The sequence below is a fragment of the Eucalyptus grandis genome, chromosome 7 (assembly GCF_016545825.1).
Source record: "Eucalyptus grandis isolate ANBG69807.140 chromosome 7, ASM1654582v1, whole genome shotgun sequence".
Lineage (NCBI taxonomy): Eukaryota > Viridiplantae > Streptophyta > Magnoliopsida > Myrtales > Myrtaceae > Eucalyptus > Eucalyptus grandis.
This window is the reverse complement of record NC_052618.1, coordinates 7,864,547-7,936,611: the sequence shown is the minus strand read 5'-3', so window position 1 is coordinate 7,936,611 and position 72,065 is coordinate 7,864,547. Positions and strand designations below refer to the sequence as shown.

Genomic DNA, 72,065 nt, shown 5'->3' with positions numbered 1-72,065 from the left:
CATCTACGGCCCTGTAATATTTTTCCCACAACGGGGTGAGACATTGTCTCAGCAAGTTCACCCCTCCTAAACCCCTATTAGAAAGAAAATACGCCCTAGAGTGGTCTAGCTAAGGGTGTGCAACCGGACCGGGTTCGGTTCCCGGTCCAGTCCACCCGGAAAATAGGGTCGGGAACCAGTTCCAGTTGAAACCGGTCCGGGAACCGGTTCCCAAAATTCAGACCCTGTTTGAACCGGTCCGGGAATCGGTTTCGAGGGATTACCCACCCGGGAACCGGTTCGACCAGACCGGTTTGGGAACCGGTTTGAGAACCGGTTTTTAAGGCAACCCCTAATCAAAAACCCTAACTCATTTCTATCTTCTTTACCTCTCACACTCACACGGTCACAACTCACACCCGCAGACTTGCTTTTCCTTCATCGCGCCCCATCGCCAGATCTGTCAGTGGGAGAACGCCACCGCTGGAGCCATCGCCGGGTTCACCACCGTCGCCGCCGCGCACCCCCTCGACGTCGTCCGCACCCGGTTCCAAGGTCTCTCTCTCTATATCGAGTTCTTCCGGCTTGTGTCAAGTTTTTGGAGTTTGCTGTGGGCTGATACGGATGATCCGTCAGTGGGAGAACGCCACCGCCAGAGCCGTCGCCGGGTTTGCCACCATCATCACCGTGCACCCCCTCGACGTCATCCGCAGACTCCGCACCCGGTTCCAAGGTCTCTCTCTCTCGAGTGCTTTCGGCTTGTGTCGAGTTTTTGGAGTTTGCTTTGGGCTTGTGTAGGAGTCTACTGTCCAGAACTAGGGCACGACAATGGCATCTTTCGTGAGCATTTTGGCAAGAACACGTTGATTCTTGTTATTGATGGTCGGCTTCTGCAGCTCGTTGATGCTGATATGTGCCGTGCATGACGTTGGAATTTAATTAACTGCTATGAGTCCTAGGACCATCTAAAAGCTGCTCTGGTGTCGGCTCATGGCCATGATTATTATTTTTTTTCAAATTATACAATCGGTGAATCCGATGTTTAGGTTTAAAGGTTCAGTTATGTGGAATTCCAGAAATTCAAAAATGATGCAGCACCACGGTGCTTCAGAATTGATATGATGTAGCTGCTGGTCAAGACTTTCAATTGTCAATTTTTTTTTGGCTGTTGGACTGGTTTATAATGTGAACAGGGTTGCCTCTGCATATAAAATCAACTTCAGGAATGAGTTGACAAAGTTGTGCGTTATATTCGCCTAATTTTGCTTCTAAACATCTCATAAAGATTAAGACTTATGCATTCTCTTGCATGACCTAAATGTTCAAAAGGTTTGTTTTCTCTTGTTATGTGTGTGCGCTCTGAGAGATATTGGTTTTCTGTTACTTTTTCGTGGAAGTGGATGGTATTTGATCATGGTGCTTCTGTTACTCTTTTGTGGAAGTGGATGGTATTTGATCATGGTGATGGGCACTTTGAATCGCTAGCGGAGAATATTTGTGGCCTGCGGAGCATGCAGATTGGCATCTCTGGTCAATTACAGATTACATATCTGGATTATCTGCTCTACTTCATAATAGCCAAGTTTGAGGGACTACTTGCTGGGTAAGGGACATGGCTACAACCTGCGAGTGTATGAAAACTACTTGCAGTGTCTTTTTTGTTTGCAGTGCAATGAATTTTCTGAAAAGCATCTGATATATGGGAGAACATCATATCAAATGGTAGGATGTTACAATTTGCATCTTGATTGCCGGTACCACATTTTGCTCAATTCATCAACTAGCTCTTATGAAGTTATCCAGAGCGACAAACAGAAGACCCTGATTGCTTGCAGCTACAGGTGAGCTTTCTTCCATGTGATGATCTAAGGTGTTAACATTATCGAAATACAAATTACTGTATGATTCTTCATATCAATTATTTAGAATCTGCTTGTAGGCAGAGGGGAAGGTCTCTTCTTGCAATTATTGACGTTCTTCAGAGCTCATTATCATTGCTTGACATTCCATTCACAGACATACAAGACACAGTATGTTCAATACCTTCTTTGTGACGAATTGCTATTACTAATTTTTTTAAGCTGATGGATTGGTATATTGTGCACATTCTTCTTTTGCAGACTTCAGGAAACAATTGCCTATATTTTGAGGGAGCATCAAGAGTACTTCCAATATCTGTGGCTAAGGTGCTTGCAATACTTTACCGTAGTAATCTCCTCATATTTAGTGAAGTGTGGACTGTGCTGCAGTAATTAGTGTTTCTCATTGTTGTTATAATTTCCTTTTGTTTATTGTCTGCAGGTGACTTTCAATGACGAAAAGTCAGAAGTCATTGATTTTCGGATTATATGGTCCTCTTCACCGGACAGTTTGAAGTACCAGTCTTATTTCAGCTTGCCAGAGCTGATTGAATTCCCAACTGAAGTTCCTAGTCAAAATGCTAATGCATACTTCTATCCTCCATCTAATAATGTTTATCAAGCTAGTCAGGAAGAAAAGCCTCCACTGTTGTTAAAAAGCCATGGTACTTCAATAATTGCAGCTCAGTTCCTGTCACATTTCAATTTTTATGCAAAACAGGTTCCAATATAAACAGGGTTAACCCTGTTCTTGGACCGGAAAAACAGGGTGGGTTGGGAACAGGGTCTAATGCAAACAGGGTCGGGTACAGGGTCCAGGTCTAGACCCTACCCACCCTGGACCCGATCCCCCTAGGTCTAGCCACACAACACAGAAGACTTACCTCGCCTTCTTGCCTTCCTGCAGATTAGTACAATTCATATCACTCAATCACAGGTAATAATAGGAACTTAAACCATCATAACACAATCAATTTCACTTAATTTCGCAATCACAGCAAGCGTTCCAAATTATTATTCACTGCCACATAAGGGCATAGCCTACTCGCAGTTCGGCTATCTACTGACATATAGCCAGGCATGCCTCCCCACCTTAGAGCGCGGCTTCGTCAGTACATCGACGGCGTTCCCGAATGAGCATGGGCCCAGAATCAACTGCGACCCGCATCCGTTGTATTGGGGCATCCCATACAGGGGCAACTCCAGCTCAATAGCTTAAGACAATTCCTCTTAATTATCATACAACAATCTCATAATCAACCCAAGACACTTTGCACATCACTCACATACTCCAATTACAATATTAATCTTTACAAATCCAATTTCGATGCCCAACCCGACATTTGGGATTTTCTAAATAAAATCCATATTTTCCACAATCAACACTCAATTTGCATTAACCAACCATTAATTTCAAATTCTAAGTATACACGATGATCGGCACGAAATTCTGAACAATTCGGATCAAAAATAATTTTCGAGTTTTTTTTTTTTAAATTTAATAATTTTCTTGAATATAATATATTATTAAATAATCCAATAATTTCGAAACATTTATTTAAATCAGAAACAAATCCCTTTAAGTCACATCAAGGCTTATATTAAAATAAACCTACTTAACCTTTAAACTAAACATATTTTACTTTAATTAATCACCTTAATCTAATCCACAACTAAATAAACTAATCTAACCACCTAATCTCAATCAACCTAAGCTAAACACACTTAAGGCATCATTAACCCGCTAATCAAGGTTTAGTGAGCTAAACTCACCGGAATCGCTTTTCGACGAGTCTCCGGCGAAGAGCACGACGATGCCGACGACAAATCTACACGGAGCAACACCAAAAGAGGTCGGGAAGAGCCCGGAAACGCTCCTTGAAGGTCTGGATCGTGTTGGCCAAGGTTGTTGCTCACGGTCTGAACGGAGGCGGTTCGGCGGCTGATCGGGCGGAGGAACGGTGGAGGAGGACCGGCGGTGACTTGCATGAGCTCCCGGCGAGCTAGGCGGTGGCTCAAGGCTGCAATGAGGACTCCGACGAAGACGAACAGCGGCTGGGACGGCTCGGCCTTGCGGGCGAAAGGGAGACGGCGAAGCGACGGGCTATCACGCAAGCGGCACGCGGACGAGCGATGATCGCGGCGGCGGCGACGGCGACGACTAATGGGCGGACGGCGAGCAAGCGACCGAGCGGGCGAAGCGGCGACGATGGGGGTCGGTTCCGCTGGTTTTCCTTTCAGCTTTTTTCTCCCTCTCTCTCTTCCCAAGCTTGAAGATGATGGAGACAATGGGGAAGTGACATCCCACCTTTTTGGGATTCAATCTCCACCCTCCAAGTATCACCACCCTAGCCAATCTTGCCCCACCCCATGACATCAATTGTGATGTCACAATTCACTAACTCTATCCTCCCACAACCTTAGTCCAATAGGTTCAATTTCATTTTCCACCAGGGCATAGAATCTTGTATGCTAATTTCTTCAATTCCATTCAATACTCTTCCGATTGAGTCCAATTAAAGTCTATAAATTAATCCAATGTTCCTAATAAGATTTATCACACACCATGACTCCCAATCTCAGAATTTGATCTCAATTTCATGGTTAATTTTACCTTGGCACGATACTAGCGCATCCTGATTTACCGGGTAGCTTTTAGAAATTTTATGCATTTAACCTGTGGTTGATCAATTCAAACCACAATGTACATCTTTGACACATTGGCGATTTTCGATTATCGGGGTACTTTCAAGGTTTCAAATACGGGTATAGGGTACCCAATCGACAGAAAAGTCGGTCCAGTGTCGATCAACAAGAATTGTGCGATTCGGTGGAATCACCCACACCTAATCACATGCCTCTGTTGAGCCGACCTATCTCCGATCTCTAATCAATTTTTTTTATTTGTGTCGTAATGACCCTTGTAGATTATCTTGGTCGAAAGGTTGCTTCATGATCAAATTCTCGAGTTTGATGCATTAGAATCTCTTAACGGCTTCACCTGATAGACTAGTTTTCACATGAGTGGCCGACTCAAGGAAAGGAACTATATGCGTGCCAACGAAATGCCCGTCTCAATTTATTGAAATTATAATCGGAAAATCGGGATATCACAACTCTTCCCCTCTTATAAAAATTTCGTCCTCGAAATTTAAATCATTACACAACTGAAGTAAAAAGGTGAGGGTACAATTCTCTCATCGAATCTTTGGTTTCCCAAGTTGCTCCTTCAGTGCCGTGATGTTGCCAGACCACTTTGACCAACGGGATGGTCTTGGTGCGCAAAACCTGCTTCTTGCGGTCTACGATCTAAACCGGGCTTTCAACATACGACACCCTGTCATCCACGTCTAATTCCTTAAAATTTAGAACGTGTGTCGGATCATGTTCATAATTCCTTAACATCGACACGTGAAAGACGTCATGCACCTGTGCCAACCTCGGCGGTAGTGCAAAACAATACGCCAGAGTCCCTATTCTTTCCAAAATCTCAAAGGGACCTACATACCTCGGACTCAGTTTCCCCTTTTTGCCAAAGCGGGAAGTACCCCTCATTGGTGACACCTTCAGAAAGACGTGCTCACCAACTTGGAACTCCAATGGCCATCGACGCTTATCGGCATAACTTTTCTGACGGCTCTGAGCGGGTTTTAATCTGTTTCTGATGACTGCAACTGCCTCCACTGACTGCTGAACCAACTCTGGACCGGTGATCTTTCTTTCCCCGACTTCATCCCAACACACTGGCGTTCTACATGCTCTACCATACAACGCTTCAAAAGGAGCCATCTGAATACTCTGCTGATAACTGTTGTTGTAAGCAAGCTCGACCAGATGAAGCTGTTCTTCCCAGCTCCCCTTGAAGTCCAAGACGCAAGCTCGCAACATGTCCTCAAGAGTCTGAATTGTCCTCTCGTTGGCCATCGATCTGTGGGTGATAGGCCGTACTGTACTGCAGCTTCGTTCCTAAAGCGGATTGCAAGCTCTTCCAAAAAGCGGCGGTGAACCTCGGGTCTCTATCTGAAGTAATTGTAACCGGCACTCAATGCATACGAACTATCTGACGTACATACAGATCTGCAAGTCTATCCAAACTCAAGTCCCTTCGAACCGCAATGAAGTGAGCTGACTTTGTCAGCCTGTCGACTACTACCCAAATCTAGTCATTTCCTCTCTGGCTCCTCGGTAGTCCCGTCACGAAGTCCATCGTAATATGCTCCCATTTCCATTCTGGGATCTCGAGGGGTTGTAGAAGTCCTCCCGGTTTGCAATGCTGAGCTTTCACTTGCTGACACGTCAAACACTTGGCGACATGCTTGGCGATGTCTGCCTTCATACCACGCCACCAGTAGTGTTGACGCAGATTCTGATACATCTTGGTACTACTAGGATGAATGCTGTAACTACTACGATGCGCTTCTGATAAAATCTCCTTTTTAAGCTCCATATCATCAGGTACAACCAATCGTCCTTGGAACCTCAACGTTCCATCTTCAGAAATCTAAAATTCAGCCTTCCTTTTCTCGGTATCCTCTTGCAGGATTTTCTGAACATCCGGATCCGTCTCGCGTTCGAAGCGTTCGATTCGACACACTTCCGGCTCAATTCTAAGGGTGGCCATAAGATTTGAAAGGTGGCCTACCTCGAATTTGAAATCTGAATCTTGTACTCTCTCAATTAGACCCCATTCCTTGAGTACCATCTGAGCAACTGAAGACTTCCTACTCAGTGCATCGGCGACCTTGTTCGCCTTTCTGGGATGATACAAAATCTCATAATCATAGTCCTTTAAGAGCTCCATCCATTGACGCTGTCTCATATTCAACTCCTTCTGAGAGAATAAGTACTTGAGACTCTGATGGTCAGTGAAGATCTGGAATCTTTCTCTGCACAGATAATGCCTCCAAATCTTCAGGATAAAGATGATTGCTGCAAGTTCTAAGTCATGCGTCGGATAATTCAACTCGTGAGGTCTCAACGACGGGATGCATATGCAACAACCCTACCATACTTTATCAATACGCAACCCAATCCCTTAAACGACGCATCACTGTAGATCTCAAACCCTCCCGGACCAGATGGAATAGTAAGCACATGTGCGGTAGTTAGCTTCTGCTTAAGCTCTTGGAAACTACTCTCGCACTTATCCGTCCACACAAATTTTTCTTCCTTCTTCAGCAGTCTCGTAATTGGTGATGCTAACCCTGAAAACCCTTTTACAAACCGTCTGTAATATCCTGCTAAACCCAGAAAACTTCTGATTTCTGTCACTGTCGTCGGTCTCGGCCAGTTGATCATTGCTTCAATCTTGGCTGGATCCACTGAGATTCTCTCTCCGAAGATGACATGACCAAGGAAAGCCACACGAGTTAGCCAAAACTCGCACTTACTAAACTTGGCGTACAGCTCGTGATCTCTCAAAGTCTGGAGCACTATCCTTAAGTGCCTTTCATGATCCTCAGTACTCCTTGAATACACTAGGATGTCGTCGATGAAAACAATTACAAACTGATCTAAGTACTCTCTGAACACTCGATTCATCAGATCCATGAAAGCAGCTAGGGCGTTTGTCACCTAAACGGCATCACAGTAAACTCATAATGGCCGTATCGGGTGCGAAACGCCGAATTTGGTATGTCTTCGTTCTTGATCCTTAACTAATGATACCCTATCCTCAAGTCGATCTTAGAAAATATCGACGCTCCCTAAAGTTGATCAAACAAGTCATCAATCCTCAGCAATGGATACTTGTTCTTAATCGTCACCTGATTGAGTTGACGATAGTCGATGCACAAGCGCAAGGAACCATCATTCTTCTTTACGAACAGAACTGGCGCTCCCCAAGGTGATGCACTAGGACGAATAAATCCTTTATCCAATAACTCTTGCATCTGCACCTTAAGTTCCTTAAGTTCTGATAAGGCCATCCGATAAGGAGCTTTAGAGATCGGCTCTATCCCGGGGGCTAATTCAATCACAAACTCTATATCTCTCTCTAGCGACAGACCCGGTAACTCTTTCGGGAACACGTCTAGGAACTCTTGTACCATTGCGATATCTTCAATCTTTGACTCCTCCACTGTCGTGTCTACGACAGTCGCTAGGTAACCTTGGCAACCCTTGCCTAGCAAGCGAGTTGCTTCGAGCGATGAGATTAAGGAGACCGAGGGTCCTCCTCGACTCCCAATAAATTCGAAACTCTCACCCCCTAACGGGTTAAACTGAATCACCTTGCGATAACAGTCCATTTTAGCTCGTTGCTTGGTGAGCTAGTCCATACCAATTATCACGTCAAAATCAAACACGGCTAGGACTATCAAGTCTATCCTCCCATCTCGCTCACCAATCACTAACTTGCAACCAAGACAACCCACCGTAGTTAACACCTTATCCTTCAACGGCGTAGATACACTAATCACAAACTCCAACAACTTAGGAATTAATTCTACCAACTTAACATATCTTTCAGCTATAAATGAATGAGAAGCTCCAGGATCAAATAAAGCATAAGCAAGTTGGTCGTTCAGTAAGACCATACCTGTGATCATGTTAGGTGCTTCCTCCGCTTGTCCTCTGGTGATCGCATAAGCCCTTCCTTGAGCTGGAGGTCGGTTCAATCCACCCTGCGGCATGATATGCGGCGCGATTCCTCTGTTCTGACCCAACGGTGGCTACGGTGGCAACTGACGCCGTCCCATCTAATTCTTGGGGCAATTCTTGGATATATGACCCTGCTGGCCACACTCATAACAGGCACCTGTCCTAGTGGGACACGGGGCTGAATCATGTCGTCTTCCACATGAACGACACACTCCATGATGGTTCGGTGATGGTTTCCCTATCCCACCCTTCCTGTTGAGTGGAACATGATATCTTCCTCCAGACATCGGCCTCTTCCCAAACCGATTACCTTCTTTGTTCGAATTAAACCGCGATCCAGATGCGACGGCTCTCTCATTCTGGTCTTTCTCAATCAGCTGGGCCTGCTTATAAAAGGTCATTGTACTCCTTCAGATCTAATGGTACCAAAAAGCTCCTCACCTCCGATCGGAGCCCATCTCTAAACCTTCAAGCTCGGTCTGACGGTCTCTGAACTAACTTAGGGGCATACTACGACAGCTCAGCGAACTTCGCTTCATACTGATCGACTGTCATCATACCTTGACGAAGGCACTGAAACTCCGCCATTTTCACCTCTCTAGCACAATAAGAAAGGTACTTCTCATTGAAGACCTCAAGAAAAGCATTCCACTCTGGAGCTACACCTTCAGGGAATACTATCCCTTTATTAGTCTTCCACCATGTAGCTGCGATCCCCCTCAACTAATAGGCTGCCAGAACGACCTTATCTGCTTCGGTGCACATCAGCAACTCAAAGGCATTCTCTAACTCCTGAACCCATAGTGCTGCGGCTTCGGGATCTCCCACTCCCGTGAACGTTGGCGGATTCAACCTCAGAAAATGTGTACCAACTTCTGCCTAGGCCTCCCAGCGGCCACATTCTCCAACGGAATTTCAACAGGATCCACTTCAGGTTTAACGACCAGTACGGCGGCAGCAGGTGCGACGGCAATTGCGGTAGCAGCAGCAGCATTGGTAGCATTAGCAGTATTAGTGGCAGCGGTGGTAGCGGTGGTAGCGGCGGCTGAAGCGGCGGCCCGCTGGTCTAGTCTGTCACCCATCAACTCAAGCATCTGCATGATTCCAACAAACCTCGGATCCTCAGGGGCTACTGCATCGTTTGGAGGCGATGCTGCACCACTCGCACTGGCCTCAACCTGCGCTCTCCCCAGGGCACCTTAGGCACCAACCCTTATTGGCGACCCACCCCGAAACACGGGGCCTACTGCTCTCTTCCTAGCAGCTCTCGGCACTCGATCACTCATGCTACAGGCTCAATATAGATGCCTATTTGCAAATTCCAATACCACATTAGAATTTGAGTGACCTCACAACAAGTTAACAAACAACTAACAATCACTTGCATTAGTATAATAAAAGCCTTTCCTACCAACTATCCCATGACTCCCATGCACCTTATCACTCCATACATGAACCATGCTCTGATACCACTTAAACGGGGTTGTCACGCCCCGAACCCCGAGACACGTGAACAACCCGCCATGGTCATGTATATGTGATATTCCCAGGTAGTGTCGCCGACCCCATTCATTTTATTATGCACATGCGGAACGTGCTAAAAACCCCTGACAAAACATATGGGATAGGACGGCAGGAAAATCAATTCAAAATCAAACAAACATACTTTCATACATCATCATTACAGGGTTTACATACACCAACAAGATCTAGAGACTATGCACAAAAAATGGGTCAGAGTTTATGTGCATCAAAAAGGGGTCAACCTACACAAACATGGATCGGTCCGCCAAAAAGAGGAACAGTCCTATGACTACTAGTCGGCCTCGTTCGTCAATCCCACATCTTCCACATCTGACTGCACTGGGTCCGGAGACGGTGGGTTGTCCACCCTACCATCAGGAAGGTCAGCTACACCCTCACCCAGAATAGCATCCATCACGGCCAGTGGAATATCAAAACTATCGAGTGAACCAATCCTAAAGCCATTGCCCCCAAAACGGAACCAAGCCCTAAACCTATGTGGTACCCTAACATCCTCGGTCTCCTGAATCCATACGGTGGTCCTGATCAGCTCGTAGACCCAATGGCTCTAAGGATCAGGGAAGTTGTGCACCTGCTCGATGATCTGCACTGGGATGCCATTCTTCTCCGGAGGTCCTGTCATCTACGGCCCTGTAATATGTTTCCCACAACGGGGTGAGACATTGTCTCAGCAAGTTCACCCCTCCTAAACCCCTATTAGAAAGAAAATACGCCTCAGAGTGGTCTAGCCACACAGCACAGAAGGCTTACCTCGCCTTCTTGCCTTCCTGCAGATTAGTACAATTCATATCACTCAATCACAAGTAATAATAGGAACTTAAACCATCGGAACACAATCAATTTCACTTAATTTCGCAATCACAGCAAGCGTTCCAAATTATTATTTACTGCCACACAAGGGCATAGCCTACTCGCAGTTCGGCTATCTACTGACATATAGCCAGGCATCGCCTCCCCACCTTGGAGCGCGGCTTCGTTAGTACATCGACGGCGTTCCCGAAGGAGCATGGGCCTAGAATCAACTACGACCCGCATCCGTTGTATTGGGGCATCCCATATAGGGGCAACTCCAGCTTAATAGCTCAAGACAATTCCTCTTAATTATCATACAACAATCTCATAATCAACTCAAGACACTTTGCACATCACTCACATACTCCAATTACAATATTAATCTTTAAAAATCTAATTTCGATGCCCAACCTGACATTTGGGATTTTCTAAATAAAACTCATATTTTCCACAATCAACACTCAATTTGCATTAACCAACCATTAATTTCAAATTCTAAGTATACAAAGAACGATCGATGAAATTTTGAGCAATTCGGATCAAAAATAATTTTTCGAAGTTTTTTTAAAATTTAATAATTTTCTTGAATATAATATATTATTAAATAATCCAATAATTTCGAAACATTTATTTAAATCAGAAAAAAATCCATTTAAGTCACATCAAGGCTTATATTAAAATAAACCTACTTAATCTTTAAACTAAACATACTTTACCTTAATTAATCACTTTAATCTAATCCACAACTAAATAAACTAATCTAATCACCTAATCTCAATCAACCTAAGCTAAACACACTTAAGGTATCATTAATCCGCTAATCAAGGTTTAGTGAGCTAAACTCACCGGAATCGCTTTCCGACGAGTCTCCGGCGAAGAGCACGACGATGCTGATGACAAATCTACACGGAGTAACACCAAAGGAGGTCGGGAAGAGCCCGGAAACGCTCCTCGAAGGTTTGGATCTTGCTGGCCGAAGGTTGCTGCTCATGGTCAGAACGGAGGTGGTTCGGCGGCTGATCGGGTAGAGGAATGGCGGAGGAGGACCGACGGTGACTTGCACGAACTCCCGGTGAGCTGGGCAATGGCTCACGGCTGCGATGAGGACTTCGACGAAGACGAACAGCAGCTGGGACGGCTCGGCCTTGCGGGCGAAGGGGAGATGGCGAAGTGACGGGCCGTCGTGCGGGCGACACACGGACGAGCGATGACCGCGACGGTGACGGCGATGACGGCGAATGGGCGGACGGCGAGCAAGCGACCGAGCGGGCGAAGGGCGGATGATGGGGGTCGGTTCCGCTGGTTTTCCTTTCAACTTTTTCCTCCTCTCTCTCTCTTCTCAAGCTTGAAGATGATGGAGACAATGGGGAAGTGACATCCCACCTTTTTGGGATTCAATCTCCACCCTCCAAGTGTCACCACCCTAACCAATCTTGCCCCACCCCATGACATCACTTGTGATGTCACAATCCACTAACTCTATCCTCCCATAACCTTAGTCCAATAGGTTCAATTTCATTTTCCGCCGGGGCATAGAATCCCGTGTGCTAATTTCTTCAATTCCATTCAATCCTCTTCCAATTGAGTCCAATTAAATTCCATAAATTAATCCAATGTTCCTAATAAGATTTGTGACACACCATGACTCCCAATCTCAGAATTCGATCTCAATTTCACGGTTAATTTCACCTTGGCACGATACTAGCGCATCTTGATCTACCGGGTAGCTTTTAGAAATTTTATGCGTTTGACATGTGGTTGATCAATTCAAGCCACAATGTACATCTTTGACACATTGGCGACTTTCGGTTGTCGGGGTAATCTTAAGGTTTCAAATACGGGCACGGGGTACCCAATCGATAAAAATTCGGTCAAGTGTCGATCAACAAGAATTGTGCGATCCGGTGGAATCACCCACACTCGATCACATGCCTCTGTCGAGCCGATCTATCTCCGATCTCTAATCGAATTTTTTATTTGTGCCGTAATGACCCTTGTAGATTATCTCGGTCGAAAGGTCGCTTCCTGATCAAATTCTCGAGTCTAATGCATTAGAATCTCTTAACGGCTTCACTCGATAGACTAGTTTTCACATGAGTGGCCGACTCAATGAAAGGAATTATATGCGCGCCAACGAAATGCCCATCTCAATTTATTGAAATGATAATTGGAAAATCGGGATGTCACACATCCTCTCGGTTCATCTTCTCCTTTTTTTCCAAGCATTGCCAGCATATTCAGCCATTCTTATTCAACCTCTAAAACTTAATCAAATCTTGATCAGCCTTGCTGTTTCATCTTCAGCCTCTTCGCCATTTTCTGCCTGCGGATTCAGCCATGCTTGATTTCTCCTTCACCTCTCAATTTAAGAGAAAACAAATTCCAAAAAAAAAAAAAATCTAATATTTTATCACAAGTGAGATATTACTTGATTCAGTATATATTTTATTATACATAAGTAATTTTTATAGTCCACGATCAATCGGATAAGAAATGAACTGTCAAAAGTGACGGCAAGACTTTGGGGTGCTCCAGGTCAAGATTCGAAGCTTTTGGTCTGTAAGCTTCCTAGATCGGAGCAGATCTGTGAGCTTGTTCTCTTCCTCGAGCGATCTCCCAGTTGTCCCCTGTCGGAAGAAAGACCTGGCCTTCGGCTTTTTCTTGAGCTTGTCGCTCATGGATTTCTGCACTAATCTCTCGTCGCTTCCATCTACTAGATGGCCCAACGTCAGCCGCTACGAAGTCTTTCTCAGTTTCAGAGGAGAAGATGTTCGGAGGAACTTCATTCAATGTCTCTACGAAACCCTCACTGCTTCAGGGATCTATGCATTTATCGATCATGATGGGATTGAGATCGGAGAAGAGATCATGCCCAAGATTTTTGAAGCTATCAGGCACTCGGAGATATGCATTCCCATCTTCTCCAAAGATTTCGCTTCCAGTAAGAGCTGCCTGAAGGAGGTGGAGAAAATGGTCGAGTGTGACAGGACGATCATGCCCATTTTCTACAACGCCAGCCCTTCCGTCGTCGGCGATCAGCAGGACAGTTACCAGCAGTCCTTCTGCAACCATGCTGCCAAGGGGGAATCGCCAGCGACTATAAGCAGCTGGAAGGAGGCTCTGCGGAGTGTTTCAAGAAAACGAGGATGGGAATTGGAGAAATTCCAACACGGGTAAATCAAAATCAAGATTTCCATGCTTCTTTTGACTTCACCAACACTAGTGATCTAGTATGAAATTCAAAAGTGCATTATCCGACCAGCTGTTCCTTTTCACATCTTCCTCTTTCCCTCTTTTCCCGTTTGACAGGGATCATCAACTTATACAGGAGGTCGTTTCCACGGTCCGCCGGCTGTTGAGGAAGGATGAGCTAGATGTGACAGAACATCTGGTGGGGATGGATCTCCATGTGCATGAGATGATGAAAAAACTTGGTGTTCACTGTGAAAATGGGGAAGTGGTTGAAGGGCAAATACTGATGGGAAGACGTGTGGTTGAGTTATCGGGCCTTCCAGGAATCGGTAAGTCAACTCTTGTCAAGACTGTCTACAACAAAATCCATCATCTCTTTGAAGGTTGCAGCTTCCTTAATGATATCCACGGAAAGTTTGAGGACAAGAGACTTCCATCTCTCCAAGAAGATTTAATTAGTGACCTACAAAAGAAAAGATGCACACTAAGATCTTCTGCTGAAGGTACCGCATTTATCAAGTACAAATTTAGAAATCTTAAGATTCTCATTGTGCTTGACGATGTTAGTGATTTTGAACAAATCGATTCGTTAGCTAGAAATCCAAGTTGGTTCGGTCTAGGAAGTAGGATTATCATTGTCTCTATGAGAAGCAATCTTTTTGACAAGTATAGTCTTGCGCCGGTTGAAAACTACGAGATCCAAGAAAGTGCTCTTCTAAGTGTGCTTGGTTCTGGAAGTGGTGTTGTTAACATTTGTGACGACATCCTCGTGGAAAAATACGAGCTAAAGCAAATGAATGATGGGCATGCTTTTCAACTGTTCCGTAAGTATGCTTTTAGAGGAAAACCTCTTCCACAGGAATTCTCCTCTTTGGCATGGGACATTAGTTTGGCTACTGGAGGGCTTCCTTCTGTTATTCAGGTTGTCGGTTCATCTTTAGTTGGAAAGCCCATAAAGTTTTGGGAGGAAGCATTGGATAGATTGAAGCGAGAGCCTTTCAACAAGGAAGTCAAACGAATTCTGAAGAGAAGATATGAGGCTTTAGAGGGCAATGCCCAACAGATATTTCTCGATACAGCATGCTTTTTTATGGGCAAGGACAAGACAATACCGTGTTACATGTGGGAAGCTTGTAAATATGATCCTTGTAGAGGAGTTGACGAGCTTCATAACATGTCTTTGGTAAAAACTAGAGAAAATAATGAACTGTGGATGAATAATCAACTAAAAGTTCTTGGAAGGGAGATCGTTAAGGAGGAAAATCCGAGGAAACCTTTCAAGCGTAGCAGGCTATGGAATCAGGAGGACATTGAACGAGTATTGAACAAAAGGAAGGTATATTTTGAAGACAAAGTACTTCTTTTGATTACGTAATTCTGTTTTGGTGATGATTGTGAATGCACTTCTATTTCACTTTCTCCTTTTACCATTTTCCACGATTGGCAGGTCGATGCAGTTGAAGCCCTCAGTGCTACATTCGACAACTCCCGTTCATTTCCTGAACATGGATTTTTTCCTAATTTCTCGAATCTAAGGTATCTTAGAATGAATCGTGCTATTATTAAAGGAAATAAGCAGAGTGCAAAGAACTCCAGAGAGGATCTTTTCCTTCCACGATTAAAGTGGCTTGAATGGCAATGGTGCCACAATATCTCCAGTCTACTTGCTTTAGATCTGTCAGACTTGGTCGTTCTTGATCTGTCTTGGAGTACTTCCAGAACTTGGCGGAGCTGGAGACAAATTATGAAGGTATGATGGCAAACATGTGCAATTTTTTTACTTCATCTTTGACAATACCTTGTAGTAAACAAGGCTTTTATACTCTTGTTTTGCAGAAGGCCAAAAACTTGAAAGTTTTAATCCTAAAAGATTGTGGTTGGCTAGCTGAATCTCCAGTTTCCCGTGCACCTGTAAACTTAGAGAGCCTAAACCTGGAACATTGTTCTACATTACCGGGTGTCGGCAGATCGATTAGCAAGCTAAGGAACTTAGTTTCTTTGAATATCAAGTCCTGCAGCTTCGTGCAAGAGTTGCCAGAAGATATAGGTTGCTTGAAAGCTTTGAAAGAGCTTTACATCGATGGAACTTCCATTAGAGCTATTGATTTCCCTGAAGGTTCATGTGGGAAGCTTGAAATTCTGAGTGCTTGCAACTGTAAATCCTTGTCCCTATCCAATTCAATTGGTAACTTGAAATCTCTTTCATACCTAGCATTGGACGACACTAAACTGAGTGAGCTCCCTTGTACTATTGGATTGCTCGAGAATCTACAGACGCTTTCTCTGAGAAATTGCAGGTGCTTGTGGAAACTGCCAGATTCCATCGGAAGCCTCAAGGAGCTGCAAGTTATGGATCTTTCAGATGCGGTAGTCGATGAACTACCTTCATCTGTCAAGGATTTGAGAAACTTGAAAGAACTAAAGATGCCTCGCACTTTTATAAGAGAATTTCCTGAAGGCATTAAGAATCTAGAGAGGTTGGAAGAGATAGATTTCTCAGGCTGCAAAAGTTTGAGAGGGGAATGCAACATTACAGGATTAGCCTCTCTGAGGGTCTTACTTCTAGTACGTACTGATATTTCTCGGCTGATTGTGACTGTTTGTGGATACTCTAATCTCCAGGACCTCAAATTAGAGAAAGGTGTTCCCCTCTTGGAAAGTGAAACTACTAAAGGAGCACGACATCGGTCCAACGGATATGAGACTGAAACCCAGTTCCAGGCTCACGAACAGCACATCAGCCTGCTGACGATGAGTCAAACATCGAAGCAAGGTAGTGGTCAGACAGAAGCAAGAAAGTTATTGGTGGATGAGGTTTGGCTACAAAGTAAGTTAGCGCTCCTATCCCTTTTAACTCAACTGATCTTCCTGCAATAAGGGCTATTCGGGGAATAACCGAATTCAAATTTTCGCTTCTATTCTGAATTTCTAATTTACATTTTTCTTTCTTTGTTTTGGCCATCACACCCACATGTTTTATCGTCTCGTGTTTACGTCAATTTACTGCAATTTTGCGCGAACGCGTTAGTTTCTGTTTGACTCGGTGAAAGATTTTTGTAACAAATGGGCCAATTTAAACATTAGAAAAAAAGAGAGTAGAGTTAGGCCCATGAGACCTGAGCCCATCTGTCAGTTAAAAGAGTTCTAAATTTTATGTACAGAATGCAATTGAGTCCTCTCGATTCATTCTAAGTCTAAAACCTTCTTCAAAAAAATACAATCAACTCATTTTGACGAACAATACCTAAAATGGCCTCCGTGTCACTCAAAAAGTGTTTACTTGATATTTTTAAATTGCACAATTCAACAAAATTTGAGTATTTAATTGCATTTTTCAAATAAAGGTTAGAGTAGTTAATTGAACCAATCAAAGGGTTCTAGGTAAAGATTTAGGAATCATTGGAAAATTTAAGGAGTCAATTGCATTCTTACTATTACCTCATCTCACCTGTATGTGTGTGTGTATATATAGAGAGAGAGAGAGAGAGATTCAGCAAAATGAAAATAAAAGGGGCCCCGGGGTGACCGCGAGAGAAGAACGACCTTTTGCTTCAGCAAGCCACGGACACCTCGACGTGCCGAATTAACGTTGTTTCGAACTACTCTTTTAAAAATTCCAAGCATTGAATCCTTAGATCAGAGATAATTCATTAGTAAGGTTGTACAGATTGTGTTGAATTATGAGTTGCTGCATTGGTTTTAGAATTTGTTGAGTTGTGAAATCATGTTCTAAAGAAACGTTAGGGTGTCCTGAAACCATTAAGTTATACAGAAATTAATTTGCAGTTATGGTGAAGTCGAGATGAAATTTTGAAATCTATTGTTCATTTTTGGAACAAGATTCGTATTACTGCGTTCAGCACGATTTTTGCCCGTCTCCGGCCATCTTTTGGTCAGAGGTGAGTTTTCTTCTTAAGTTTGTTGAGTTAGATTTTAAATGACTCAGGACCCACTCGAAATATGCGTTGATAAATTTTAAACGAATCATCTTCAATTCGGCAAACAAGCTGCCGTAGTATGGCGGACAACAGTGATTGTTCTGCTTTGGGAGAAATTTGTTTGGTCATTTGTTTTGTTATGGAATAAGTTTAGCTTAGTCAAGTCTCAGTCAATGTAGTTATCTTAATTTCGATATGCATTTCTCACTTAATTGAAATAGATTTCGGATTTTCCCACTCAAAGTAACTTTCATTGTTTGGTTTCATATTTTCAGGTGAGTGATGCTTAAATCATTTATGATTTATGAACTTATGTCTTGCAGATGATAGGAATTAGATATGTAATAAATCATTAAAAAAGGCATAGCACGGCATGATATTTATTAAGAAAAAAGGGTTTATAGCATATTTGTTACATAAAGTTGGAACGGAATTGACTTATTAATGCATTTCTTAGAAATCTTTGTTAGTTGATTATTGGGGAAAAGATTTGAGAAATGCTGTATAATATGCATTCTGCTTTATGAATTGAATTTTGGTTTGTGAATTCGATTTATTGAATTTCATGGATTGGTTCTATGCATACCGACCTGCACCAAGGAGGGAATAGGCCTTAACACCTGACGTTAAGCAAAACATTAGTTTGATATTGCATAATAAATTAATCAATTGGCTAGACTATTAATGTTTGTTTTGACATTTTTGACTGAATGAATATTTAAAAGATATATAAAACTTTGTTGAAGTGATAAAATTGATTTTTTATCTTGTCCGTACATTGATTTGGATAAATGTGTTTCTAGTACCGTTTATAAATATGTATAGTGGATGCTTATTGAGAGGTGATTTGCTCATACCATTTATGTCAATTTTTTATTACAGATTCTACAGTTTCTGGAGAATAGGAGAGAGCAGTATCAACTGGGGATTTTTTGGAGTTGGATTATAGTATAAGTAAAGATATTTGTATTGTTGGGTTTAGCTTGTTAGTCACTGGAGATGCATCTAGTCTTTTACGTGGACTTTAAAACTCTAATATTACACTTAGCTTGCTATTTTATCGGATATATAAATAAATATATATATTTTGGTCATAGATTGATGATAGTTATGTGTATGAGAGTGCGTGATTCGGGTAAAGAGGGCGGCTCTATCATTTCCCCTATACTTGGGGTGCGACAGTTTTCTCAATCCTCCACCGTCTTTTCATTGCATAAGCGCCATTGGATTCTATTTTCCAATTTGCCGAATTCGGCTATTAGAAATTTGACCATAAAAAGTTTGCTCGCCGGGTAGGAATTGTCCAGGTTAAGAGTGGGAGCAGTAGAAGGATGATGGGATTTAACCCACAATATTTTCATTTTTTCTTTTAGTCTTTTATATCTTCGTTTTGGGGCAGCGTTGACGGTAAGTCCACTTTGTTTTTTATTTTATTTTTTTTCTTTTAGGTATTAGAGTTAATAAGTGAATTTAAGACCAGTTTTCTCGTAAAATAATCCTTGACCAACATTAGAGAATAGTCTTCGTATTGTTCTTTTTTTTTTAAAGTCAATTTTAATACTATAAATAAAAGTTTTGAATTCGACCATTCAACAAAAAATCTTCAAAGGTATTATACGTCGATGAATGTTGTTGTCACACTTACGATCCTAAAAATTGGCATTTGCTTTTTCAAATAAACTTGAAAGTGTTTATTACCTGGTTTCTCTCGATAATTGATTTAATTTAACTAAATATGAAAACTATATATGTAATTATCTAATTATAGATGGATATGCCCATTGAAAAGTATTCCCCGAATGTGCTGGCCCTGCTGGGCAAGGGACTTATCTCATCCAGCGATACTTATTCCAATTACTTAGGTGTGTTTGTTTTTGTTTCATTTCTTTGTTTTTCTATTCTTTTGTTCCTTAAAACAAAAAAAAAAAGAATAAAATTTATTTGGTAACGTTAATTAATTTTCTATTTTCTAAAATAAAAAAAGTAGTTGAGGAATAGATTTGAAACAAGAATCGAGAATAGACAAAAGTTCCTTTTTATTCTAGGAACAATTTCTATAAATAATGTTTTTTCTTTTCTTTTTATTTCTCGCCGCCCCCTTGCTCCTTATCGTCCACTTGCCCCCTCACCGGCAACGGTTGCCGGTCGCCACGCCACCGCTAGCCGCTGGTCGCCGCCGCAACTAGTCGACAAGCGGTGGCGAGGAAAAAAGAAAAATCGACAAAAATTATTAAAAATTAAAAGAAATAAAAAAATTATGGGTCGTACCAAACACATTCCTATTCTTTTTCTATTCCAAAATAGAAACTTTATGTAATTATCGAACGTGTTTTTTTATCTAGAAATTGTTTTAGGGAAAAAAATAGAAAAAGACTGTTTCTACAAAGAAATTATTATCAAAAATAGAAATGTTACTAAACGCACATTTACATGTCCGCACACTTCTTATATGGCTTTTAAGTATGTTATGTTTTAAAGTGAAATATTTGAGCTAAATTATGCAAAATTCTTCTGAATAGTAGTCGATTTATCTTATTCAATACATTGTCCTTAAAAGACAATTGAATGTTCAAATTTTTTGGTTAGCTAAATCTTAAAAAAAAAAAAAAAAAATGTGTTGCATGGACATGGAGATCTTAAATTTAAGTTCATTATAGTGTGACTTTTCCATATTTCACGAGAAGGAAGATTAAGAAAATTAGTTAATTAGCATGAATTTGGCCATAAATATATTATATATTATATATATATATATATATATTATATATATATATATAGCTAAATTTTTCTATGAAATGCTTCCTACAAATAATATTACGTCCTAGTAGGGGTGTGCAAAATACCCGGGGATCGCCCAAACCGCCCGGAACCTGATCGGAACCGCCTGGAACCGACGGTTCTTGAGGGAACCAGTCCGGTTCTCGGTTCCATGGGCGGATCCGCCTGCCTGCCCACCTAGACCGGACCAGACCGGAACCTTTTTAATATTAAAATATTACTAAAACAAAACAAACCCTAACCGAGACCTCTCTCCTCTGTCCATCTTCGACTTCTCTCCTCTCGTGATCGTCCTGTCTCTCTTCTTTGTCTCTCTTCTTCTTTGACTTCTTCGACTTCTTTGGTTCTTCTATGACTGTCTCCGCCCAGTAGTGACCCGTGACTACTAGTTGCCCCCTCGCGCCGGCCGCTGCTGCTGTTTGCCCCCTCGCACTGGCCGCCACCCGCCACAGCCTCTGCTCCACCCAACAGTGACCCGCGACTCCACGGCTCGCCTCCACGCCGACCACCGCGCCAGTAGTGAGGGAGAAGTGGATTGACATCGAGAAGGCCAAGATTCTGCGCGACCGCGTCAAGTGGTGCTACCGCGTTGAGGGAATCAACCACCTCCAGAAGTGCCGCCACCTTGTCCACCAGTACCTCGAGTCCACCCGCGGCATCGGCTGGGGCAAGGACGGCTGCCACCCCTCCCTCCACGGTCCCCTTCCTCTTTCCCCCTCTCTCTGACTCTGTTTCTATGCCCTAGGAATTGTGTGGCCTTGGCATTGAGTTGATTGATTGTGGTCGGGTTGAATTAGTTGAGGCGTCAAGATCGGTTCCATAGATCCACCCGAGAACCGAACCGGACCGGTGGTCCGGTTCCTGTGTGGATCCATGCAATAAACGGGTGGATCCCGGTTCCAATTTTTCGGAACCGGTCCTTATCGGGTGGTTCCTAGTTCTAGGTCGAGAACTGCCCGTCCAGACCATGCACACCCCTACGTCCTAGTATTGTTTCTCAACTTATAGTTCTTGGAAGAGTGCCATAAGTCCTAGCTTTCATTTGATTCAGAACTTACAGGGCACAATCTAGGTTCAAAGTTTAGAACCGGTGTCAAACAAATTTTAGAGCAAAGTCAATAGCCATTCTTTTGAACTGATAGCACAAGTAATCTTTATACTCTCAATACGAATCCTTCCCTTGCTTTCATTTGATTCAGAGTAATCACTTGGACCATCTATGAAAACGAATTTTGCTGAGGGACACAATCTCAATTTGGCCGTTATACGGGTTTCATAACTAGGAGTTTTTGCACTACTCATTTAAGTTGAAAATTCCCAAAATAAATAGCAATTGTCCTAAACCAAAGAACGCCATGTCATCAATCCAAAGGGGGCTTATCAAGACCATTAGGGGAATTAATCTTTGCCATCGGATTTGTTTGAGGGGGGTTGACGATTTCAACCATTTGATGAGATAAATCTCCACTGTTGGACTAATGTGACAAGGATCAACATCCTCTACCATTAGATCAAGCGCATTTCTACCGTTGAATCATTGTGTAGACAATTAATGGTTGTAATTAGAGGGACTTTTGTATAAATAGGGGAAACCTCCTCCCATCCACTTCATTTGAGAAATAGAAATATTCTCTATAGCTCCTCTCTCTATCTTCTATCTCTAGAAATTCTCTTCCTTGAGTGTGAGAGTGTGAGTAAGAGCAAACCTAACTTAGACCTGACCGAGTGATTCAAAGGTCTAATTGCTGCATGGTTTGTGATTGAAAGAATCATCCCATGACAAGTGGTATTAAAGCTACGCTCTTTTGAGCAATGGCTTCCAAGCCCAAAGTTGTCAACACCACGGAGACTCGCGGTAGGTCCAAGAAGAGGGGGTGTTTCAGCGAATGTCACGTCCGCTCTCGAGGAGAGACTCGCTACCCTAAAGAACAACTCGATTCATGTAATGGATGGACTCGATGAGGTGAAGGAGAGGATCAATGAGATGGAGGAAACGCTCCGGGTCGAGATAAGGGACATCGTGTATCAAGCCGTAGCCCCTTTGGTAGAGAAAGACGAGCTCCTTGAAGTCACGGTCAAAGCTTTGAAGTTGGAACTGCAAGAGCTCAAGAAGGAGGAATCCCACGAAGCCAAAATCGAGGCCTCGAAGCTTGAAGCCCAAGAGCTCAAGACCAAGCTAGTCTTATGCAACACTAGTATGGCGAACAGATCTATTCACATGGCACGCAAGGTGGATGTGCTGAGGCCTAAGGAGCTCATGGGAAACTAGCCTGCGAAGGAAGTGGACAACTTCATTTGGAACATGGAGCAATACTTGGGTGGTATCAGCATGTAAAATGAAAATGCCAAGTAAGAACTGCTTCTCTGTTCCTCACCAATAATGTAGTGCCTTGGTGGCATTGAAGATGTGATGAGATCAAGTAAGGTGCCGACCCCATTGAAACTTGTGATGATTTCATCAAAGAATTTTGGGACCAATTCTTTCTTGGATTTGCCCAACATGAGGTTCGTAGAGAACTTTGCTGGCTCGAACGAAAGGGCACGATTTGAGAGTACGTTAAGAAGTTCACTGAGCCACAGCTATATATCCCTGACCTTGGGGATGACGAAGCTCTCTTTACATTCATGGATGGCCTAAAGCCATGGGTTCGGACTGAGCTTGAGCGCCGAGGTGTTCAAAGTATCTCAAAGGCTTTTACAGTAGCCGAATCTCTTGTGGAATTCACCAAACCTGACTCCTCCAAATCTAAGGACAAAGGGAAAAGTGGGGAGAGCAGGGAGGAATTGGAAGAGAAGGCCCATTGAAGACTAGTGGAAAGTGGAGTCGACCTCAAGGGTGGTCATCCAAGGAGAAAGAGAGAGAGAGAAGAAGTCGATCAAGTGCTTCTTTTGTGATAGTCCTCATTGGGCTAGGGATTGTCTAAAAAGAGGAAAACTTTCCCCACTCATGGTAGACGGTGTTGAAGAAAAGGAGGAAGCTCGTCTCGAATCATTGAAGATCCTCAATGCAATCAAGGGCCAATCTTTAACCAAGAAGAAAAGCCTTATGTTTGCCAATGTGCATGTTGCTGGAACCTAGATGAATGCTTTGGTGGACATTGGTTCCTCCCACCTTTTTCATATTCGAAGTTGCGGCTAAGAAGCTAGGCCTAAAGGTGGAGAAAGCGGGAGGATGGCTAAAAATCATCAACTCCAAGGAGATTCTTATGATGGGACTTGCTCGGGGCGCAGATTTCTGCATTGGGACATGCCAAGGTAAGGAAACACTCGAGGTAGTTTCCCTTGATGACTACGAGTTTGTTATAGGGATAAATTTCCTTGATTGAGTCAATGCTTTGATTATTCCAAATGCAAATTACATGTGCATTGCGGATGGTACTTTGCAATACTTAGTACCCATGTCCCGACAATCCGGGAAGCTATCAAATACCTCTTGGCAATTGAACTTGCCAAGGGGGTGAGGACGAACGAGGAGACCTATATTGTTGCCCTCAAATTCGAGGAAGAAGGAGACAAGGGCGGACTTCCTCCCAAAGTAGCACCCTTACTTGAGTCCTTTAAAAATGTGATGCCCCGGAAAATACCTTACCATCAGATTCATTTTTCCTCTCGTAACTCAAAGCTAATCCCTCCCCTCTTTTGCGTTTCTGAACTAATCTACACTCTACAGTAACCATCACATCAAATTTTCTTTTCCAAATTTTGCAATTCTCACTTTTCTTTTCCCTCTTGAAACCTAAACCCCTCTCTCTCTCTCTCTTTTTTTAAAGGTTCTGCTCTAATCTATCGTAATCATCACATTAACTTCCATTTTCCCAAATTTTGCAATCTAATGGACCAATTCGGCGGCAATTCTCACTTTGCATTTTCCTCTTAAAACCGTAACCCCTCCCCTCTTGCTCGCTTGATGCCTCGCCCCCAACGCCTCACCTCACGCCCCACTCGCTCCGACGCTTGGCTCTTTTCCTCCGAGTGCCTCATCGCAACATCCCACCTCACACCTCACTCCCTCGAACGCTCAGCTCTCTTCCTCCTCCGAGTGCCTTGTCGCAATGTCTTGCCTCACACCTCACTCCCTTGGACGCTCTCTCTTCTTCCTCCGAGCGCCTTGCCCCGATGCCTCGCTTCATGCCTCGCTCGCTCTGATGCTCGACTCTCTTTCTCCTCTAAGCGTCTATCTGCGAGGTCTCGCCTCACACCGCGCTTGCTCGAACACTCGACTATCTTCCTTCTTCGAGCTCCTAGCCTCGACGCCTCGCTCACTCTAATGCTCAGTGAGTGCCTCGCCTTGACGCCTCGCTCGCTCTAACACTTGGCTCTCTTCCTCCTCTGCTTCGCTTGAGATCTGTGCATATAGGCTTGGCTTTCTTCCTCTTACGCTTTGCCTGAGATTTGTGCATTCCTACTCTTTGGAGTGACGTTTGCCTCTTGACTGACACAGGTGCGTTTCTCCGCTTCACTTTCGTCAGTTTTAGATTGCTGTCTTTTTATAGCGTTTGTCACTTGGAGACTATATTTACGTTTACTAGTGATTTAGAAATCAGTGTAATAGTTATTTAGAAAAAAAAAATCAAAACAAAGTGAATCACTATTGTTGATTTTTATTTAATTGACAATGCTCGCTATATTTATAATCGTTCTTCATTGTCTACTTTGTCTTTAATTTTTATGTGAAATTCAAGTTTCTTATTAACTTTGGTCTCATGGCAACTCAAAATTAATTAAGACCCTTTAAAATGTTGTTCCCTATTTAGCAAAAAAAGTCTCTATGTGAGAAAGGAAGTTCATTTATGATCTATGTGCCACTTGCGACACGATGCTGACGATTATTCGTTGGTTCAATTTTCGAGCGTTGGAGTAACTTTTCTTACTTTTTGTGATGATTTCTATGTTGTAATTCGGTTGATGTGATATTCTTTTTTTGCTTTTTCATCTAACTTTGACATGATCTACTTGTCACAATTGATATAGGTGTGGCGGTCTCATTGGAGTTTGCTTGGTTGTTCAGTCTCTAAATGTGTTTGCTGATAGGTCGTGAGAAGCATGTAGTAGTAAGTTGTAGCCTCCCGTAGTCACAGCCTCACCTCATGCCTAGCTTCGATCGAGTTGCTTAAGCCTCGACGTCGACACCTTCTCCTCTCACGACCTTGCCTCCGGCCTTGCTCGACGCTCAAACGCCTTTCCATCGTCAAAATTGGTACCTTTTCTCTTTCTCCAAAAGTTGTGAAAATTTTAATTGCCAATTGATTGATTGATTCAGGGGCAATCTTATGATGGTCAGGAATGAGTTTGGTTCAAGGGAACTGAGGTTTATGTTGTCATGTATGATCTCTCTGGTTTGTTGATGCCAATTGCGGATGGTATTTTGATTCAAGGATTTTGATTAGAATCGTTTGTATGCTTTGACCAGTTATGAATTGGTGGAAGTCTTCAATATTCCTTTTCAAGCGAGTTTGTGTTGGAGGAGTTGTAGTTTTGGAGTGTTCATTCAGCCCTTTTTCGTTAGCATTCTATATTCGATCAGTTTAAGTATATGAAATTCCGTTTGTGGTCTATCTATAGTCCATTTTGGAGGAAAATGTATCACTTTGGCTGCTGGAAATCTGCTTTTACTCGAGTTGCAACTTAATATCTGCTTAATTTTTTAGTATCTATTTTGGTAGGTATAGTTATATGATACATATGGACATGACATTAAGAAGTAAGGCTGCAATCATATCTTTAGTATCCCTATTGATGTAAGTGAATATGATGGTTTGATGGCTCATTATAATGTTTTGTTTGATTCAAGTGATCTATTTATATGTCAATGGAAGTGGATCAATCAAATGATGATATGAATCCTATGATGGACTCACTAGAACATGAAGGTGAAGAAATTGAAAACATCGAAGTGGCATCCAACACAAATAAGATATCTAATACTTGTCTTCCTAGGTCTGGCAAACGAACATCAATGGTCTGGCTTCATTTTCATAAAGGCAAAACCGAGAAGGAAAAAACTATGGTGATTTGCAATTATTGTGGGGCCAAGTATACGTACTATGTTGATAATGGTACTTCTGCTATGTTGAAGCACTTGAAAATGTGCAATAAGCATCCTTGCAATATAGATAAGAAGCAAAAAAATTTCACCCCACGTAGAGTACAAGGGATAACAATGGGGCATACTAGTACTGATGGTAGTGCAAATGTCTTATCAGCATAGGAATTCGATCAAAACTGTTGTAGACAAATGCTTGTTCGAATGATCATAACGGATGAACTACCTTTTTCGATGGTTGAACATGTTGGATTCCGTGATTTTATTGATCAGTTACAACCTCTCTTTCATCACATCTCACGATTTACAATGGCTAGAGATTGCATGAAGTTATATCTTTGTGAGAAAAAAAGTTTGAAGACTTACTTTGGCAAGCTTAAGTCTAGGATTGTACTTACGACTGATACTTGGAGTTCTATCCAAAATTTGAATTATTTATGTCTCACCGCACATTTTACTGATGACGACTGGAAATTGCACAAAAGAATAATCAATTTTGTGGTGATGCCAAGTCATAAGGGCAAGGATATCGGGAAAATGATTGAGAAATGCATCTATGAGTGGAGAATAGAGAAAAAAAGTGTCAACAATCACTATGGATAATGCTAGTTCTAATGATGTTGCCATTGGTTTTTTCAAGGGATAGGCTATTGATCTTAGAAGGTAATGTTTTACACGTGAGGTGCACGGCTCATATTTTAAACTTGATTGTGAATGATGGATTGACCAAGGTACGTGATTCTATTACACGTATTCGAAACGTGGTTAAGTATGTGAGAAGTTCTCCCATGAGAGCCAAAACATTTCAAGGTTGCATTGAAAGTGTGAGGATCACTTATAAGGGTTCGATTTGTCTTGATGTCACAACTAGGTGGAACTCTACTTATCTCATGGTGGATACTACCTTGAAATTCAAAAAAGCTTTTGAAATGATGGAAGAAGATGATCATTCTTTCTTAAGTGAGCTTGATTATGACACTCCTACACATGAAAATTCTGAATATGCCAGAATTTTTCAGTATTTTTAAAGAAGTTTTATGATGCCACCAACAAGATGTCCGGGACTCTATAGGCGCGCATGACAACCATTCTATTCAAGAAATAGTTTTTGGAACAGAAATAGATTTTTCGATTTCTATTTCTAAAAGAGTTTCTAAGCAAAAATAATCATTTGATAACGACATAAAATTTATACTTTAAAAATAGAAATTCGTTTGATAACGACACAAAATTTCTTCTTTTCGAACGGCGGCGAACCTACAAATAGCACCGGCGGCGGCGGCCGGCGGTGGGCGACGGGGCTGGTGACCGCGATCGGCGGTGGCGGTGGCCGGCGATCGCGGCGGCGGCGGCGACCAATGGGCGGTTGGCCACGCAGCAGCGTGGCGGTGACGGTGGGGCCCGGTGAGCAGCCGGGGACCGACAGACGGTGGCGGCGGTAACGCATGAAGGACCGGTTGACAAACGATGAGAAAAATTTTTATTTCTCATTTCTATTTCAAAAATAAAGAAAAAAAAAATATTTCTGATTTCTATTCCAAACCTATTTATGGAATAAAAATCTATTCCATAAATAGAAAAATGGAATAAGTTTATCAAACGGATTTCTATTCCAAAAACAGTCCTGGACTAGAAAAATTATTTCTGGAACAGAAATAGGCAGTTGTCATGCACCCCTATATATCACTGCGAATGATTATTTCAATGAGGTAGCAACTTTATATAAAACTTTGAAACAAGCGGAGAAGGCTTCAGATCTTAGTTTGAAAGTTATGGGTGCAAAAATGAAGGAGAAGTTTGACAAGTACTGTGGGAGTTTTGAAAAAGGGGATAAGTACACTATCGGTACCATAAGTTATGTACAGCACTCACTTTAGTGCCAAAAATTTCTGTCGGATCACTTAAGTGCCAAAAAGTTTGAAAAACGATCATTTTAGTGCCAACTCCGATCTGGTTGGCCGGAAATTTGACGTGGCACTTTTTTTTAAATTAATTTTTGAAGCTGATGTGGCTCGCCAGAGAGTACATTCAGCATCCTAACACCAAAACGACGCCGTTTGGTGTCTTCCCCAATTCAAAACCCTAAATCTCAGGCTAATTGCCATCCTCAATGGCTCCCACGCTGACGGCGCGGCTCCGACCTCGACCCCGACCCCAACCCCGACCCGACACCGACGATGGCCACTCAAAGGGGCCGTGGCCCCAAACCCGACCCCTACCCCGACCCCGACAATGGCCACTCGGCGGCCACGGCCCGATCCTAACCCCGACCTCGACCCCAACAATGGCCACTTGGCGGTCGCAACCCCGACCCCGACCCCGACCCCTACCCCGACGATAGCCACTCGGCGGCCGCTGCTCCAACCTCGACCTCGACCCCAACCCCGACGACGACCACTCGGGTGGCCAAGTCGAAGGCCGTGATCCGGCCGGTGCTCGGGAGGCCGCCGACGAGTGCGCCACCATTAATGTCTCCCTTTCCATCTTCGATCTCCCCGACAAGTGCCTACCCTACGTCTTCCAAGACCTAGGCTCCGGCAACCGAGGTCGGTGCTCCCTCGTGTGCCGTCGAGGGCATCCAAATAGTGCTAAGCAACAGCGGCCGAGTGAGCAACGGCGGCCCAAAGAATGGCGGAGGCTAAGCGACGACGGCCGAGCGAGCTAAGTTGGAAAAACTCTAATTTCAATCCCCAAATAAATAAATAAATAATCCCTAAATGAGTTAAACGGTGTTGTTTTTGTGAGGCCATCCACGTAAGATGCCAAAACGACGTTGTTTTCTTAAGGAGGACCGAAAACGACGTCGTTTTAAAGCAACTAGAACTTTTTTTTTTAAATATAAAAGCCACCTAATTAATCTGACCGGAATCTCTCGTCGGTGGCACCAAAGTGATCATTTTTTCTCCAATTTGACACTTAAGTGATTCGACTGAAACTTTTGGCACCAAAATGAGCATCGTACATAACTTATGACACTGATAGTATACTTCTCCCTTTGAAAAATTGAATATGATGGTATTAATCCCGGTGATATTGGATCCAAGAAGGAAGATGAGCTATGTGCGGTATTGTTATAGATTAATCTATGATGATAGTGCGAAAGTTGATGAAATGTATGATAAGGTGAGAATTGCCCTAGAAAGATTGTTTCATTTTTATGAAAAATCTTATCTTGGTTCTTGCGATAGAAATTTGGGTATTAATATTGATGGTAGTTGGGATCCTGATAACCATGAGGAGGGTAAGAAGGATGATCTTGATTTGGTTAAGGATTTCAATTCAGACAATGCATTCGATATCTTTCTTCGCAAGGAGAAAAAAGTGTCGACAGGTAAGCTATATGAGCTCGATAAGTATCTTAAAGCCGAACGTGAAGAAAGTTGTGATCTTGACCTATTGATATGGTGAAAAACTACTAGCCAAAAGTTTGAAATCTTTTCTTTGGTGGCTCGAGATATTTTATCTATTCCTGTAACAATTGTTACTTCGGAGTCGACTTTCAGTACATCCGGTCGTGTGCTTAATGGTTTTTGAAGTTCTTTAACTCCTCCAGTGGTGGAAGCTTTGATTTGCACTCAAGATTGGTTAAGAAAGGTTACCATGTCGATTAATGTTGAAGAGTACATTGAGAATGCGGAAAGATTTGAATGGGGTAAGTCATCGATGTATCTTTTAATCTTGTAATTCTTTTGTATATCTAATAAGTGAATGCTCTATTTAATATTTTGTTTTGTTAGATATGAATGATGTTCATTCAGAGCTTACCGGTAAATAGAGTTTGCAAGTTCAAGTGGAAGAAATATATGTGGTGAGATTTTTCATTAATTATTTGAGTTCAATTAAAAGTAATTCTACTTTAAAACTAATGTTGAGTTATCATATATACTTATTGCAGGACTATTAGCAAGTTTTGGGCTCTCGACTTTGATAATATTTTGCTTGCTTGAACAAAGAATCTATTCCCCTCGGGCCATGCAACATTGAGTAATTCAGCGAGATGTATGGAGTTTGGTAGTTTAATGTTGAATGTCTTTCTCTTGTGTTAATTTTGGAATTTGATTTTGTTTTTTATTCCATGGAGGGTTTGTTCTAGATTAGTTATGACCGCTAATGAATGGTATTGAACAATAGCCAAACTATGAGTTGAATTTTTGTTGAGTTCGGATTCTGTTTTTCCTTTGTTTTTTGCCTCTCTAAAAACATTTATGTTCATGAGAATGAAGGTGAGTGTGTGAAGTAAGTTTGGAAAGAAAAACTTCTCTAATATTAAAAATTTGTATGGATCTTTAGCTTATTTTTTTGTTTCATAACAGTGCAAGGACATAGGGTATGATGCAAGATTCTAATTTTTGTTTTCACAAAGTGGACATGTATAATTTAATAGGGCATCACTTTGCCGGTCACAAAATGAATAAGAAAACTTGACTAGATCATAATCTTGTGCGTTACTTTACTAGTAATTACTATATTTTTTTTGTTAAATGAAATGAAAGCATGTGATGGTTCATTGGAACCGGACCAGACCAGACCAGACTAGTTGGTCTGGTCCAGTTCTCAGTTCCAAGACCAGCCGATCCGTCCACGGTCCAACAAAGTGGGAACTGGTCCTCCCGGTCCAGTTCCCATTCTTGGGTGGAACCGGACCGAACCGGAACCAATCACCCCAGAAATTTGACCACAAAAAGTTTGCTTGCTGGGTGGGAATTGTCCACGTTAAGAATCGAAGTAGTAGAAGGATGATGTGACTTAACCCACAATATTTTCATTTTCTTTAGTCTTTTATATTTTCATTTTGGGGGAGAGTTGACGGGTAAGTCCTTTTTCTTAATTTTTTTTTAATGTTTTGTTTTTCTTTTTGGTATTAGAGTTAGTAGATGATTTTAAGACCAGTTTTGTCGTAAAATAATCCTTGACCACCCGTAGAGATAGTCTTTGTGTTGTTATTTTTTTAGTCAATTTTAATACTATAAACAAAAGTTTTGAATTCGACCATTCAACAAAAAATCTGTTAGAAGATATGCAGAAGATCCTCGGATATTAATTGATCCGATTTTGATTTTATAGAATCAATCTAAAACTAGATTGATATGTGAGATATTTCATTACCTTTTTTAATGTACACATTGTATTATAACTATTCGTCGATGTACATTGTCGATACACAGTGAAATATACAGAAAAGAATTTCTCCCAAATCTCTTCCACTTTTCCTCCTCCGAATCTTGCTTCGCCCCTTGCTTCAACTTCTGACATGGTATCAGAGCGTCGATTCTAAGCTCCAACTTCCGCACCAGTTTTTTCTTCGCTTGAATCTGCAAGACAGATTTACGTGTTGTTACGAGGAAAAATAATTGTTGTAAGAAGGGAGAAGAAGCGGAGAGGATTCACTTACCATGAATCCAGAGAACCCACCTCTTGTCAGCACGGGAATTCCTTCCACAGGGAATGTCGCACCGTCGGTAGAAACGCAAGGCCGCAACACCGACGTAATACCTGCAAACACCACTACACAACAACAATTGCAGATGTTCCCGGCTCAGGCGAATATGGGGCAGCCCATTCCGGGCCAACCTTACCAATGGGTACCCTATCCATGGTACTTCGGGCAAGGCCCGTATCCATCATTGCCGAGGGTAATGAATTACCAGAATAATGTTCAGCTCGACGGAGGTCTACCATCCGCAAGCGGGGCAAACTCAGCCGCCGAGACAGGTAACCAAGAAGCGGGTCCGGGAGAAGCGGGATCGGGAACAAACCTTCGTCCGGCCTCTTTAATGCAGAGCATGGATCTGGATTTGATGGGTTGGGCATGTGGACGAATCCCTACCCGAACCTGAATTTTTCACCCAATTTTTTCCCGTATCCGATTGCGGCCATCACCGGCCGACCGGAACCAGGGGACCCTTTGCATGTATCTACCGCCGACGGTCCAGAAGTGAGACTCATCGATGCCCGCAACCGATCGGCCGGAGAATTACAGCAAGTGGTCACAAGACTTAGGAGGGCTCTTGCGACCAAGGATAAGGACGGTTTTCTTGACGGAACCATGCAGATCCCGCCGGACGAGAGGCTCGCAAGGCACCGGAGGAAGTGCAATCACCCGATCCGCACTGGATCGGCAACCGTGTGTCCCTGCACGTCGCGCCGAGCCTCCCACCGACCGAAGATTCGAAAACCATGTGGGACAACATCAAAGAGATGTACGGGAAGTTAGATCGAGCAAAAATTTTCTGTCTCATGCAAGAACTCACGAATCTTAAACAAGGAAACATGTCAATCACGGCGGTATACAACAAACTCTCATCGCTCTGGAACGAGCTCGAGGCCGCAGAGGAAAAACTCGAGGGACTCCCGGAGACGCTCAGACAATATAGATCGATAAAGGAAAGGGAGAAATATACTCGATTTCTCTTGATTTTGAACGAATCTTACCTAACCTTTAGATCGCAGATTTCGGCAATGGACCCCGTGCCGCCCTCGGCCGGATTTTCCAGCTGGCCGTCCAAGAGGAGAGCCGCAACTCACGGCCCCTGAGCGACACGAGGAGGAGACGCCGTAGCCCTCGCCCTCCGCGGAGAACGCCGCGAGAGAGAATTGGGGGCGAAAACCCTAGCTCGGGAGAATCGCGAAGGGCTAGGGCTAGGGTTTGAAATGGCCGAGCGAACCCTTAAAAGGGATGGGAGCTACGGCCAAGATTTAACGAGAAGATCCGACGGCGCAGATTTCCCGAGGAGATCCGACGGCTACGATTTTGCACGAAGATCTGACGGTCCGCAAAGAGCGGATCTATTCGCTAAATCGGACGGTTATGATAATTCGGGAATCAAAGGATCCGACGGCCATATTTTTTCCATACAAAATTTCAGCCAGAATTCAAAAGGAAAAGGTAAATTATACTGTGAGCACTGTAAACGTCCGCATCATACCATAGAAAATTGCTGGAAATTGCATGGAAAACCAGGAGAAAAAGGAAAGAGGAGAGAATATTCTGCAGCTTACTAGGTGACCGGACCTACTGGGATAAGTAGTGATCGGCTTATTACCCATGGGCAATATCAGGAATTGATGCAAGCATTGCGAAAGCGAGACATTGAGAAAAACAAAGGGAAGCTTCGTGTATATCTCATTGCCTGATAAACTCAATTTCAAAAAGGGCATGGATAATTGACTCAGAGTGACTGATCATATTATTTGTGATATGAGCTTTTTTTCAAAAAGGAATAGGGAATTGAAGGAACCTATTTCTGTAGAACTCCCAAATGGAAACATTACTCATGTCACATTGACAGGAACAGTTCAATTAAGCCCCCAAATTATCCTGAAAAATGTCCTCTATGTCCCACAATTCCGGTTCAATCTCATTTCCGTGTCCAAAGTCTGCAAAGAAAACTCTTGTCAAATACTCTTTGATGCTGACACATGTTTTTTTCAGGCCCTTTCGACTGGGAAATTGATGGGCTTGGGTAATGTTTCTGAAGGTCTATATTTCTGGACTAGCACTTCAAGTCATCATCGTTCAATTCCTTTCAATAAAATGTCATTGTGTAATGCCATTGCCAATGATAAAGAATCTCTTTTGCATTCACGAATGGGACATAGTGCCTTCTTTCCATATCCTAACCGCCAAGTTTGCCCTTTAGCAAAACAATCTCGTGTCATTTTTCCTTCAAATGCAAAACGTTCCAATAGTACTCTTTCCTAATTCATGTGGATGTTTGGGGGCCATATCACACAGCACATCGTGACGGTTCACGATATTTTCTCACTATTGTTGATGATCACTCCAGAGCTACATGGGTATTCTTGATGCAGTCAAAAGCACAGGTTCCATCTCATTTGAAGACATTTATTGTCCTGACTAAAAATCAGTTTGGGAAGTCAATCCAGCGGATAAGGACTGACAATGGAAAGGAGTTTTTTAATCATGAATGCAGATCACTTTTTCTTATTCATGGCATTCTACATGAAAGTTCCTGTGTCTATACTCCACAACAGAATGGAGTGGTGGAACGTAAGCATCGTCACTTGCTGGAAGTCGCACGCGCTTTAAAGTTTCAAGGATCCATACCAGCAACATATTGGGGAGATTGTGTCCTTACTGCAGCCTATCTCATCAACCGTATGCCCACTCGGATCTTAGCTGGTAAGTCACCTTTTGAGTTACTTTATGGAAGGAAACCAGCATTAGATCATTTACGAGTATTCGGTTGTTTATGTTATGCTACAACTGTGGGACCCCGAGATAAAATGGGTCCAAGAGCAAGGAAAGGCATTTTTATAGGATATCCTAACCTACAGAAAGGGTATTATATTCTGGATCAGTCAACAGGAGATATTTTCGTAAGCAGGGACGTTATATTTCACGAAACTATCTTTCCATTCCAGAAGACTTCAGGGGATTTGAATATCTCAAATAACTCACATCAACTTCCAATTGAAGATGATCTGTCTCCTGAATACTTTATTGCTGCATCACCCGGGGAAGTCATAGCACCATCGATTGATCATTCACCACAAACAGAGACATTGGACAGCATGCCCACTGCTTCGTCCAACATTCAGGACGTATCTGCTACTCAAGCAGAAAACAATGCTGCAGAAATTTCTTCACTTCCACCACCAACGGATCCTCCAAGACGTACGAAGAGAGCCACGAGACCACCGACGTGGACTAAAGACTATGTCTGTGCTTCTCTTAATGGACCAGGTATTAACTATCCAACATCTTCTTATGTTTCATTTGAAAGACTTTCATCGGACCATAAATGCTGCATTAGTCGTATATCCGATGAAAAGGAACCATCTGATTATGATGAGGCATCCAAAGATCCACGGTGGCAAACGGCGATGGCAGCAGAATTAGAGGCATTGGCCGATAATCAAACATGGGAGATAGTTGATCTTCCTCGGGATCGGAAGTCCATAGGATGCAAATGGGTCTACAAAATTAAATACAAAGCGGATGGATCCATTGAACGATACAAAGCTCGATTGGTGGCAAAAGGGTATACACAACGCGAAGGCTTCGACTACAATGAAACCTTTTCTCCAGTCGCCAAGGATGTCACTGTTCGATCATTCTTGTCTGTTGCAGCAATCCATGATTGGTCGTTACACCAAATGGACGTCCACAACGCTTTTCTTCATGGTGATCTGGATGAAGAAATTTACATGGACATTCCTCAGGGCTTATGGAGACAGGGGGAGGATAAAGTATGTCATCTACGTAAGTCCCTCTATGGACTGAAACAAGCTTCCAGACAATGGTATGCTAAGTTTGCCAAGGCTCTCACCAATGCCAACTTCAAACAATCAAAGTATGATTATGCCTTGTTTACATGGACCAAAGGTACGTCATCTATCTACTTGATGATTTATGTAGATGACATTCTTATCATGGGAAACGATGAAGCTGCAGTAGAAAGTCTTAAAAAGTACTTGCATACCGCTTTTCATATAAAGGATCTGGGAGCACCAAAATATTTTCTTGGGATTGAGATCGCAAGATCTCACCAAGGGATTTCTCTCAGTCAGAGGAAGTTTGTATTAGAAATTGTATCGGAGGCCGGGTTATCAGGGTGCAAACCAGCTGTCATTCCAATCGAACAGAACGTCAGGTTAACTACAGCAGATCATGCCGGGGGAACATTTCAGGATGATCCTATACTATAGGATCCGACGGGTTATCAGAAACTCGTTAGAAAACTTATATACCTGACTATGACCAGGCCCGACATATCATATGCGGTGCAAAATCTGAGTCAATTCATGCACAAACCGAAAGAATCTCACATGAATGCTGCTTTGAAGGTGGTCAAGTATTTGAAAGGATGTCCAGGACTCGGAATATTTTTATCTAGAAAATGCAACATGGAAATGACAGCATACTTGTGATGCGGACTATGCAACATGTCCTATGAGTCGAAGATCCATAACCGGCTTCTGTATCAAGCTTGGAGATTCCCTTCTCTCATGGAAAACCAAGAAACAAGCAACAGTTTCTCTATCATCAGCTGAAGCAGAATATCGGGCTATGGCAAAACCACATGTGAAGTCGTATGGATACGAGGATTGCTCTGATCTTGGAGTACTATTGAAAGGTCCGACAAGGTTATATTGCGACAACGAATCGGCCTTGAAGCTTGCAGCGAATCTCGTAATGCACGAGAGAACTAAACACATAGAGGTGGACTGTCATTTCACTCGGGAGAAGATTCAAGAAGGAACAATTGAGACAAAGGGGATTGGAACTGTTGAATAGCCTGCGGATGTGTTTACCAAGGCGTTAAGTCAAAGACAGCATGCATATCTATTGAGCAAGCTGGGTGTCTTGGACATTTACAAGCCACCAGCTTGAGGGGGAGTGTTAGAAGATATGCAGAAGATCCTCGGATATTAATTGATCCGATTTTGATTTTATAGAATCAATCTAAAACTAGATTGATATGTGAGATATTTCATTACCTTTTTTAATGTACACATTGTATTATAACTATTCGTCGATGTACATTGTCGATACACAGTGAAATATACATAAAAGAATTTCTCCCAAATCTCTTCCACTTTTCCTCCTCCAAATCTTGCTTCGACCCTTGCTTCAACTTCTGACAAAATCTTCAAAGGTATACTACATCGATGAATGTTGTCCCACTTAAAATACTAAAAAGTGGCGGTTTGCTTTTTCGAATAACCTTGAAAGTGATTATTACCTGATTTGTATATGTGCGTGTTTAGGCTATCTTTGAAACGAATTCTCATCTTAATTGAGGTTTAAGCGAGTCACTCACTCCATTATTATTAAATATTTTCAGGCCCGTTGTATGAAGAATTGTCGTATACGGTTGGGATCTCGATAGACTAAGACGCGGGTGTACCTAGTGTCACTTTTGATTGGCCTCGTCGTTAGTGAAGTTTAGATTAACCATGACCATGCTTTGAGATGGTCGATAGAAAGTGACCATAGAAAGACTTATAATTATTAAATTTCCTAAGACTAATAAGTGGATAAATAAATGTGCTACTTTTAAAAATTGTCTTTTGTGCTTTGCTATCCCTAATCTTTGCTGATTGACTGGGTGGTCATATGAATTGCTTTCACATGCGTTTAATCGAAAGAGAAAAAAATGAAGTAGTAACATGATTTGAGACGTTGCAATTTAATAGACCATTAAAAGATGTTTGCGCACTCAGGGTTCGAAACGTGACAAAAAAAAAACTTCATCTCCTCAATCAAGGTAAATCCACTGGCATTTGCTTTTATGGAAATTGTTACTAATTTATCTTAAATTCTTTTGGCCCCCCAAATTGAAAAAATTCGTATCCTAATTGCTACGCTAAACTATCAAGCGGTGTCTTATACCATAACGTGATCCTGGGATTTCAACTCGTTATAATCCGAGTCATATACATGACGTGTACGTAATAAACAAAATTTTCATAAATATTGTTTCCTTTAGAAAATAATGGTCATCATGGAGTTAATCTCTTTTCTCCAGCAACTAATATGAACCATACGGCTAATTTTCAACGACATAAAGCATTCTACGGTTCATTTTAAATGGCATGAGCATTTTCTATAATATAGTGTATGTACATTGTTGGATTATCCTAGTTGCTATGATAATATTACTGACAACCATTGAAAAGAGGTCGACAGGATTGTCAATTTGCAGTGGTTGTAATGTAATTAACCCTACATATTGCTATAAATAACAACACCCAACCATCTAACCCAATCTTACCCGCTAATGTTCTGTCAACAGTTCAATTCGAGTCAGATTTCTACGAAACCCAAACCGAAGTATGAAGTCTGTGTGTCCATCATGACCCAACCCAAACCAGCCCGACTAGAACCCAAACCAAAATCTCGGGCTGGGTCGGGCAGGACAGGTTTTCATGTTTTTTCCCTTTGGGTTTTGTGGGTTCTCACGGGGTACGCTTAGAGCAAGTCCAGCAAGAACATTTTTGGTTGATTGGGTATTTATTAAACCGCACGTCACTTTGACTACGACTAGATTGCTTGTGCCGAAATCAACTTGTGTCCAAGGGCTTTTAAACTCGGACACTACACTCAAACCGCAAGCTTCACCATCTTTAACACCTGATCAGCAGTACGAGCAGATTGAGGGTGCTGTTGACCATTTTATGCTCTCCACACCTGAAAGATGCAACTGTTCGATGCTCTAATTTGAGGAAGCAAGGATGAATACTACCACCTCTAGAGTAGCATTCATTTTCATCTGAACATCCCAATTGACCGAAAAGCACACCCAGAAGAGATACGCTCGAAATTTTCTTGGAAGCGTAAGAAATATGTAGAGGAAGAGCTCTATCTCATAATTCCGTCGAAATCTTTTAGCCTATTCAAGATGGCCAATGTAAAGAGATTAAGTCAAATCTGAAAACATATGGAGACAAACGAACTAAATTATGCCAATCCACCTTGAAACTCCTCTTCCTCATAACACCCCAAGCAGTAGATCAATGTACCAGCAGAAGTAGCGGAGCATTTAACCATATAATCCACTGAAGAATCTGGTATTATAGTACCACCAAGAGAAGCTTCAGTAGCTATTATCATCTGATCGGGCATGAGACCAATGCCATCAGGACTCACGGTAACCTCAGACACCAATATGTAAATTAGAACCAAAGATCTTTCAAGAATTGCAAATGGCATAATCCACCAGTCTAAACCGAACCATGAACTAAATTTGCAGGTTTAACAAATACCCATCTCATCATCAAGAGAAACCAATATCGAGTGCGGCTCCATGGTTGAAGTTGACAACCCTATATTAAATTTTCAATGAAAGGGAGAGCTATTTATGCCACATTAAAGTCAAAATGTATGCAGCTCTTCATACTTGAAGTGGACTTTCTAGAGTTTGTGATTCACGTTAAAGGCTTTTGAAGAGCAGAGCCTCATCATTTTCTGCTGTCTCTACAATTCTCAGCACATTGAATTGAGCTTGATGACACTGCTTCATAAGTGGGGTTGTCAACCTGTCTTACAAACACAAGATGGAGAGTTCCAAGTATCCAGAGCCTGACAAACTCCATAAATGCTTCCTCCGTCATGAATGTAATTGTACATTACAACACCACTGCAGTTAATTCACACACATATTAAGTGCAAGAATAATGATTCACAAGTACATATTAAGTGCAACCTGCATTTGAGATTACACTTCAAAGACTTCCAATTTGCTGCCCTACGTGATATAGTAGCATCCACATTACAAAGGTTTTACTGCACTTAATTCACATTACAAAGATTTCCAATTTGCATGTGAGAAAGCAGCAAATACAATTGACATTAGAAAGGGTTCCGTTCTCCGTTTCGCTGCCCTACATGATATAGTGGCATCCAGCTACTTAGAGGGCACAGAGGCTCCAAAGCGCTCTACATGCACAAGCACACAAACACATAAACATGCTCGCATGAAGAATCTAACCTCGAAATAAACACATCGACTCATTCAAGCATCTACACGACGTGATTCCACCCTATGCATGTCTTAGAAAGAGAACAATAAACGCATGATTATCAATATTGAGCTTGGGAATCAACAGCAGAGTCATACTAATACGGGAATGTTAATCAACATATCCAGACATTTGGTTGCTCAACAGATGAAATCGCGAAAAAAGAGGAAGAGAGAACAAATGCCCCGAATTTTTCCTACTACCCGGACAAAAAAGACCCAAATTTTTCACGTCGGGTCGGGTTTTTTTGGAGACACCCCTAATTCGCGATAAATGCGACCAACGACATATTTGAATGCCCTACATATCTTGCGTCAAGCCAGGATCGACGTAGAGATCGATTAAGTTAGAGTGAAGCAAAGGCAACTCTTTGAGAAGGGTGCAATGTAGCAAATCGAGAGTCTGAAGACTTGAAATGAACTGGATTTCTGATGGAAGGCTGGATATACGTGAACCACGAAGCCTCAGTTCTCTGAGATGATGTAGTTTCGAAATACCACTCGGAATGGCTCCCTCCAAATTCCTGCACCAGGAGGCGTGGACTTCTTCAAGGTTAATCAACTCTCCAACGTCACGAGGAAATTCTCTTATGAAACAAGAATCCATTTTCAGCACTTTCAGACTCCGCAGATTTTTAGTCGAATCGGGCAGTTTTAAAATACCCGAACTTGAAATATCCAACTCTACTAATGATTCTTTTAATTTGCCAATCGTCTCTGGAAGCTTTTCTAGCCCACGACAATTCCTCAAAGACAAGCGTCTAAGTTCCCCCAAGTCTCCAATTGACTCTGGGAGTTCAAGAATTTTCGCGTCATCCAAAACCAGCACTGACAGAGCTTTAAGTTGACAAACTGAACCAGGAACACCAGCCAATGAGAAGCAATTAGCGGCACTAAGAATTTGCAGTTGAACCAATTTGCCTATCGACTCAGGAAGTTCTCGAATGGAAGTACCATCAATCAGGAGCTCTCTCAAAGCAATCATCCCATCCATTTTCACTGGCAGCATGCTAAGTTCAGAGCAGAATGTCAAATTAAGGGTAACCAAGAGCTTCGAATCATTAATTGAAGGATCTAAATGAACCAATCGAGAACATCGTTCAAGAATCAGTATCTCCAAATTTGGGCAACAAGAGAAGTTGGGGGTAACTAATAAGTCTGCACAACCTGTAAAATTCAAGACTTTCAAATGCTCCATCTGCAAAACAGAGAAAGAAAATTCAGACGCCGTATAATTCCCAACGTACATAAGGACCAACACACACACAACAACAAATGAGCTATAAACCACCTTAATTCCTTTCCAACATCCCCAGGATTCATTAACCTTACTCCATGAAAGATCAAGAACAACTAGGTTCTCTAAATGAAAGTCGATTGCTTTAATATCCCGAGGGCACCCTTGCCAGTGAAGCCACCGAACGCTCAATAAGGCACCTGCAAATTTTCCACCAATATTGGCATGACCTAAGCTGAGAAATGTTGTGTTCGGCGGGATCTCAAAGCCTGCCACTTCATTGTTATGTTGGTCAGTTCCCTGGACAATGAACCACAAAAGTCAAGTAGAGAAACATTTCAAACTCATCAGACGGTGAAATAATTACTATGGATGCCCAACCAGCCGTGAGGTAAAAAAAAAAAGGCTTCATACATGAAACCTATTCAAAGAAAATCGAAGAAAAAATTAGGGCCTGCATGCTACTCTTTTTTCCGACATACCATTATCCTCTTCTCCGGGTCCTGGGTTATGACAGGAACGTAGGATCCAACACATGTTCCTGGATCATGTAAACCTTCGAAAATAATCTTCCTGGCAAGGCATCTTAGAATGCTGTGCATGCCTATTTTATTTTCTTCTATTTTTATTAAGGACATACGAAAAAGGACCTCAATCTCATCATGGGGACGTTCATAATAATGCCACATATATGAGGCAATCCTAAAATCCACATCCGGGAGAAAACATGCAATATCAAGATACATCTGCTTTTTCTTTTGATCTAATGCTTCATAAATTATGGTTAAAAACTTCCAATAATCTTCCTGAAATTGTTGTATGAGACCTTCGAATTTAATCCATTCTTCTTGTCCTTTACCGTGCAGAAAAGAACCAATAACTTTGGCCAGAAGTGGAAGTCCCTCCACAGCCTTGACTATTTTCATTGCAATTTGAAAGTAAGGCTGTTGTACATAACGCCTTTCCCTTGCATAAGGCTGCTGTACATAACTCCTTTCCCTTGCATACTTCCAGAAAAGGTCGAAAGCTCGATTATCATCCATCGGACTAACAACATATTCATGAGCCAACTTTCGATCAACATACCCTTGAAGAATGCTTCTTTGTTTTGAGGTGATAATTATTCTACTTCCAGAACCAAACCAATCAAGCTTAGCTCCTACAAACTCCTTGAGGAGGGACCTACTTTCCACATCATCGAGAACAATGAGAACTTTCATATTCCTAAATATTTCTTTGAAAAATCGTACTTCCTTGAAAGCAGAAGCAACCTCATACTCTCTTTTCAAAATATCACAGATCAACTTGGTACGAAGATGCTGAAGACCACCAGGGTGCATGATCGTTTCTTCAATCTCTGCAAGAAAACTGCAAGCATCAAACTCAAGGGAAATTTCGTTGTATACGGTCTTGGCAAGAGCAGTCTTTCCAATGCCATCTCTCCCATGGATTCCAACAATTTGTACACCTGTTTCTCCCATGTCCAATAAGCTAATTATTTTTTGTACTTGACTGTCTTCAAGCTCCTTCTCCTATAAAGGTACTTAAGTTTAGGAGAATGTAACTTTAATAGAGAGAAGAAGAGAAGTGAAGAAATATACGGAGGTACTGTAAGTTCCAGATGGTAATGCCATTCTCCGTAACATGTGCTTCGAATGTGCCTGCCAATCAAATCATATCCCATGTTAGTCGGGATGTTGTAACTAATATTTAGCTGACAGAGTAGATAATGAAGTTCCTCCAATGCAATCATTTACTCCGTGCTTCCCGTCTAAGCTTAAGACGGGGCAGTAAACCTATTGTCTTCATTATGAAAGAATCTTGAAGTAAATCTGGCTTCCTGACCATCAAAAGCTTAAACTGACTAACATACCTGGTTTCTTATTCTTTGGACTCTGAAAAGGAAGCACAGAAAGGTTACTACTGACCTTATCAGGGGCCATCTCCAGGTTGCCTGCGTAATAAGTCAAGAGTTTCCCTTGAGAACTTGATTAAAGATGCATGATCTACTATGGATAAAAGTTAGTCCCACGGCATGAGGAAGAAAACACCAACATAACTTGACCGATCCCATTTCACACTGCTTCCGCAAAACGCCAGCACAGAAAATCATCAGCCATCTAGAAAGTTAACATTTTTTTGACACGTCAATGACAGCCTATCGTAAACAGTAAAATTAACAAAATGCCAAAACCAATCAAAGATGGTATCCTGAAGTTAAAAGGGATGCTTTAGGTTTCTCTGTGAAAGTAGAAATGGACATATCAAACTTCCTTCTCATAGTGTAAACTATAGACCATAGCAGTAGAGAGGAAGCTCTCACTTTCCAGTAACCATGAGAGCTACGATATTCTTTACTAGTTATAATTTACAAATGCTATTTTGCAAGTTTCCTGTCCTGCAGAAAGAGTTTCTATTCTGGCATGTCATCTCTTTGTGGTTTTATTGCTTAGACAACATTTCTCTATTGATTATCCAATCCCACTATTTCTATCTTCATTTATAGAAATCCGGTGAAGATTTTACCATCTGTTCAGTTTTTCCCCTAATTCCAACGATCCTTCCTCAAACAAAGTGCACGGCATTATCAGCTAGATCGTCTTACCCATTGTAATATGCTTCATGGCACGATAGCATTTAAATGTCTCGAAGCAATGAATTGAGACTACTAGAAGAATTCACCACTTTATCAACAATTTAATATAGTCAGCTTAACACCAGTCGACCAATAAAAAGAAAGTGAAGAACCATAATAAGTTTGCCAGTCCTCTAATATGCTGAACCATCAGAAGTGGCAGGGAAGCTGGTTGGCCATAAGCTAAAGGTGGCAGCTGCATAAGGCTGGTGATGGGGGATGCGAAATGTGACTTAGTTGTTTCAGAAGAAAATGATGGGATTCAGACAATTCAAGTAGAATAGCATTCCAAGAGATGTTTTTGCAATCATTTGGCAGGTACTACAAAAGAGTCAATGATAATAGACAGATATATCTAAAGGTATTGCTGTATTAAATAGTCAAATCTGATGAATTGCTGCCCCAATTAACATACAACTACAGACACTTTCGATCACTGATATCATGAAATTAACAAGTACCGGCCATTACTTTGTACAATCAAACGAACACATCAGTATTGTGGTGTCTGAAATCACATTCACCAAAAAGCAAGCTATTTATATTCCAATAGGCTATGCTGGATGATTTTGATGACATAAAGAACAACCAATTCTATTATAAACATAGAAATTGGATCAATGGAGTTTTATAAAGAAACAACCAAATCTATTGGAAACATAGAAATTGGATGGAATGGAGCTTTGTTGTTGATCCATATCATGACATAACTCCTTTCGCTCCTGCTACTCTTGATATTAATCAGAAACAGAATATAATTAATAGTCCCACTTACCCTACCATTAATGTACTTTGGACAATACTCATACCAATTTATCTAGGATGTTAATTTCAACGCAATTAATAATATCAGTCAATAAGCTAAATCTGCCCATCTAAATTTATTAGGTTTTTTTCATTATTTTTTTTGGTAAAGAGTTTTTTTCATTTATTATTCATTATGTAGTTGCAAAATGTTCATTGTACAAATTTTTCAGTTGTATCTAATTTTTTTAGAATTATTTATTGTGTGTTCGCACATATAAAGCTTAACAATAAATCAATTCTACATTCTTTACATTATTTAAAAAAAAAAAAAACTGATATCTGATGTGGTACTTTAGCTATGTTGATAACAATCACCAAAGTAATGCAAATCCCAGTTAAGCTTTTAATTTAATTTAATTTTTTGGTTAATTTATTGACTAGTTGCATATTTCATTTTCACATAGTCTTCCTAGTTTGAAAAACTAAGCAATTATCAACATTAGTAATCATTGATAACAAAATCATTAAAAGACCTTCTCTATTTAATTATTATAAAAAATTATTAATTACTAAGTAATTATTAATCTAGTTATATATTCATTTTCACATAGTCCTCGTAGATTGCCAAACTAAGCAATTATCAACATTAGTAATCATTCAAAACAAAATTATAATAGACCTTCTCTATCCAGTGATACTTGCATTGTCATACCCCGTAGTATGAAATGAATACATAACTCCTAATTACTTTAAGATTATCATATTAGTAGCCAGAAGTAAGCTTCAGTTAACAAAAACTAATTAAATCTGTACTATAATCTACAAAATTTCATGAATGACACCCCGGGCTGGATTTATAGGTTGTACCTTATAGCCCTTTTAACCTAGGTTTTAGCAAAACTTGTTATCTCGTCTTTAAGTTTCTCCGCCTGCCATTCTTTGAAAATATTAACTAATAATTCTTAAAGTTTTGTTTCCTGTGATCAAACTAAATCCCTTATCCAATCCCTTAGAATGGTCTTAATAACTCAGAGACTAGATCTTTACTCAATGAATTAATAATAATAATAATAAGGATTATGTTCAAAAGTGTTGATGATTATCTGACAAATTCGAAAATGACACGACTTGATATGAACATAATATACGTAAATTTGTAACAAAATAAAAAAAATATATATATGGTTTTGTCCAATGAACATGAATTGCTAGCTAGATGGTTTTTTATTTTATTTTTATTTTGATAGAAGGTACTTATATTTAGTTACATTTGGAATAAAGATGCTAAGTGGAAGCTTTAGAATGCTTAAAGTACTTCTCTCAATAACCTATACACCTACCCAACAAGCAGAAGATGACAGACTCCTTTGCATGATTCCTCTTTCTTTAATTACTAGGTAATTAGCAGCATTCTAGTGCGTTTGCACGGGCATGGAATTTTTCATTTTTGTAAAATCAGAATATGTTTTAATAAAAATAATTGATTAAATTGTATCTCATTTATTATGAATCTCCCTTTTTGAAGAAAAAAATCTAAATTCTTAACTTGTATTATGTAAAACATAGGGATTTGATAACATTAAAAAGTTCTTAATTGTCATTGTTATATGATGTAGTGTGATTTTTTATGTAAAATATAACATTATTGTAATAATGAGAGAAAATTACAAAACTCATCAAAAGAAACATATAATAGGAAGAGTTACATTGTTAATTTGCAATGCTAAAACTCATTAAAACCAATGGTCTCAAACGAGGCAACCACCTATGAGAATGAGGACTTCGCGTTGGAAGCAAGATGAGTGGAAAGTACAAGGAGAGGTTCAATTGCAAGGAGAACAATCTTAAATTAAAAGTTTAAGTGATGGTCATTATGGATATAAATGAAGAATACTCTGTATTAAATATTTACATAAATTTTCAAGTGAGGTGCTGATTTGGTGATGAGGTGGAAACAACAGCACATTTAAAAAATTAGCCACGTGTCTTGCACATCAATAATTTGCTGGAAATTTCGGATTTTATTTGTCAAAGTGCATAAATTATAAAGAAATTAAAATTATTGCCTTAGGTGATTAAGCAAAAGTTCAATGACTATTACAAAATCTTTTACTATATAGTTACCCCATAATTTTGAGAGTTAACAACTGAGTTCATTGAAGATTAATTATCCAACTTTTGTATGTATAGTGACTGTACTTCAAATTCTCCATTTCGATTTAAAATCATGATATAGTAATTCTACTTTGACTTGTCCAGATTTTATGGTGCCGTGATTATGTTGAATGTAATCAATTTTAACCAAAAGGGGGGCTTCGGCGACAATGCTTTGTCTCCAGTATAACTATTTATTTGTTAATTTTAATTATTTAGCTGGTTGGACTAATAATCAATCATCACTTCCAATATTTACCATCGAAGCAAAACATATAATCTTTGACTGTACCTTTTCTATCAAGAAGAGAGGCTGTTTATCAAGTGGCATATCATTCTCAAGGTGCGATGCAAGTATCTCCAATTTGTCACAGCCACGCACCACCAAGGTCTTCAACATCGGCCAATGTAAAGCATGCTTTCCAGTGTAGATGCACTTCAACTCTATTAGATGCTCAAGCTTGAGGGAGGTTAAGTTTGGGAACACAAACCTAGGAACTAGTCCTTCCTCCTTCTCAATTAGTTCCACAATGCCACATTCACTGATGTCCAACTCCTCAAGTTGGGTTAGATGCATTGCTACTGAGGCAGGAAATAGAGAGGTGAGGCTCTCGCATCCAGAAACGATAATAAAATGGAGACACTGGAATTTGACTCGACTATGAAGTTCCTTATCCCATACACACTTTAGCTTTGGTAATCCATCTAACTGTAGCCTTTTTAATGGCAAATGAGCAACAAGATGTCCGTCTAGAGGATTCAGTGGCTGAAGTTTGAAAACAACTTCAAGCAAAGCACATGATCCTACCCTCAAACTTTCCAAGCTCCTGAGCTGTCCAAGAATACGAGAAGGAAAAATGTTCAATAGCTTATTGCATCTCCACACCTCAAGCGATTTTAGGTTGTGCAAAGAATCCGCAGCAACTTGATCATTCCATAATATCTCAATATTATCCATGCCATCGATGTATAATGTCTTCAAGCTAGGAAATGCAACCTGTGGGTATTCGCTCACAAAATTAATGATTCTAATAGATTAAAAGTTCATGAAGTTCCATTACATATAGAAGAGCTTGCTTGAGGAAGAGTGTCAACATTAGAAAGAAAACAATGGAGAGATTGAGATTAAAAAGACGACTAATCATTCATCAAAAGGTGCAATACAGAAGTAGCTGCTTGCACTATCCTTGAAATCAAATCATTAGTTTCTTAATTGTCTTAAAGAAAAATTACGAGATGCAATGAAACACATGGAAGAAGCGGTGGTCCCATCAATCTTGGTCTATTGATTGTGGTCATCTTATTTGATGATTGCATCCTCATCTTGTAAAGATCATACGAAAGATTTGATAGACTGCACAAGTCTCCCCATTTTTGTAAGGACGGTTCAAAAGGCAAAATGAAATTTTTTTAAAACAAAAAAGACAATATTCCTTACTCGTGGTGGGCCTTAATTTTCGCATGGTTGGTTGTGTTGTTTCTCCACGATAACTATTCTACTCAATAAAGTAATCGCGGCCGATTTGTCCATATTAGCAATTTTCCTTTTTTTCATTTTACTAAAAGTAGTTTCATGTTTCATTTTGGACAAGTCTAGCTTCAAAATTAGTGTATTAATCGCCATATTGTCTTTGTTAGCCCATTAGGTTTCTATTGATTTTACTAATTTGCTAAAATTAAACATGTGCGATACAAATAATATTTGTATATTACTATTTATAATCTTTAATATCTCTAAAATATAAGTGAAATACATCAAGGACATCATCACTTCTGGCTAAAGTCAATATCAAATACTTTTATTCAATATTATATCACTCTAAAGCAAGAAAAATGTCAAGCTAAAACAAAACAATGAAAAACGGAATTGCTTGGGTCAAAATGAACAAATTCTTCCTTATATCATGTTACTCTCGAAAGAACTCTAAATAGGTCATACAAATAATTAAGTCCATTTGAAGGGCCCATTTAGTTAAGTCAAAGTGGATCCGTTTGTAAACTTCTCTATTTCATTTTCTATTGAAACATCCTTTCACCATCCACTCAAGAAGCTAGATGAGTCGACTAAAATAGTTAAACCGCAAAAACTTAATGAACGTATGATGAAATTGAAAATTGTTATTATGGTTTTCGGGTTATCAACAGATCACTCGATTTCATTATTACAGCTCGATTGGTTCGATGATACGAGCAAAAGCGTTACCTCGAACGAGGGGCGCTTTGCACGAATTAAAGTTTATAAATCGATCGAATTTGATGGGTCATCATCTAGAACTCATGCAAAGCTCTACCCCTAGCATAAATTCTATGTGGTGGCAAAGTTTCAAATCAATGTTTCGAGCCATCAAGCATCTCTCTTTCCCTCGTGGACCACCACATCAAGAAGAAAGACCTAACCTGACACGGCATAAAAAACATCCTTACTTTGCCACACAGCAAAAGCTTTCTATAAGAAAAAAAATCCAATGCAACGCAAAGCCTTACCAGGGCCCACCGCCCATCCTACCATTCTGCTAATGGCCTCCTGCCACGTCATAGAAACCCCCAACTTTCAAAACAGTGAGTCCCCCCCTACGTGAGCGACAATCCCGTAAAGTGGAGCCATCGACACCAGTCGATTAGCGCCATTAAAGCGCGCTAGGGCCTACACGATGCAGTGGCTGAGATTGCGTCTGTGGCTCGCAAGCTACCTGGGATCACGTAGTCTCGCGGAGCAACGGAACAGTAGCCCAGGGGTTGCCTTAAATTCACTAACGTTGACGTGTCGACCACCCCCCACCAACTGGGTCGACAAACCGGAGCCCAACACAGTGCCCGCATCCAAAAAAATGGTCGAGCAACGAGCAAAAACTAATTGCGCAATTTGGCGTTTAAGACAGAATCGAGGCTTAGGGGTATGATTAATCTGAAAGCAAGAGCTCCCTTCCATCGGGAAAAAAAAAATTGTACAAAAAAAAAAAAAAAGATCAAGTGTAAATGAAGCCAAGTGAGTGTAATTGTACATGCCCATGAGAACTATTAAATTTTATATATATAAAAAAAATAAAAATTGAAAGGGCTGACAATTTATAATACGAATTAACATATTCGTAAATGATTATCTAACAAATTCGAAAATGACACGAATTGATATTAACATAATATATGTAAAGTTGTAGCAAAATTAACAAAAATACAGTGTTGTCCAATGAACATAAATTGCCAGCTAGTCGATTATTTGATTTTTATTTTGATACAAAGTACTTATATTTAGTTATGTTTGGAAGAAAGATGCTAATTGTCAATGTCACATGGCATAGTGTGATTTTATATATAATATAACATTGTTGTAATTTTGAGAGAATACAAAATTCATCAAAAGAAATATATAATAGGAAGGGTTACATTGCTAAATCGCAATGCTAAAACTCATTAAGACCCATGGTCTTGAACAAGGCAATCACCTATGAAAAAGAGGAATTCTCGTTGGAAGCAAGATGAGTGGAAAGTACAAGAAAAGTAGAACGATCATCTTGCAAATTAAAAGTTTTTAGTGACTAATAAATATTTATAGTAGATTTTCCAGTGAGGTGATGATTCAGTAGTGAAGTGGAAACAGTAGCCCATTTAGAAAATTAGCCACATGTCTTCCACATCAATAGGTCGCCGGAAAATTCCATACTTTTTTGTCAAAGTGCGTAAATTATAAAGAAATGAAAATTTATTGTCTTAGGTGATCAAGTAAAAGTTGCAGTGACTATATTACAAATTTTTTTATTATATAGTTAACGATTGAGCTCATTGAAGATTAATTATCCAACTTTTGTATATATGGTAACTCTACTTTAAATTCTTCATTTAAATTTAAAATCACAATTTGAATAGTAACTCTACTTTGACTTCTCCAGATTTCACGGTGCAGTGATTATGTGGAACGTAATCAATTTTAACCAAAGGGGAGTTTGGCAATTATGCTTTGTCTCCGGTACAACTATTTAATTGTTACTTTTAATTAATTAGCTGGCTGGCATAATATTTATTTATATGTATATATCTTTTTTTTTTCTAATTTCTTAATAATTTGACGTGATTGATCCAACTCTTATTGGTGTGAATTGAAACTTGCCAATTATTTGTTGTGGCATGTGGCAACTCGAAATGCATGGCATGTAAACTTCTAAAGTCCTACAACACATAAAATTGATGGCAAGCATTTTACTCTATCAGATTTTTGTTATATTTAAGATTATGATATAGCGTTAATCACATACCTCTTGACTGAAGAGGATAGTGGAGCGGGATTTGATGCGGTCCTCACCTCGAGCTTCCGATGTACCTGTCATCAAGTTTTCATTAGATGAAAAGAATGGCATCTTTTGCATGGCAAGGATAAATTAATCTAAGAAGGTCTTGAATGATGAAACCAAAAAAATTGATCTTACACTTTCTGTAAGAGAAGCACGTTAAACTTTCCAAATATGTAAGTCGTAAAATGGTCAACATCGGGAATACTAGAATATCCGATGTTTCTATGCTCAACCCTTCTTCCTCCATTATGATCACCTCCATCTTCTTGCAATCATGTACCTCTAGTTCTCTCAATTGTGCAAGATATTGAACCATGGATGGGAAAAACATAAACTTGAGATTGTTACAATCATGCACTCGTACTTTCTTCAAATTGTGGAGTCTCACAATTCCACATGGATTCTTGTTCCATATGCGCCTCAAGCCTAGCAATCCTCTTATACGGATGGTGTTTAGCTCAGAGAGAGTCTCGATATTTGCATTGGTGCTTAGTCCGTCAAGGTCAAAAATTTCTTGCAACGAAATACAAGCTTCTACTATTAAAGTGTGTAACTTGTGTAGTTTTACTAGTGACTTGGAATTGATAACTTTTGAGAGAGAATTGCACAACGAGACCTCAAGAAATTGGAGATTGCTCAGCCCTAATGGAGATTCATCGCTCCATATATTTTCCAGATTGGGAAGTCCGGCCATCATCAAGGACTCCAAGGATGGGATTGACACCTAGTGGATAGACCCATCAGCATTAGTACTTTCAATTACAAAACACAGGCAAAAATCTTACATGCTATATCAGGTTATTCAAATGGTCGTGAAAGAAACTTCATGAACTTTGGGAAAAAATTTTCATTTACAAAAATCTGTGATAAAAGAAAGCTGATTTACAATCTGGAAAGGTATTTTATGACCGCAAAAGACAACTAACAAACTTCATTTTTATTTACAATATACTCGTGGGTGTTATTACAAGCAATTTACTAACAATAAGGGAAATTATGGTCATCAAGAAATAGCAATCATTCCTTTTGATAACGACTACAAAAATTAGCGATCCATTGAGGAAAAGGAAGTACATTCAAGGTAAATCACTTCCTATAAGATAAACTAATTTCTCTTAGGTTATGTTACTATTTTGACAATATATTGTTCATTTCATGGGATGATTCCTACTATCTCACAATGGAGATTAATACAATGAAACAAAATTAAAAATTAAAAAACTATAGAATGACCATGATTACGAAAGACATAGGCAATTTACTAACAAAGGAAAATATATCATTGCAATAAGTGATCAAACAAGCGAGATTGCAATCACAAGAAGTAAATTACTATGCTATAAGACTTAATTACAAAAGGTTTAGTTTACTACCTACCTAAAGAAATTTAGCAATTTTGAAAAGTAATTTATTACTTCACAAGGGAAAATTACTATTATAAAAGGTTAGGCTATGTAAGTAACTTCGTTTTTTTTTTTCCCTTCCCGAGCCACCTACCTAAGCCTACTTGGGCTTATCTAGACATAATCAATTTAATAATTTATGCGTGAAATATTATAATTTATTCAATAAAATTCAATAAAATTTACACGAGGAGTTTCTCTTTTATAATTATCCTATAATTTGTATCTTCTCACGAATGTAATACCTTCAATCCTTAATGTTAACTATTCGGGTGTTGATAGTCTACTACGATCCTTACACTTATCGTCTATGGCTCACAACAATAGTTAACACACAGCACGGCACCTTATTTTCTCTCTTCTTTTTTTCTTTTTTCTTTTTCATTTTACCAAATCCTCGTTCTCTCTTTCTTCACATCACAGAAAAATCAACTTCAGAGAGGCATGACCAAGGCCCATAGCAGCGGCAAGCTTGTTTGTCACGCTGAGTTCGTGAGAGAAACAGATAGAGATAGAATTTGCCTGGTCCGCAAGGGAGATGAAGGATCGCGATGAGCAAGTCGACGGCGGCAGTAAGCCGATCTGATTCTCAGCCCTTCAGCGCGTGGCGAGTAGGGAGTGAGAGAAGACGCAGTCCCTCTCGCGATGCTGAACAACTTTCAGATGGGGGGAGAGGGGGCCCACGAAAAGGAGAAAAGCATGATGACACGTATCGGTGTCGTAGCACAGTAGGCCGCAAACGCCCATACTCAAACTTCCTTTTTATACTTCGCAAATCTACCATGGCAACTTAAATTTCCTCGAATCTTTATTACGTCATTATAATAGGGCAATCATGTCTAGTCAACTAAAAGGCTTTAAGAAATTTTTGTTGTACAAAACGGCCGTGCGTTTTCCTTAATTACTGCTTATCCATAGTTTACTTCTCTTTACTAACAATAATCAATTTAATCAACCATACATAAACGGCCTCAATTTCATTTAAATGCCATTAATTATTGTTGTGATGATCTAAATTATCAACTTCATATTTATAAATTCTCAATTACATAGTGTTTGAGACAATTTTCTAAGTCCGATTTCTAAGAAATAAAGGTTTATTATACATAATCATTTAATTAATTTTTTATGCATGTTACAGTCTACTATATATTAATTGCCATTTCATACGCTCGAGCCTTGACTATATGTTGGAAGGTGCTTCAAACCAATCATTCGCTTGAAAATCATTTTGTTTTAATCTTTCACAAATCAAGACCATGATTTTGACCATAATGAAGGAATAGCGCACATAAAGTAGTTTAGAAATGAGCAAAAAAAACTTAATTACAAGAATTAATTAATAGAATTAAGCCAAAATTTTGAGTAAATAAAGCGGGAAAATGACAATGATTGACTTCATACGGTTGACTTCTCCAAAATAAAAATGAGGAAGCAATAACACGGTTGACTTCATGAAAAAGGCAAAACACCTAGTAGGCTTTCAAGTGTATCCCAAGCATATAAAACAATCATAGGAAAGGCTAATTTTTTTTTCTTTATGCATATAGCATTCCCAGTTAACTATTTAAAAAGACCATTGGATGATAACATTACATAGCTATGCGCAATATGCCATAATTTATATAACCAAATTTTGGAAGTAAATGTGTACCGCTTAAGATCTTCACGGGGAATTGCATGTAGTTTTTGCAAAGCTGCCTACGACTACGAGATATTAGCATACGTTTAATATTTATGTTTGTTATGCCCAAAGTGCTTATAAATATATGAACACGCATGAAATTGTGTACTTTTATACTAATAGGATCTATGCAATGACTAAGTGCTTATTAAAAGACACAATATGGAAATGACGTGCATCAATTAGGTTCGCATCGTTGCTACTATTTGAAAGCCCAATCCCCATGCTCTTTCTTAGTATTGAATTTTACCTAAGTCGCCTAGATATTATATTTTATAGATAATAATAGAGTTAGATAACTAAATTCAGGAAATCCATTTTACAAGATTATGAAATGACGTTATTGTGGAATCATTCTAATGCCAAAATTTCCTTCAATGTTGCTCTGTAAAACCCTATTAATATAGGTATACTTGCAACATGTAAGTTGAAAATAACTCAGATCCTATCCCAAACTAAATTTACATGGATTCCATTCTATTAGTTGGGCTTCTACACAGTGAAGAGAAATAGAAGATTGCTTTAACTAATTACAGCAAAGGCATGATTGGACAAGGTAATTGGGAAGAAAATGAACTGAAAGAAAACAGAATAAGGATTAAAATCTACAGTACTTCTAATTAGCAACTCAACAAAAGATTAATAGATGGTATATTCTTTTGATTGAAAGTTACCTGTTGCCTGTTGAAGAAAGCAACTTGAGTGCCAACTTGGTCTTTTGATGCAATACTTGAAGGAGCTGTCTTGGGGGTGAAAAAATTCTTGATATTTGGCAAATGACGCAATTCCAATACATGCAAATTACGCAATTCAACTTTGCCACAATCATCAACTTCTACAATCCCCCGCATTAAGGGGCACCACATAGCTTGGATCTCTTCAAGCCATGGAAGTTCTCTCAATAACAAAAGAGGAAACAAAACTTCCATCTTGTCGCAACTTTCGACCCGTATTACTTTTAATGCACTAAAGGACTCATTGGAGATGTGGTTGTTGCATATCTTCTCCAAGTTGATGAGATTATCGAGAATTAAAGACTCCAGCGTCTTAAAATCTGTAAGGGATGGTGATTGCAAGGCATAATGGATGGAGGAACTATTCTCCACGTGCAGATGCTTTAATTTTGGGAAGCCTTCTTGGGATAACACGCAGATACTTTGCTCAATTCCGTTTAATCCATCTAAAAATAGATCATCAGTTTTGCCTAAGAGAGTTTGTATGCATCCTTTATGAAGAATATCACTTGTTGGATCCAACTTAAGCTTCAATGTGCTTGATCCTTTGTCACTTTGCCGGCGCCCCACATTACCTATTTTGATTTTGTAATTGGTTAATTTCTTGACGTTTAGATCCTTTGGGAGCACATTCGGATCAAGAATGGACACATGCAAAGTGTGGAGATTCTTCATGTTATCCAACTCAATAAGCCTAGCATTAGTTGGTGAAGTTTGCTCCACAGCATTCCATCGATCAAAGCTATTCTCCATAAACAACTCCTCTAATTTCATCAAGTTTCCAAGCACACCTGGCTCAATTATCTTAAGTAGTGTGCAATGGTTTAAGTCTAACAACCTCAGCTCTACCAATTGTCCAATTTCTTCTGGCAATCGTTGAATATCGGAATTCACAAAGCTAAGAATCTGTAGCCCTTTTAGCTTGCCAATCATGGCTACATCCTCTAATGAACAACCATCAAGACATAGAGTGTGTAAGTTCACCAAGAACTGAAACGGCGAAGGTGAACTAGTGAGACACACCTGAGAAAGATGTAAGACCGTGAGTTTTTTCATAGAGTTAAAATATGAATTTGGGACCGTAAGAGATTCATTGTTCGTGAATAGCAAAAAGATCTGCATTTCGGGGCAATCTAATTCTTCGGGAAGCTCCTTCATGTCAACATAGGGAAAACATACTGCTGTACAACTTCTGAGCTTGTTCTTCGGCAACTCTATTACTAACTTACCATTATCTTTCAACACGAGAAAAGGGTCATCTCTTGAAGCAACCGAGGCAACAAATCCACGAACCAAGTCATGTATCTTGAAATCATCAACATCTTCATTGTCTCCTAACAAAAGGGACGCTGCTTTCAATTTTCGGATCAATGTGTTTAACCTATTTCTAATTTCTTCCATGGTGCTATCTTCTCGAAATAACCTCAAACCCACGCCATACCTCACCAAGTTTTCAAGAGAGGGCTTAGAGACACCATAAACAACACAAAGTCGTAATAATAACTTCAACTCCTTGCTATCCTCCCCTCTGAGACGATCATAACTCAACCGTAGCGTCTCATTTATCATCCCACCGATTCCTTTATTTGAAAACATCTCGATTTGTATCAAAACATCCTCCCATTCAAAAAATTGAGCATCTTTACAAATATTCGCCATTGCAATAATTAGGAAAGGCAAACCTCCGCATCTGTGGAGTGCTATATCCACCAAGGATTTGAACGGATCATTATGAACTTTTTCTCCCACCGTCTTCTCAAACAATTCTTCTGCCTCTTCCTTCTGCAACCCATCAAGGTGGAAGGGCTTGTCGCAGCCCATTTCCCTTCGCAAGACATCTCGATCTCTCGATGTCAACAATAACTTGCATCCGATGACTTTGTTGTCATGTCCGCAAGGAATGCCGACTAATTTCAAATCCAGCCCCTTCCACAAGTTGTCCAGTATTATGAGGACCTTCTTGCTGTTACTCTCCTCCTCTTTCAGCCTCCCGTGCAGAAGTTCCGCTCGCCTGCTGATAGTCTTTCTTTCCTGGATTTTAGTAAGGCCTAAGGCATCCGCAATCTCTTCTTGAATCATCATGATGTCTGGATTTTTTGATACGTTGGCCTTAGCAACCCAATCATACGACTTCTCTTTTCTTATTCTCTTTTCAGTGTCAGCCAATAGCGTGGACTTGCCGACCCCGCCCATCCCGTAAATCCCAACCACGCTATTGTTGTTATCGGCAAGAGCGGCCATGATCTCCTGCATGATCAATTCTCTGGATTTGAAGATATCGTCATCCTTAAGCTTAATTGACGTCGAGGCAAAAGAAGAAGAGGCCGTCACGATGGTCGACTGGACGACATCTTTGTCCTCTCTCCTGGCCGGAGTCGAAACAGTAACATTCCCTAGAGCAAGACCATTGAAGGAGACATCCTTGATTTGACTGTGTTCTTGACCGAGTAGCTGAATGCCCTCGATCTTGTGCCTGGCTAACCTGCTGAACTCATAGCGGCAACTGGGTTCGGGAAGACTCCCATAGCAGCAAGTCTTGGTTGCCTTTTCGAAGTCGTCCAATAAGTCTCGCGCCTCATTCAAGGCCTTGTCAGCATTTGCCTGCCACTGCGTGACATAACTGTAGACATTTTGACCATTGTTTCTGGCCGCTTCCACGGCATTTTGGACCATCTCAGCCTTGTATGCCAGCTTCCCGACTTCTTTCTGAAGATCCCGAGCGTAGCTCTTGGAGGACATAACGTATTCGAAATGACGCGAGATGGGAAAAAACACATTGAAGGTCGAGGCAAAAGTAGAAGAGGCCGTCACGATGGTCGACTGGACGACATCTTTGTCCTCTCTCCTGGCCGGAGTCGAAGCAGTAACATTCCCTAGAGCAAGACCATTGAAGGAGACATCCTTGATTTGACTGTGTTCTTGACCGAGTAGCTGAATGCCCTCGATCTTGTGCCTGGCTAACTTGCTGAACTGATAGCGGCAACTGGGTTCGGGAAGACTCCCATAGCAGCAAGTCTTGGTTGCCTTTTCAAAGTCGTCCAATAAGTCTCGCGCCTCATTCAAGGCCTTGTCAGCATTTGCCTGCCACTGCGTGACATAACTGTAGACATTTTGACCATTGTTTCTGGCCGCTTCCACGGCATTTTGGACCATCTCAGCCTTGTATGCCAGCTTCCCGACTTCTTTCTGAAGATCCCGGGCGTAGCTCTTGGAGGACGTAACGTATCCGAAATGACGCGAGATGGGAACAACCACACACTTCAAGTCATCCGATGCAATAGAAATGACAGGATCAATTGACATTTTTTTCTTTTTGTTGGAGAAACAAAGAGCGAGCAAAGAGAGAGAGAGAGAGAGAGAGAGAGAATATGATGAAAAGGAGAAGAAGATACTGAAGAAGAAAGGTTGTGCCGAGGTGAAGAAAGAGGGAAACAGAGTAAGAATGATGAGAGATGAAGAGGGCTAAGAGATTTGACTGCTAAAAAGGATGAAGGAAGGGAAGATAAGGGAAGAGCAATCAATTTAAGCAGAAAAGAGCTCGGTAACTTAACCTTGGTTAAGACCTTGACTAAACATCAGTTACTTCCTTGGGTAGCTCAAAACTACATAACAGTTTGCTCGAAGTGGAAACTGGCAAAAATAAAAATTAAATTAGACGGTTCCTGGTCGCCATCAGTCATGTCTGAGCCTCCCTTGCTAATGCACAAATTGAATTTTCTTTTTGTTCGAATGCTCAAATTGATTACGCATGAGAAAATTGCAAAAGTAACGAAAGCTCCGCCCACATATAGTAACAAAAGACCAGCTGTCAATATTAAAAAACAAAAAAGAAGAAGAAGAAAGATCTGACTTGAATCCTCGCCCGCGTGACACGTAGTTTAGTCTAGAAGTACCAATTTGGGATGTAGATCAATTTCTTAACTCAATTTTAATGGAAAAATTATCTAATCGATCTTAATTTCATTATATAAATTTTTTTTTAATTGCAAAATTTTTAATTTTACTAATTTAATCATAAATTTTTAAATAAAATTCTTTTGTAATCTTTATGATTAATAGGGGCCGATTTTTTTTTTTATTTAGCGGCTGGTGATTATTAGCGGTCCTATGACTATGGTAAGTGACATAATGTGTACAACTTTAGTCAATATGACATGTTTTGCTTTTTTTAATTCTTCTTACTCATTTCCTCTTTTTCAATTATCTTTTCTATTTTTTAAATGTTCTTAAGGGTGTGTTTGTTTGTGTTTTTTTTTTTCTGTTTATGAACACAAATCTTATTTTTTTGTTCCTAGGAACAAAAAAAAAATAGAAATATGTTTGTTTGTGTTTTTGTTCCAAATCTATTTTTTGTTCTGGGAACAAATTTGGAAGCAGAAATGAAACAATAAAAACTTGTTTCTTGTTTTACGGAACATTTTGGAAAAACAAATTTTTCTCTCTTCTTTCTTTTCTTCTCTTTCTTTTCTTTTTCTTTTCTTCTTCTTTTTCTTTGGTCGGTTGTCGGCCTCGGCCATGACTAGCAACCGCCGTCGAGGGCCGACGACGCCGTTGAGGGCCGGCAACCTCGCCGGAGCATCGCCGGCCCCCGGCGAGGCCGAGCTCGCTTCTTGCCGGGGCCGGCGAGCCTCGTCGTGGCTGGGCAAGGCCACCGGCCCTCGTCCATGGCCGGCGACCGGCAAAAAGGAAGAAAAAAAAGAAAAAGAAAGAAAAATAAGAAAAATACAATAAAAATATTAAAAATTATAAAATAACACAAATTTACCAAATGTGTTCTTCTATTCTAGGAACAAGTTTACTAAACGTGTTCTTCTATTCAAAAATTGTTCCTAGAACATAAATAGTTTTTTATATTTATGTTTCCTAGAACAATTTTTGAACAAAAACGTTACCAAACGCACCCTAAGTTGCTGTTCATCTTCTTCCTTGGAAGCCCTAGCTTTTCATTGTTTTTAGAAGATGTTGCAACCACCATCCCTGCTGCCACTGCCATCACAAACAACTCAACCACCACTGTCAAGATCAAACTTGGCCACCGCCATTGTGACCACCATCATACAAAAGCCACCATCGCGTTTCTCTCTCTCTCTCTCTCTCTCTCTCTCTCTCTCTCTCTCGGGTCAACCTCCATTAATGGAGCTCGCCTCCTGAGATTGAGGTGCGACACCTCACTTAAGGTTGTGTGCATCACATATGAGATGGCGCAATGCAGATCTGAGGTTGCTCGAGTGCTTTCATTAATGGAGGTTGACGGTCATCGACAGATGAGGATGATGATGAAGCACCGAATTAGCGCATTTAGGAAGGTAATGTTTTAGCTGGCGTAGCTTGTCCATGTGTGCCGAATGATGCCGTGTCTCTCCTTCAAAACCTCTTCATCTTCACTACCCAATTCGCTTGTAAAGCAGGACCTAGATTCCCATCCACCGACCTCGCTGGGAAAGTCTCTTCTACTCCTTGTTTGAAGGATGAGTTCACCTTGCGTTCAATGTGTTTGTGACAATGCATCAACGACCTTGGAGGTGCAACGACTTTGCCAAGCGGCACGCCAGGATCGAGCCAGGTGGTCTCACCTACCGTCGATCTCAGTCGAGAGTACCCTCTCGCTCTTCAAACAAATTCTTATAACGAGATTCACTCCACGATTCACGTTCTTGAATGCGGTCAGGGGAAGCAGGAAGTGCATTCTCAAGAGCAAGATTGCAGCGAGCATGAACTGATTTTGATGGCGGTGGCTGCTTGCGGCAGATAATTAATATGGCTAGAAAGAGATTTGGATAGTAAAGAAATTTCAAGCTGAGTGCCACTGTGCCACGTGAATCGCTAGCTTGATAATTAATGTGTAGCTTGCTGAATCATTTAGATAACTACTACGTGCAAGTTTCTCTCCAAACCATGTCTTACTCCAGCCTAGCATAATATGATTTGATAAAATGATGAGGTCAAATTAGCTTCCGAACCCTTTTTTCCTCATATTGCAAAAATAACATCTTTGGCCTAACGTTGTTAAAACCCGTGATGCTTCTCTTACTCCTAGAGAATGACAAAAGTGGCTGATGTTGAGATCTAATCCGAATACCTGGCCCCCGGTGTCTTATTCCAGATTTACTGGAATTAAGGGGCTCCAATAATGTGTGTGTTCTTTTAATAAAGGGTGATGGAAAAGGTATATGATTGAGTCTTTATACCTAAGCGTTATGCTTTTTCCCAGTGAGTCAGATTTTGGTGATAGAAACACAACGACTTTTTGCTGGAATAATTGATAATCAAAGGCTGATATTTAATATCAGAGATTCCATAATTTAGAACCTTAGCAAAGAACCAAATCACAAGGAAGAAAGAGGAGGTGGTTATAGACTATGGAGCTTACTTATGCATTAATAAAAACACTAGTCAATTTCTAAAGTACAGAATTAGAAATGGATGATTTTTTGCATTATTGCTCTTTTACACGACCAGTCATCATCACCAATGTCCATGTCTCCATCCTTTCCTCCACTGCTGATGGACAAACATTGATGAGGTATACATCCTTTCGTCCTTTTCCACTACAAATGGCCCATTTCATCCTTTCCCAGCGCCAATGTACTAGTCCTAATCCATCCTTTCATCTTTTCCTCTACAGTTAACAGACAAACATTGATTAGGTACCGGTGCTGAACCCACTCCCATGCAGGTCATTGAAACCATGTTAAAATATAGAAGTAACGTTAGAATTAAGCAACGGGAAAAAATTTGCAAGTTTAAAGGTTAAAATGATATATGGATTGAAATAGTTTTAGAAAGTAAAATAGCCATGTTGTTGCTTTATATATTGAATAGCAATTTTTTGTAATGTTTTATTTATTGACATCATAGACTTGGGTTAACTTAGATCCCTTTATCCAATTAATGTTTTGATCGTTCATTGAAAACTTTCACAGATTTGTTGACAAGAAACCCCTCAAATCATCCCTTTAACTGAACAAAAGAACAAGTAAACTCGATTATGGAGGAAAATAAAGTTACTTAAATTTTTTGCCAAACATAATTGTTAGATTAGAATGTCAAATTACTCTTGACTTTGTGTGTCTTAAATTTCTATACAAAAATGTTATGACTAATTAAAGTCATTAGGTACTTTCTCTCTGTAATTAAGTGTTTTTTTTCTTTTTTTTGTCGGTCCTACTCTAATCATACGCTAACACTGTGGGGATTTGAACACCCCACCTCTCCCTTCCAAGTTGGAAGAGTGAACACTAGGGCGAACCTCCAGTGATTTCTCTGTAATTAAGTTGATAAAGACCTTTTGCATTTATAAGTATTAAAGCATTTAAAGAATTACCACATAAAGTAAGCATTTTTTCTATGATCCAAGGATACAGACATGGAGACTTGTCTACCTAGTAATTCAAGGAATATCCTGCAAACCACATGAAATGGTTAAGACTAGGCTTTTGGCTAGCAAAAATAGCTCTATCCCCAACAGTTTACACGTACTTTGTGGGATTCAAAGGGGTGACAACTTTGTTCCTGAAATAGAAATTCCTAACAACCCAATCAATTGCACTAATTTTTTTTGGTTAAGCATAATGTTTTTCTTTTAAATAATTTGTATTTTGCATTATGTATTATTATTTTTAAATGACAATGCTAACATTAGTTTATCATGTTGTTGATATTCAATAATTGCAAGAAAGAGATGTTAGGTAAGTATAATCTTTTATTGTAAAAAATAATTGTGTTTTGCATCTTGAATAATTTCTCAAGAAAAGACAATATCTAGTTAAATGGTATGGTTTTGCTTCTTTTGGCGATTGATTTGCATAAATTTGACATGGATGGAAAATCTACTGTGATGTTCGTAAATAGAGCCAATCACATATTTACAATATCTTAATGATTAGGGTGTAAGGGTGAACAATTGGGCCGGTTCAATAGAGAACCGAATTGAACCGATATTACTTGATCGATTTCAAGTCTATTCACACTGAGACCTACAATAAAAGGGAAACTTGGCTATGGGAAAGAATAATCTGGTAGGTGGGTCTCAGAGATTAAGGTAAAGGAGGGAAATTTCTGGGGAAATCAATCGAGGAGCGGAGGTATCTTTGGATCTGAGTTGAAAGGCAGAAGGATTTAAAGTTTCTTGGGCAAAGAATTGGAGATTGTGCAGAAAAGAATATCAACCCATACTCCACAGGGACCCACCCCTGGGACATATTGATACGTGTCGCATGATAAATGGATTGTTGAATAAGTGACGCGGTACAATAATTGTATGTAATATTTTTTCACAAATTTTGAAAAAGATAAAGATAACATATTTCAATGGGGCATGTTACACTTAAATTAATAAAAATATCACCATGAAGATAAATTATTAAAATGACCAAAAGAAATATATGTCGGAAATTGGATGATTTGTTTATGAATTAATAAGATATCGGTCATCAAAAAAGCAAAATAATTTTAAAAAATTACCCCTACCTGAGAAAAAATGTTTTAAAATGATCAAATGAAGTCTGCCTCAGATATTGGGTAAATTATTCTCTTCATTATTGCATTTTTGAAATGAATATATTGCAGCTTGATTTTTGGCAAGGCACCTTATAAGATTGCCTTACGGTACTTGAAGACTAAGCAAGAGAAGAACATGTTGATCTAGTGGTATCTTCCCGGTTCATGTCCTATCTGACTTACTGAATCTTTTTACTTGGGTTGAATTAGCTATGGAACTCATCTCACCGAGTCAGAAGTCCTTAAAACTTATCGAAACTACTTACGTGCATGCATCTTAAGCGGGGTCAAGTTCCCTGCCGGAGATGGCAGTGATTGCCACCGCCCAGCCACCTCTTTCTTGTTCGCCCCCGCGCCACCCCCCCCCTTCTAATTTTCAATTTTAAAAACTACTTCTGATTTCTTTTTTAAATTTATTTCCTCTTGTTTTTTTTTCTTTGGGTGCTAATTAACCTTTATTTGGTTTCGTCGATCAATTTTCGTCAATATTATACTCGTGAAAAAGGAGATATTACTAGAAATAACATGTTAAAATACCAATGAGTGTTTTTATTACACATAAAATTGTCTACTCCAAATGAGGAACTATTTATGTTTAGTAGGAATCAACTGTTTAAAAAATGGGCGGATTGTAATATATTTACCCTTACTCGAAGTCAAGATTCCATAGCTTTTGGTCTGCAAGCTTCTTCTCTTCCTCGAGCGATCTCCCAGTTGTACCCCGCCGACGAAAGACCTGGTCTTTACGCCTTTTCTTGAGCTTTTCACTCATGGATATCGGCAATAATCACTCGTCGCTCCCATCTCCTGGACGGCCCGGTGTTTGCCGCTACGAAGTCTTTCTCAGTTTCAGAGGAGGGGATGTTCGGAGGAGCTTCATTCAATTTCTCTACGAAAGCCTCACCGCTTCAGGGATCTATGCCTTTATCGATCATGATGGGATCGAGATCGGAGAAGAGATCATGTCTAAGATCTTACAATTGATCAGGCACACGGAGATATGCATTCCCGTCTTCTCCAAAGATTTCGCTTCCAGTAAGAGTTGTCTGAAGGAGGTGGCGGAAATGGTGGCATGTGACAGGAAAATCATGCCCATTTTCTACGATGTCAGCCCTTCAGTAGTCCGCAAACAGGAGGAGAGTTATCAAAAGTCCTTCTGCACCCATGCCGCCCTGGGGGTGGTGTCAGCCACTATTGACAACTGGAAGAAGGCTCTGCAAATTGTTTCAAAAAAGCTAGGATGGGAATTGCAGAAATTTAATTACGGGTAAGTCGAAATCAAGATTTCGATTCTTTTTCGACTTTCCCAACAGTAGTGATCCAGTATGAAATCAAAGAAAGAAAAAAGTCAATGCATCTGTTCTTTTGCCTGTTGTATTATCCGACCAGTTGTTCCTTTTCATATCTTCCTCTTTCCTTCTTTTCCCGTTTGGCAGGGAGCAAGAACTTATAAAGGAGGTTGTCTCCGCAGTCCGCTGGCAGTTGAAGAAAGATGACTTAGACGTGCAAAAAGATTTAGTGGGGATGGGTCACCATGTGCAAGAGATGATGAATAAACTTGATGTTCGCTATGAAAATGGCAAAGTGGTTGAAAGGCAAATGCTGACGGGAAAACGTGTGGTTGAGATATGGGGCCTTCCAGGAATCGGTAAGTCGACTCTTGCCATAATCGTCCGCAGCAAAATCCATCATCTCTTTGATGAATGTAGCTTTCTTGAAGCTAAGGGAAGGGCGCTCTTGTCTCTCCAAGAAGATTTAATTTGTGACATCCAAAGGAACAGACATACCCCCATATCTTTGGCTAGAGGTGCCGAATTTATCAGGAACAAATTTAAAGATCAGAGGGTTCTCATTGTCCTTGACGATGTGAGCGATTTTAAACAAATCCTATCATTAGGCATATATCTAAGTGAGTTTGGTCCAGGAAGTAGGATTATCATGATCTCTATGAGAAGCAATCTTGTTGACGACTATATTATGAAGCTTGAGACCTCCCAAAGTATCGTCGACGGTCATGATGAGATCCTCGTTAAAAAATACGAGCTAGAGCAAATGAATGACAACCATGCTTTTCAACTGTTTTGTAAGTGTGCTCTCAGAGGACGACCTCTTCAAAAGGAATTCTACTCTTTGGCATGGGACATTAGTTCGGCTGCCGAAGGGCTTCCTCTTCTTATTGATGCTGTTGGTTCATCTTTATTCGGAAAGTCCATAGATTTATGGGAGGATGCATTGAATATTTTGGGGGAAAAGCCTTTTGCTAAGAATATCAAAAAGATTTTGAAGACAAGATATAAAGCTTTAGAGGAGGATGCCAAAAAGATATTTCTTGATATTGCATGCTTTTTAATGAAAGAGGACAAGACAATACCCCCTTACATGTGGGAAGCCTGTAAATACAATCCTCGTACGCATATTCCCCAGATTCTTAACACATCTTTAGTAAAAAGCACAGAAAATAATAAATTTTGGATGCATAATCAAGTAAAATTCCTCGGGATGAATATTGTGGAGAAGGAAAATCCAAGGAAACCTTACAAGCGTACCAGGCTATGGAATCAGGAGGATATTGAACGAGCAATGAATGAAGACAAGGTAAATTTTGAAGACAAGAAAGCCTCTCTTTAGATTTGAATCAGAGTACTCGTTTTAAATGCTTAATTATATTCTCATAGTTAATCGTGAATGAACTTGTATTTACCATTTTCCCATGATTGGCAGGTCGCTACAGTGGAAGCCCTCAGTGCCACATTCGACAGCCTCAACTCATTTGATGAACTTAGATTTTTTCGTAATTTCCCGAATCTTAGGTATCTTAGAATAAGCCACGCTATTATTGACGGAAATGAGCAGTTGGCAGAGAACTCCAGAGAGGATCTTTTCCTTCCACGATTAAAGTGGCTTGAATGGCGATGGTGCCAGAATATCTCCAGTCTACTTGCTTTAGATCTGTCAGACTTGGTCGTTCTTGATCTGTCTAGGTGTACCTCCACAACTTGGAAGCGCTGGAAAAAAATTATGGAGGTATGATGGCATTAAATGTGCATTTTTTCGCTTCACATTTGACAATACCTTGTAGTAAACAAGGCTTTTATATTCTCTTGTTTTGCAGAAGGCCAAAAACTTGAAAGTTTTGATCCTAAAAGATTGTTATTTTCTAGCTGCATCTCCAGTTTCCCATGCACCCGCAAACTTAGAAAGACTAAACCTGGAACATTGTTTTACATTAGCGGGTGTTGGCAGATCCATCAGCAAGCTAAGGAACTTGGTTTCTTTGAATATCAAGTTCTGCAGCTTCGTGCAAGAGCTGCCAGAAGATATAGGTTCCTTGGAAGCTTTGAAAGAGCTCTACATCGATGGAACTTCCATTAAAGCCATTGATATCCCCGATGGTTCCTATGGGAAGCTCAAAATTCTGAGTGCTTGCAACTGTAAATTCTTGTCTCTACCCAATTCAATTGGTAACTTGAAATCTCTTTCGTACCTAGGATTGGACGAGACTGAACTAAGGGAGCTCCCTTGTTCTATCGGATTGTTGGAGAGTCTCCAGACGCTATCTCTGAGAAACTGCAGGAGCTTATGGAAATTGCCGGATTCCATTGGAGACCTTAAAAAGCTGCAAGTCATGGATCTTTCAAGCACAATAGTCGACGAAATACCTTCCTCCGTCAAGGATTTGCAAAACTTGAAAGAACTAAAGATGGCTGGCACTCATATAAGAGAATTTCCTGGAGGCATTAAGAATCTAGAGAGTTTAGAAGAGATAGATTTCTCGGGCTGCAGAAATTTGAGAGGGGAGTGCAACATTACGGGATTATCGTCTTTGCGGGTGTTACTTCTAGAATACACTGATATTTCTCGGCTGATTGTGACGGATCGCCAATCCTATAATCCCCAAAACCTCAAACTAGATGGCGATGTCCCCATCTCGATAATTGGAACTATCCAAGGGTATGGCATCGGTTCAACAGATGTGAGACTAGACCACCGTTCAAGGCTGACGGACATCATATCAGCATGCGATGATGAGTCAGAGACCGTAGCAATGTGGCGGTCAGACAGAAGCAAGGAAGTCATCGGTGGATGAGGTTTGGCTACGGAGGAAGTTAGCGCTCCTATCCCATTAATTCAAATTTGTAATTCATCAAGCATGTCAACTGATCTTCGTGCAATAAGGGTTGTTAGGGGCATAGCCAAATTCGAATTTTCGCCTCCATTTTGAATTTTCAATTGACATTCTTCTTCCATTTTCTTGGCCTACACACTAGCACACTCTTTATTGTCTTGCACGCATGTCCATTTCCTGCATTTTTGTGTGTACATGTTAGCTTTGGATTTGACTCGATGTAAGTATTACGTAGTTTATTTGATTGATCTATGAGATCACTACAAGGTCATCAAAGTATGAGTTTTAATTCCTTTCTCAATCGTTCATCTCATTAGTAGTCTCCTTGATCAATAGTAAAGGATGAAATCTGTTCTTCTTTTGTCAATTTTAAAACTAGAACGGAAAATTTGATGCTGCGTCTGAACATCTAACAAAAATTCTTCAAAGGTACAATATGTTTGTGAATGTTGTCGCACCTATATTACCAAATATTGGAAGTGATTGTTTTTTCAAATAAAATTGAAAATGATTATTGCTCGATTCTCCTAATCATTGATTTAATTTAACTAGTATGAAAACTATGTGTAATAATCTAACTATAGTCAACATACATTGTGTCATTCAAAAAATATCTTGCATGAAAAATTGTGCTTACATGCACAATAAAAAAGAAAGAATTTTCTGATTTGGACAGAATATTGTGATCAATCTAACTGACAAAAAATTAGTGTACTTTATTTCCAAGATGTCCTTAATGATGCTTATAATAAGTGAAAACATCTACTATATGATTAATATGTTGACTATTTCAGATATTTTTAATCTTTCTTAACGAGATTTTTTAGGATTATATCTCATGATATTATGACTCACATATATGTATGATATATTATCATTATCTAAGTATTGGATTCTTAAGCATTAGCTATTAAATGATGTCTCGAGTTTGTATCGTGTACGAAATCCATATCTGCTGGAAGATTTTGATCTGATGTTGCCTTTTACGGATATATACAAGTCCAAGGTTCAGCACAAGATATTCGGCCGTTACTTCTTTTATTCAAGTTTTGAGTATTCAACCAAGAAGTGGACGTCTCTTCCTTGTTCAATATAAAAGACACACGAAAATTAATTTGTGTTTAGAGTTTTACTTCCAATTGAGTTATTTATTTATAAATATTATGACTTTGGAAATAATCTAAGCACGTGAAACATTCGAGCTTGTGAATGATTGTAATTTTGACTCTCTCCCCATGGAGTAGGTATCAACACTCGTACCAAATCATATAAATCTACGATGTCTACTATATTTCTCTAATAATTTCGCATTGACTTAATTACAAGATGCTGTCAATTTTGCCATTAATTTTACAACACTAGTAAAAAAGAAATGTATTTTAAAAGAAAAATCTGATTTACTAAAGATCCATTTATTTCACAGAAAATAAAAAATTCGGAAAACTTTTCGTAAAAATGATTACTTATTTCACTTGAAATAATTAGTCAATAAAAATGTTTTTATTATCGACACCAAATTATAATTAAATATTTTCGTGGACAACGAAAAAAATTCATTCATTTTCTTAAGCAATATAAGCAATAATTCTTATGAAAATATTTTTCAGGTTATTCATTTATCACGAAACAAACAGAACATAAGTATATCCAATACTTTCCAGCGTAAATGATATGAGTAAGTTACTAGATTCATGTGACCTAAGAAATTCCACGTTCAATTGCTGTAGCCTCATCTTTTTTTATTGCTTTATAGTGATATAAAATTGAATAAAAACAAAACAAAAACTGACTTTATTCGGAAGTGTGAATGTATTTGCTTAATTATTCATCCTTCATATATTTTACGTCTATTTTAAAATTATGAAAACTTGTGACTTTTTTTATGTTATAATATCTCGTGCATGGCACAAGGGTTTTAGCTTTAGTTTTTTTTTTTTTTTAAATCATATGTATAGCACCAAACAATGAATCTTTGCCAGAGGCATCTTCGACTGCACCTGCACCGGCCCTTGTTTGTTTTTCATTGCGCTTTGCTCGTGATTGTCTTCTTTTTCTTTCTTTCTTTTTTTTTTGTCTTTTTTAGTACATCTGAAGCTTTTTTTTTCTAATGTACTGAAGAAGGAAAAAAGAAAATAAAAATGAATCAGCAAAGATAGCACGCTCCCGCTAAATCAGCTTGCAAAAGTAGGAGAGACCCATCCAAGGAACTTCCCGAACAACAAGGCGATCTCTCAGTGCCCGTTCTAGCTTTAGCCAAAGAACCCTCTCAAAAATTGCTTTCGCGAAAAGCATGCTGACAAATGGGATTCTGATAATTGAATCACGGGAATAAGAACCACGTGGATTCGTCTCGTTTGAAAAGCCAAACATTCCATGTTGACCATGTCATCTCCGACCACACCCCGGCATGTCAGGAAAAATACTACGTTTGGGATGGGTGGAAGATGCTGTCACTGGCACGCACATGCACAAAAGGAACCCGACGAAATGAGAGCCATGGGATAATGATAATTTAACCATAGGAGTAAGAAGAACCACATGCATCTGTGCCAAATTTGATGGAATTTGTCTTGTTTGAAGAAAAGCCACAAGTTCCATGTCGACCATGTCATCTTCGACCCCATCCCGATGTGTCAGGAAAAAAGAAAAACAAAATTGCGTTTGGGAGGCATGGAAGACGCTGACATTGGCTCATAACACAAGAATTAATATAAAAAAAAATTCACCATTTGATACGAAATCGCGCGTCGATTCCAGAAAAATAACGTTCGCAAACAATTTACCAAACATAATATAATAATAAAATAACAGAATCAAAAGAATACGCTAGAAAATTTATTATCGAAGTTCACCCAAACCTGGGTTATGTCTCCGCGCAGAGGCACTCTGCGAATCCACTAGACTTTGAAAAAAATTGCAATACAACGATGCTCTTCTCTCAAGATCGGGGCATAAAGAGATTGAGAACCCCCATAAAGAAAACAAAAAACTCACTTTTTTCTTCTCTCTTTTTCTTGCCTCTCTATTTCTTTTTTCAACGTCTTTATGGTTAGGGTCTTGCCATTGCTAATATAAATGTATCACTTTTAACCTAAAAGCAAATCTGATAGAAAAGACAAAAAAAGCCCCTAAAAACAAATATTTTGTTTCATCTATAACAATCTCACACTTGAAGAAAAATATACCAAAGCATAGTTACATCCATCTTCTTCAAAAAATAGTAGTTGAAAAAACTTGTGCCTTTACAATACTCCTTATCAATCAACATGGAGTAATACCAATGGTAGTAGTACATAAAATATGCTTCTCTCTGTCTATTACCTTGGTCAACATGTCAGCTGGATTCTTTGAGCCATCAATCTTCTATAACCTTAATTCATTATCTTTCAATGCTTATCTGATAAAGTGATAACGCTTCTTGATATGTCTAGTCCTTGAGTGATAAGTTACATTCTTTGCTAAGTGCACTGCACTTTGACTATCACTCCACAGCATACTGACTGGCTGTTTTCGATGTAGCTCCTCCATGTAATCTTGTAATCATATGATTTCCTTGGAGGCTTCTGTGATCACCACATATTATGCCTCTGTCGTCGATAAAACCACTATTTTTTGTAGTTGAGATACCCAACTCATTGCTGTACCTGCAACTGTAAAGACATATTTAGTGGTACTCTTACCACTATCTCGATCACCCAAATGATTTGCATCTACATAACCCTGCAACTCTAGAGATGTACCACCATAACAAAGTGAGTAATTAGAAGTACATGCTAAATATCTCAATATCCATTTTATTGCATTCCAATGTTCTCTGCCTGGGTTCTGCATATATCGACTCACAACTCCCACTGCTTATGCAATGTCTGGTCTTGTGCTCACCATGGCATGCATCAAACTCCCCACTGCTGATGCATATGGAACTACCGACATCTCATCTTTCAAAACCTGAGTGCTTGGACACATATCCTTTGAAAGTTTGAAGTGATTTGCTAGAGGAGTTTGAACCGGTTTTGTCTTATCCATGTTAAATCTCTTTAACACCTTGTTCACATAGTCTTCCTGTGACAATCATAATTTCTTATTTTTCTAGTCTTTGATGATTTTCATGCCTAAAATATTCTTGGCCTCTCCAAAGTCTTTCATAGCAAATTGTGATGATAACATCTTCTTCACTTCTACGATTCTCTTCATATTGGAACTAGCCACCAGCATGTGATCCACATATAAAGAGAGATACACAATGTCACCATTATCATACTTGCGAAAATAAACACAGTGATCAGACTCACAATGTGTAAATCTTTCTTTCATGAAACCATCAAATTTTAGGTACCATTGCCACGT

The 72,065-nt window shown here is 40.0% G+C and overlaps 4 protein-coding genes across 5 annotated transcripts; 3 read left to right on the top strand and 1 right to left on the bottom strand.

Moving 5' to 3' along the window:
* Positions 1–1,072: 1,072 nt before the first annotated feature.
* Positions 1,073–2,533, top strand: LOC104452597. Its single transcript, XM_039316888.1, has 4 exons — positions 1,073–1,582; positions 1,764–1,820; positions 1,919–2,165; positions 2,281–2,533. The coding sequence occupies exons 1-3, from the start codon at positions 1,326–1,328 to the stop codon at positions 2,031–2,033; spliced, it is 429 nt and encodes a 142-aa protein (XP_039172822.1). The 5' UTR covers positions 1,073–1,325; the 3' UTR covers positions 2,034–2,165; positions 2,281–2,533.
* Positions 2,534–13,281: 10,748 nt separating this feature from the next.
* Positions 13,282–19,001, top strand: LOC104452596 (disease resistance protein RUN1). The gene is made up of 5 exons (XM_010067051.3): positions 13,282–13,948; positions 14,085–15,303; positions 15,415–15,717; positions 15,804–16,794; positions 18,788–19,001. Exons 1-5 carry the CDS (start codon positions 13,452–13,454, stop codon positions 18,808–18,810), a joined length of 3,033 nt encoding a protein of 1,010 aa, XP_010065353.2. The 5' UTR covers positions 13,282–13,451; the 3' UTR covers positions 18,811–19,001.
* Positions 19,002–40,287: 21,286 nt separating this feature from the next.
* Positions 40,288–57,795, bottom strand: LOC104452595. Of its 2 annotated transcripts, none has more exons than XM_039318147.1 (9): positions 55,034–57,795; positions 51,408–51,996; positions 51,237–51,301; positions 47,279–47,983; positions 43,324–43,404; positions 43,052–43,111; positions 41,933–42,982; positions 41,505–41,750; positions 40,288–41,411 (listed from the first exon to the last, which is right to left on the bottom strand). In XM_039318147.1, the coding sequence occupies exons 1-9, from the start codon at positions 57,764–57,766 to the stop codon at positions 40,515–40,517; spliced, it is 6,426 nt and encodes a 2,141-aa protein (XP_039174081.1). In that variant the 5' UTR covers positions 57,767–57,795; the 3' UTR covers positions 40,288–40,514. The 2 variants fall into 2 exon arrangements, with proteins under 2 accessions (XP_039174081.1, XP_039174082.1); XM_039318148.1 differs by having other exon boundaries at positions 41,933–42,976.
* Positions 57,796–64,239: 6,444 nt separating this feature from the next.
* On the top strand, positions 64,240–67,837 carry LOC108960756 (disease resistance protein RPV1). The gene is made up of 4 exons (XM_018876897.2): positions 64,240–64,859; positions 65,029–66,187; positions 66,314–66,616; positions 66,705–67,837. Exons 1-4 carry the CDS (start codon positions 64,363–64,365, stop codon positions 67,677–67,679), a joined length of 2,934 nt encoding a protein of 977 aa, XP_018732442.2. The 5' UTR covers positions 64,240–64,362; the 3' UTR covers positions 67,680–67,837.
* Positions 67,838–72,065: the final 4,228 nt, after the last annotated feature.

Excerpts from the sequence above, each read along its gene's own strand:
- LOC104452595 (XM_039318147.1), bottom strand. The coding sequence starts at position 57,766 with ATGGTCCAAAATGCCGTGGAAGCGGCCAGAAACAATGGTCAAAATGTC. Across the intron at positions 43,405-47,278 it reads CTCTCTTCTTGATAGAAAAG|GCAACCTGGAGATGGCCCCT; the intron begins GTACAGTCAAAG and ends CTTATTACGCAG. Across the intron at positions 42,983-43,051 it reads CTGGAACTTACAGTACCTCC|GAGAAGGAGCTTGAAGACAG; the intron begins GTATATTTCTTC and ends GTACCTTTATAG.
- LOC104452597 (XM_039316888.1), top strand. The coding sequence starts at position 1,326 with ATGTGTGTGCGCTCTGAGAGATATTGGTTTTCTGTTACTTTTTCGTGG. Across the intron at positions 1,583-1,763 it reads TTTGAGGGACTACTTGCTGG|CTCTTATGAAGTTATCCAGA; the intron begins GTAAGGGACATG and ends TTCATCAACTAG. Across the intron at positions 1,821-1,918 it reads CTGATTGCTTGCAGCTACAG|GCAGAGGGGAAGGTCTCTTC; the intron begins GTGAGCTTTCTT and ends ATCTGCTTGTAG.
- LOC104452596 (XM_010067051.3), top strand. The coding sequence starts at position 13,452 with ATGGATTTCTGCACTAATCTCTCGTCGCTTCCATCTACTAGATGGCCC. Across the intron at positions 13,949-14,084 it reads TTGGAGAAATTCCAACACGG|GGATCATCAACTTATACAGG; the intron begins GTAAATCAAAAT and ends CCCGTTTGACAG. Across the intron at positions 15,718-15,803 it reads GCTGGAGACAAATTATGAAG|AAGGCCAAAAACTTGAAAGT; the intron begins GTATGATGGCAA and ends CTTGTTTTGCAG.
- LOC108960756 (XM_018876897.2), top strand. The coding sequence starts at position 64,363 with ATGGATATCGGCAATAATCACTCGTCGCTCCCATCTCCTGGACGGCCC. Across the intron at positions 64,860-65,028 it reads TTGCAGAAATTTAATTACGG|GGAGCAAGAACTTATAAAGG; the intron begins GTAAGTCGAAAT and ends CCCGTTTGGCAG. Across the intron at positions 66,188-66,313 it reads GAGCAATGAATGAAGACAAG|GTCGCTACAGTGGAAGCCCT; the intron begins GTAAATTTTGAA and ends CATGATTGGCAG.